We start from the raw sequence: 72,089 nt of genomic DNA on the forward strand, positions 1-72,089 counted from the left end.
AATAAAATGTATTAACACTGAAATTTCATTTTTACTAGTCCGCTCACATGAAAGTATGATATTCTCAAAAATTAATATTATTATATATTTATATGCTAGTTCTTGATGTTCAATGTTTTAGACATAACTTATGCAATATTTTTGAGAAATTGAGCCATTGTTTGTTTAATTTCTTTTGACTAAAAATTTTCCGATAAATCGGAGAAACCCGTTTATCGGTGACATCCTATATTTTTTTCTATTAATAAAGTGAACCATGTCCGTACAGATTGACCAAAACTGGACAAGCACCTGTGTTTTGTTTTTCTTTGTGTAATAAAAATTGTGGCTAAGCGTTTGCCGTCCCTTAGGAAAAAAAAAGACACACAGGACTCTGTATAGATTGCCATGGGCTGGACGACGCTTGGAATTTAACTAGACAAGCCGGACCTGCTCCTCCGAAGGAACCACCGTCCACGTCGTCCTGAAACCTAGACAAGCCGGACCTGCTCCTCCGAAGGAACCACCGTCCACGTCGTCCCGAAATTTTGTGGCCGTCTGATCTGCCGATCAATGGTCCAAAACGCTCGAAGCGGATTCCGTCGGAAGCAGCTTCTCCTGCTTTATCCGGCTTCTCAGCTGCTTCGTCTCGGCTTCCCTGGCTTCTCATCCGAATCCGGCCTGGCAAATATATACTTGGGCTTCCGCTTCTCGTTCCAGATCCTTCTCCCAACTTCCTCTCTCCCTCACCCGTCGGTCTCTCCCTCTCCCTCTCCCTCTCAATCTCCACGCGGACAGGGGCGGCGACGGCGCGGGCGGGCACGGCGTCTGCGGCCGGCCTCCTCCTCCTCTCCCCCTCCTCCTCTTCCCCTGGCCTCGCGCCGTGCCGGCCGTGCCCGCATCGTCCGCTTACGGCGCGAGGCGCTGCCAGGGCGCGGGGCTGCGGTGCCCGTCCCCGGCCACGGTGCGGCGCAAGCGGGCGAGCCGGTGGCCGCAGGCGTGGCTGCCCCTCGATGATGCCTCCTCCCTCTGCTCTGTGTGTGCTCGTGTGCTACAGGAAACCCTAGCTGTCCGTGCTGGAGGTCACGAGCGCCCAGCGCCGACCCCACCCCTGGCGGTGGTGCCCTGCTTCCGCGTGGAGACGCTCGCCAACGACAGCAGCGGCGGCTGCGTGGACGACGAGGTAAGCTCCCAGCTCTCCTCTCTCTTGCCCTCACTTTCTCTATCTTGATGAAGCTCACATCTCGCAGCATAGACCTTGTTTGTGCAAATATGGCTCCAAACTAGCCCAGGGAAAAAAGTTCTGGGAGTTTGGCTCTATTTAGCACGAGCTAATGCAACTGTTTTCAGTGCCTGATCTACGTGATTGTTTTCAATGTGTGCACAGATTGTGCTAAATCTCCTTTCTTTGGTGTGCAGTTGTATGAACTATGAAATACCTGGCTCCTCGCTTATTGATATGTTGAGTCTTAGTTTTCCAATGGAATCATTAGTTGGCGCTATTTGTATGTTGTCTTCTAAGCACCTTACTTTCAGAGCTAAACTAACTGGTTATGGTCTTGCCTTCTGTCAGGACTACACTGAAGATTATACTTCCTGTATTGACAATTACATGCTTTAGTTTCCTTTCTCAGTTTTATCCTTTATGTTAGAAATGTGTTTGTTGATTTTCATGTCACTTGCAGGTGTAATAGTTTATCTGCCATTCTACTCTACTGCTCCAGGCTTCTACAGGCAGATTTTGTGAAGTTATGGAAGAGCTCTTTTTTTTTGCAACTAACTTCTCCCGTGCATGTGTCTTATGTATGAAACCGCTTGAGGCTTTCTCCAGCTGATAGCAGATGTCGCTTGGTAACCGGCTGTCCAAAGATTAATTTTCTTTACTGTTTTTTTATTTACTTCAGTATATGTGTCTTTGGTTGTAAATTTGGAGGTCTTTAATTTACTTGCTTACCTCATAATTCTGATTGCTATTTCTGCTTCCTCTCCAAAAATGATGTAGATCAAGGAATTTAGGGGTAAATGATCCAGAGCTGAATTTAACAGTTCCATAACAAGGCCATTTGTTCTCTCAATTGGAGCTCAGCCCCACATTTTTTTTTCAGATGCAGCTAGGCACACACACCGAGGGCTTTAGTTGTATACCCACCTTTTATTTACTTCAATTTCTCCTCGGTTGCAGCTTCAAATAACTTGGAACAAATTAACAATGCCCAAGTTTTTGTGAATTTGGGAACAGCACTTTAGCTCCATAGGTCACTATCTTATTTATTTTTTAAAGATTCACACTGAGGGCTTTAGTTGTATACCCACCTTTTATTTACTTCTGTTTCTTCTCTATTGCAGCTTCAAAAAACTTGGAACAAATTAACGGTGCCCAAGTTTTTGTGAATTTAGGAACAGCACTTTAGCTACATAGGTTACTATCTTTTTTTTTAAGATTTTGTTTAGGGTCTCTTTAGTTATATACCCACGGTTTACTAACTTCTGTTTCTTCTGAACTGCTGCTTGAAACTACCTGGAAATCATTAAATATGCCCAGGTTATGGTGAATTCGGGATCAAAACTTTTGCTACGTAAGTTACTATCTTTTTTCTTTTTTTTACCATATTTCCTTTTCGTTCTCTTTCTGGAGTAACGCACAAAAGCCTTTAATCTTCAGTGCTTGAAATGCAAGGGTGATTTTGCGAATGTAAGGTCCGATAAAACATTTCGATCATTATGGAGTAGTCATTCAGTTGTGTAAGTTGTTCCTATATGAGCTTCTACAAGTTTTCAAATTCCTGACCCATGCATCTAAGGTCTCATGATCCATGCAGTTCATACCAGCTTCTATATGACCTTCTGTGGGCATTTAGTTAGTGTTGTTTCATGCTTTAATCCTGACTGAACTGGTGTCGTTGTCCTGATCTTATCCTCAGTTCCTCTAAGCTCCCTTCGCTCACCGAACTTTTTTCACCTATTCTTAGAATTTGAGTTCTGTTTCAAGCAAGAGATTAAATATTAGTTTACTATGCCTTTCCAGGAGTATTGATTTTTTGGTGCTATGGACAGTCCTAAAAGACATGGATGTTCAGTACACCCAATCGCACAGTTTCTTCGCCAGGTAAAACTATTTTTCCATTACATTTTACAGCAAGTAATGCGCCTGAACCATCTTCGCATAGGCCCGTTTGTTTTAGCTTTTGGCTGTATTAGTCAGTCTTCATGTGTAACAAACTTAATAGTTATCTTCCCCTGCGCTGCATCCTTCCGCCAATCCACGGGCGCTCGACGGAACCCTAGCTGCCTCTTCTTCCTCGCCGGCGGCGGCGACGAAACTCTACCTGCCTCCTCTTCCTTGCCGGCCGTGGCGCCAGCCCTCAGCGCCCTCCTCCTCGACACCCTTTCCCCCACGCCGTAGGGGCGGAGCGACGCCGCCCCCACCGTGTGCTGCGCCGGTGGCACTGGTCGCCTCCCGCCGCAAGGGCCCCAAAGGTCGTCGTCCTCGGGCACGACGCAGCAGATGAGCCCCGCCGGTTGTTTACGGCACGGCTGCTCCCTTCCATAGGTATGTATGACACTGTGATTTGTTGTCCCCACATCTTCTTCTTGGGATGGTTCATTAACATGTTTTGATTTGGCTTGCGTACCACAATTCCAGGTTCTCAACTATTTCGATTTTGTAGTTATGATTTTGTCGATGCCTATGTGATTTCTACTTCATGAAATAGCCTCAAATGATTGTGGAATTTACATCCTTGGTCGTCTCTTCATTATGTCATTTGTGCTTTCCAAACATATCTAATTTACATTCCTTGACGCTTCTTCTCATATGTCCTGTGTGGTCGATTTCCAAACAAGAATGCTTTTAGTCAACAAATATATTAAGTATAAATGACAGTGCGGTGGACTAGGAATAGCCAAGGTTTCTTGAAATTTTTTTGATTACATATGTCCTCTATTCTCTGTTCCCAGTCATGAATACTAACAAGATTATGAAAATGGATATTAGCTATAAATGTTAATGCAGTGCATTTGGATTTACCAAGGTGTCTTGAATTCTTTTTTGGGTGATACAATTACATAATATACATACATTTTCCAAATGCTACTGCATTATACTTATTATTTGGGAGTCCAAAGCATTTAAGCGTGTACCATAGGTTCATTAAAATTTTAAGAATCATATAGATATAGATTAGAAATGGGCACTGAAATTTTATAGCCACAGCTTATTTATTCAGAATCATATTCTGGTACTAAGCCTGTATATATTTCTTGTTGTTGTCATGTGTTTTTCCACTAATGCAAATGAACACATGGCCTATTCCCAAAGATGACGTTGTCAGGCTTTTGGTTCTCCTTATTCTTTGAGTTTCCCTGCAATTATGTGCACTGTTGTTCTTTCAAATCCATTGGAGTCCCTGGCCTGCTTGTTAGACTTAGAGGTATTGCTGTATGAGACCAAGGGAAGCAACTTTCCAAGTTTATTTGGGTCTTTCGACACACATATTTATCAGGTGCATGATCATAGTGTGCTTGCAAAAAAAAAACTCCCGTCTCAATACCAAAGGTTAGCTTCAATAAGGCAATGACATGAACATTTCAGGTTTCGCGGTTCGATAGCTGTAGATACCTAGGAGTTCCCTAATTTGTTTGCTACATTTTATTCGTGATTCGATACCTGTACATACCTACGAGTTCCCTAATTAGTTTGCTGGATTTTCTCGGTCAGGTAATCTCTAGATTCATTCAAAAATAGTTTGTGCATGTGAGAATGTCTCTATGACTACATACATTGTTGGTACACAAATGGATTCCTATCAGAAAATTGAGAGGACTGAAAAAATACCTACCTCCATGTTATATGAACATCCATCGTAAAACCTACGACATCACGGATATTCATTTTAGATAGAACAACTAAATTTAATTGTAGGGGTGATCTGTCTGCACCCCTAATTCTATACCCAGCAGTGGCATTTTGTTAACATCCCTTACAAGACAAAAAAATAATATAAGAGGCAGTCATCATCCTAGCTACCATGTTTCATTTTTTATACAGCTGTCGCATAAATGTGTACATGGCTATTGTAAGGTATTTACGTCTCATTATATGAAATTTACTTTTACATGTGGGCAGTTGGTTCATGACATGTTAATATTTAAAGCAAGATTCTTGCTTCTTTATGCTATTCCCAGGTTGGATCTTGTTGGTTGTGATCTGACTGACCGCCTGGTGAAGATCCTCAGAGAAAAAAAGCTGGCCTTCGTTGCTCTACATTACGAGCAGGAGCTCGCGACTGCTTACAACATAGGTCTTTCTTTTCTTGCTTTGGAAGTTTATCTAATCTTAAGTTTATTTTCAATTTGGTCTAACAAAGAGTAGACTGGCTGCAGCAACTCAAGCATTATGATTGACAGTTTTTAATGCAACCTGTAAGGATATGTCTTCGTAGGAGTTTTGCATAGGCAATGGTGTCTCAATGTGCCCATATCGAGTGAGACTGCAGCCTGCACACCAGATAGCTTAGTCATTGCCACACATCATCTGCAATATGTTACATGTGTGAAATACGACCTACTTATATTATTCTTCTCTGGTCTCTATAAGCAAGGTTCTTGCTTCTTCATGCTATTCCTAGGTTGGATCTTATTGGTTGTGATCTGACTGACCGCCTAATGAACATCCTTAGACAAAAAAGCTGGCCTTCGTTGCCCTATATTACGAGCAGGATCTCGAGACTGCTTACAACAAAGGTCTTTCTTTTCTTGCTTTGGGAGTTTATCTAATCTTAGGTTTATTTCCATAGGTTTCGCGGTTCGATAGCTGTAGATACCTAGGAGTTCCCTAATTTCTCTGCTATATTTTATTCGTGGTTCGATACCTGTACATACCTACGAGTTCCCTAATTAGTTTGCTGGATTTTCTCGGTTAGGTAATCTCTAGATTTATTCAAAAATAGTTTGTGCATGTGAGAATGTCTCTATGACTACATACATTGTTGGTACACAAATGGATTCCTATCAGAAAATTGAGAGAAGACTGAAAAAATACATACCTCCATGTTATATGAACATCCATCGTAAAACCTACAACATCACGGATATTCATTTTAGATAGAACAACTAAATTTAATTGTAGGGGTGATCTGTCTGCACCCCTAATTCTATACCCAGCAGTGGCATTTTTTTAACATCCATTACAAGACAAAAAAATAATATAAGAAGCCGTCATCATCCTAGCTACAATGTTTCATTTTTTATACAGCTGTCACATAAATGTGTACAAGCAGGTGTAGAGTCTGAATTTACAACTCTACAAGGTTCTACAGATGAAGATGCCCTCCTTCCATACAATCTTGATGCAATCTTGAACCCGTACAGCGCTAAAGCCATTTTCACTCCTACCAGCGCCCCTAGCCTGCGGTGCTGGTAAGGGCCCTACTCAAGTCATTGTAGCCTTTGATTTCATCAGAGGTGCCTCTAAGTCCTGATGTGTTATCTTCTCCTTGATTGTTGCTTTGGTTTTCTTCTTCCCCAAATTATTGTCTGCCTACACTGTGATTTGATACTGCTGCTTCCTAGCCATGTGAACTCCTGCCTGTGATCATATATCTGTATGCACCATGTAATATTTCCTACCTTGCAAATATGCACCCTAGGCTACATTCAGGATTACAGCACTCATATTCTCTCTTTTAATTGCAGTCTAGTAATTACCTTGAACTAAGCTCTGGTGAACTTATTTTTCAGCAAAGAAGCTACTGAGGGGACCTCCAACCCATCTTCCACATCGACAGCAAAGGGCAAAGCCAGGAGAATGGGGTTTCAGCTTCAGCGCAGAGCTTTCATGGTTGGTAAATAAAACACTAATATTCTGAAACATTTTACTTAATCTTGCTCACTTTGGCTCAGACACCTCACCTGAATTACCACCTGAAAACAGGTCAGTTACAAGAAGACCACACGAATATGGAGTTCTGATAATCAGCATAGACCAACGACCGACCGAGGCAGCAATCTTTACGTAGCAAAATCTCCATATTTAGAATCATGTATCGTTGCACGGGCACGCGAAGGCGCGCGCCCTCATACTAGTTATAATATGGTGAAGCAGAGTGCTGAATATAGTCCTTGTGCTCAAACTTTGGCACTAGTGTTTTCATATTCTTTTGCTCGCATATTTGTAAATTAATTAAGGTTCCGCCTTGGATTGTGATAATGAAGGGACATGTGGTGATGAACGAAACGTTCTGTAACCAAGGTTGTCCTCAGCTTTTCCTAGAACTGTATGTCAGTCCTCTGCTTTGTAGCGTCGAAGAACTGTATGTCAATCCTCTGCTTCGTAGCCTGCACCAACACATCCTCTGCTTTGAACGGAAGGAAACCGTAACAGAGCATAGCAGAAAGCCAACACCACCTGCAACTGCGCTACTTTTGGGCCACCATGGTGTTCTCCTCCGTCCAACTGGATGGCTGAGTGATGAGAGCATGTACAGACCTTGCATGCATCGGAACAAAGAAATGAGAAAAGACATACAAACAAATATATATGCATCGGAATCAAGAAAAGAGAAACAAACGTATACAACAAACAATTTGGCCCCGTTGGTCGGGAAAATAAAGCTTGTCTTAGACATTAAATGAACAGTATCCCAAGTTATATAGTGCTGATGAGGACATGTACAGACGGTGATTTATTACTGATTGCATTGTCTAATGGGGACGAACAAGACTGATAGGCTAAGTCTCCGTCGTTTATCCGATGGATCAATCAATAGTACTACTCTGTAGCTGGTAGGGGACATAGATGTCGCCGCCAAGAGCTGGATATCGGCACCCGTAAACACCACCAAGAGCAGTGCCGGCAGCAGTAGTGAGCGTGCCTGGACCCGAAGAGCAGTTGTTGCCGCGCGGTCGAAGAAGAGGGGAAGGAGGCAGGGGCGCCATTGGAGGGGACACCGGCTGCAGCAGCCGAGCTCCGCGGCGGTCCGAGAGCGGAGGAGCAGCCCGAGAGCGGATGAGAGCCCGCCCCCGTGCCGTGGATGCTCGCCTGCACCCGCGCCGTGGATGCCCTGCCCGCGATCGCGTGGTGGCAGGCGAGGGCTCCGGCGGAGTGGCTCGGTGCAGATCCGACGAGTACTCGACCGCGCCACCGGAGCTCCATGGCCAGCTTGCGCCGTCGCCCTTATCACACAACAAGCACTGGGAGGTGACGGGAATGCCAACCGGGTGCTTGGCCAAGCCAGGCCCCAGAAAACGAGCTCCACCAGCATTCTGTCCTCGCCAGGCCAGGGGCTTCTGGATGGCCTTCTGAAGCCAGGCCACAGCACACAAGCCTATCTTGGCTCCAGGGAACTAGGCCAGAAGTTAGCCACCTAACAAACACACCCTATGTCTCTCTGGCTCGTTGTGGGGTTAGTTGGTGCCTCTATAACAAACTAATCCAAAAATTCGCTGTGGCTAAACATGGGCCATGCATGCCGAAAGCTTGGACAAATTTTTGATGCTTGCTTCAAAACCATACCAAAATATGGCCAAGGCTACAAAATTATTTGTTTGGACTAGCCATGCCTAATTTTGTCGCACGCTTTGAATATGACGTGCCGTGTCTATATGCCATTATTTCAAAAAAAAAATTTAAGATTACACAGTCCAACGCAAACGCTCACAACGTACGTACACTCACCCCTATAAACACATGCATGCAAACCCTAACCCTATGAGCACCTTCCAAGGCCGAGCTGGCAAATCCTGGAGACGAGATTGACAAAGTCCCCCACATGTGTCTCGCAGTCGACATGAACGTCACCTACCAGTGAAAGCACAAAGCCGTTAAATCTTTGCAAGTCACTCCCACGGGGAGTTGAACCAGGACCACATATACTACCGTGGCTATTGTAACCACCGGACTATGACCCTGTTCGCTTCGCTGAAAAAACAAGTTGAAATACTGTTCCGGCTGAAAAAATAAGCCAAAAAGTACGGATTATAAGACAAGCGAACATGACCTATATGCCCTTTTGCTATATGCCATTATTTCTTCTTTGAAATATAGACATGTGAGACCTTGTTTTGTAGAGAGAATCATAAAGAATAATAAAGAAGTGACGAGAAATAGATATTAGTATTTTCAGTTTGATAATTCAAAAAAAATCTAGAATAATACTGCAAAGTTGTTGGCCGATCCACATCTGAGGGGTCGGTGATGCGTGATGACTGATGGAGACATATATAGACCAACTGACCTGGCATGCATGCACCGAAATCATTGAGCCAGCAGCCCCGATGGACGAAGTCTCCATCACCAACATGGTCCTTTCATTAAATTTCTATACTATCCCCGGGGGGCCCGGCATTGCTATCTATAGTGTTTGACACACACACACACGACAACGCTGGCCCTGCCATCCTACCATCACGTTATATAATTGCTAGCTATCGCTAGGTACCATCACCAACTATACAAAAAAGCCCCGCGCTCGGAGAGGAGAGGAGACTGCTGCTACCTGGTGGCGGTATCCAACTGAGAAGCAACAAGGGGTGTGTACAGCTTCGTTACATCTGCTGTATTTCTATATATTTCTTTGCTTGCTTTGCTTAATGATGATGATATGATGAGCTCTATATATTTCTTTGCTTGCTTTCCCTACTACTGTAATGACTGCCTACACAAGTTAACAATTTTTTTCTTGGCTTTAATTAACTTGCCTTCCTTTTCCTTTGCACGCACGATTTGTAGCCCCAAATGCATGTTCTAATTAAAATAATGCCTTCTGTTCTACACTTAATTAGTCAAAGCATGGTCGTCCTCTGCTTTGCACGAGTACTATTATGGCTCCATTCGCTTCGCTGAAAAAACAAGACAAAACACTGTTCTGGTTGATTTTTTGTGAGAGAAAAACACTGTTCCGGTTGAAAAAACAAGCTGAAAAGTACGGATTATAAGAGAAACGAACAGGACCTATATATCCTCTCAGCAGATGCTCTGCTTTGCACGAGTACTATTATATATATATATATATATATAGATATAGATAGATGCTCTGCTTTGCAAGGAAGGAAAACATAACGGATCGGAGAAGATCACAACCCTAATGCCATGTATGCAAGGGTGCGATTGAGATAGGTGAAGGTACAGAAATTATTATTATTATTATTATTATTATTATTATTATTATTATTATTATATATACCCAGACGAAGATAACATGAGAGCAGGAAGGAGACGAGAAAAATAACATGAGAGCCTCTAACGCTGAAGCAGGGGAGGGAAGTAAAAGCGATGTATGCAACTCTAAAGTAAGGCATAACTTGCGTAGCCTCTCTATTGATGGAGAGCGAGAAGGGTGGTTTTAGATTGCAAAAGAGATGGAGAGTGCTTTAGAGAGTCTATATGAGTCTGGCTTTTTGTTTTGTTTTCTAAATTTTATGATAAAGCGGTGTGTAGAGATCCTCTTGGAGAAGTTTGTTTCTCTAGCTAGCTATACATGCAAGCATGTTCTATTCACATTAATGCAGGATCATGCTTGTAAAATGTATCTGTAGCGAATCTACATGGTAACTGCAAGTTCTATCCTTCTAAAAAAAGGAAAAAAAGAATGAGCGAAATAGGTAGCTTGAGCGAGGCTGGTTCTTTTCCGGCGTTAGTTTGAAACTCCCCGCTGCTCGCCTTTTGGTGTAAGTATAAGCATACTAACGTCTTGATCTTTGAACTCCCAGCTGCTCGCCCTTTTGGTGTGAGTAAGCATACTAAACGTCTAGTATCCCTTGGCAAATCCTAATTCACTTTAAAACAATAGATCTAGATTGAAAAAAAGAATTATCATGATCCAAATTATATTATGAGGGTCTAGTATAAGGTGATTTAGTACAAGTGGCACAAAAGAATAAATGATCCAGTGGTTGTTCTGATGAAACAAGTGTATGATTCTGATGTACTTGTATATGTATAGGACAGGCGTCTGGGGGAGCCATGGCCGCAATCTTGGATGCTATGGGACCCTACGTGATGCAGCTGATAGCCGACATGGCAACAGAAGAGGTGAAGATGTTGCTAGGCATATCTGGCGATATTGAGAAGCTAGAGAACAAGATGAAAGTATCAAATGCTTCCTTGCTGACGCTGAGAGGAATGCGCATCACTGAATTGAGGGTGCAAAGATGGGTTCTGAAGCTCAAGAACGCCATGTATGACGCCACTGACATCCTAGACCTATGTCAAATCGAAGCTGACAAGCAGAGGGAATCGAAAGGTAGCAGCACGGTTGAAAAGGCTCCAGGCTTGCTGCCGGCCATTGCTCTCCTGCCTACGGAATCCTGTGTTCGCACACAAGATAGGCAGCCGCATCAAGGAGCTCAACCAGAGGCTGGACAACATATATGAAGAGGCTCACCAGTTCAACTTCAATCAATCTAGGATCCCACCCAGAACAGAGGATGTCCACTAGAGAGAAGGCTGACATCTGAGTATGTTGAGTCAGCTATTGTTGGTGAGAAAATTGAGAGGGAGACAAGGGAGCTTGCTCAAATGCTAACCATCAATGGACACCACGACATCAAAGTGGTGGCCATTGTGGGCACAGGTGGCATGGGCAAAACCACCTTGGTCCAGAAGATCTTCAATGAGACCACCGTCCAAGGACACTTCAAAGTGAAGATATGGCTAAGCATCACCCAACACTTTGATGAGGTTGAGCTTCTCAGGACAGCAATTGAGCATGCTGGGGGAGTCCATGGTGGGGTGCAAGACAAGACCCTCCTCCAACGGACGCTCACCAACGCCTTATCCATGGGTAGGTTTCTCCTGGTCCTGGATGATGTGTGGAGTAATGTAGCATGGAGCAATGTGCTTAGTGTTCCAGTCACAAATGCAAGTGAAAATCAACAGGGCAATTGGGTGCTAATCACTACAAGATTGGAAGACCTAGCTCTACAGACCAGAACCTCCTTCTACCAACATCATGTCAGCCCACTCAACAAAGATGATGCTTGGTCCTTGCTCAACAAACAGTTGTTGCCAACACCTGGTCAAGTTAGTGAACACATATACCATTTATTTTGCAGTTTAATGCACATTATTCCCTTAACTCTATCTATTCAGGGCCTATTTTGACATAGTAGGTTTAGAAAACTATGGTATTACAAACTAGTTAAAATATACAACTCCTAGTAAAGCCATAAGTACGCTTCCAAATTATTGTGCTTTGTTGTTGAATCTAAAGTGACTCATGAATATGCATCTAAATTATCCACACTAATCCATTACGTGTCCACCTATACAGGTTTGAACCTTTGAGATATAAGTCTTAGAAGTTTGTGGAAATGTTTAGTACCTATATCTAATCAAATTGCTTGTCCTTGTGCCCTTTGTCTCTCTTTTATTCTTTATACATAATAACCATATAGATACTCTGTTACCTCTACCGAAGTGTGATAATTTGACCAAGTAATCTATATGTTTTCATCAATATTCACTATTTCTTCCTTTTTGTATCACAAAAATGTGTGTCCGCAATGGTTATAGTCCATGATGAGCTACGATGTCATGGACTGCATCTTTTATCGTATTATTAGTCATTGTAATTTTCTATGCATATATCTTAAGTTGAAACTCTAGTTGTATATTCACCTATTAAGAAAAAAATAGCAGATATTAGGGAATGACCCCCATTACATGGAAGGAGCCACCTTGCAACAAGACATAAAAGCTTAAGAGATCCTAAAGACAACATCCAAAGTGATAACCTAAACAACACATATTTGAGAGTGATTTCCAAGTTAAATCCCACAAAAGTGCTAGAAAGTTTTGATAATGGCTCATTGGAAACATGGTGAACATTGTGTAACACACCAGCCCGTTAGAAGCATGTAGTTGTATTGTTGGCCCATGCATCCCATCTGCCAAATGAGGAGTTATAGTTGGTGCGTTTAGTACCACCTTGGAAGCTTAGGAGCGTGAGGGTGCGTGAGGGCTAGCTTATAATCCTTTTCATTCCAATTGTAGCACCTCTGGGTTAACCATTTTATTATAGAAAGTGATGACCAAAGTGCAAGAGATGTGCTATGCAGACCTGTTCCACGTGAGGAGCTGGGCTGTAAGCAGATTTCGGACATATGGTGTTATAGGTAGTATTCAGAGCATCAACTCTTTTGGCATGTGACCAGGGAGGGGTGTACCAAGGGGTGGTTCTAGGCATCTGCTGTGTGTGGTGAGCTGCCGAGGACATCAGCCCTTCATGGGATGAATGTAACACCTTAGCCTGTTAGATGCCTGTTGTTGGCCCATGTGGCACATGAGCAGTTACAATTGGTGGGTTTATTACCACTTTATATATTTATGAGGGTGAGGGCTTGTCATTCTAAAAGTAGCATCTTTGGGTTAATCCTTTTACACAAATTGAGGACTGAAGTGCAAGAGAGGTGCTATGTGTATGCAGGCCTGTTGCACTTGAGGAACTAGGTCAAATAAGCAAATTCTGGACGCAGAGTATTACACACTGTCATCGGATAATGGCACCCAAAACTTCCTAGTGATGCCCTTGAAACTGTATTAATTATTTCTTCCATCATTCAAAAATAATTCTCATTTTTTGTTTTATTTTAAAACTTGTCCGGTCAAATGACACATCTTTTTTCAAAACTCTTAGGCATTCTTTCATAGCAACGCACGGGCCTTCTTTCATATATTAAAGACCAAAAGGTTTCTTTATCTTTCATCAATCACAATTGCCCGATGGGATCCAATAGACTCAATATATTCCATTTGTGTACAAGTTAGAGTAGGATGTCTAAGCATGATGCAGAGTCTATTTCCATAACAAATTGGAATACAAAAGTGTTACCATGGTCCACCACATTTACCTATGTCCATACAAGTTAAGTGTTTTGGTGTGGTGCATAGCCCGATTCCAAAATGAAATGGAACAAATAACATGATTGTTGAGAGTTTCCTCCCTTACACATATGAGTAAAAATATAGCATGTGTCAAGGCACAATATAGCGTTTGATTTTAGATGAATTGAAACACATGAAGTGATTACTAAATAGATATCTAGCACTACATGAGTAATCTAACTACATGACAAAGTTCCCATTGCAACGCACATGTATGTTTGCTAGTAATAACCTAAAGAAAACCCCTAATATGCATCCAAATTATCCATCTCTATCATCATGAAAATAACAAAAGTAACACCTAAATATGCATCTAAATTACCCATATTTTTCATTAGTAAAAATAATCTAGGTAACATAAACATCTGCATCAAAATTATCGACTTGTACGACTATAAAAAGGTAATAAATGTACCTCTAAATTTGCATCAATATTATTATTTTTTTAGTATTAAACGTAATCTAAGGTCACTTATAACTCTCCAATAAATTACTCATCTCTCCCATCTACATGTAAGATTGGCCACTAAATCATAATTTGATTTTGGCAATTTATGCATATTTAAGGCATGCTTGATTGGCTCTCGAAATTTTCCATGCCAAATATTCAGTTGTGAAATGTTGCACAAAAATATTTGTCATCGATTTGTCAACCTAAATGTGCGATGTAGGCAAATTTAGGTAGCAAACTGAATGGAAACAAAAAATTTAGCGTCCATCAACAAATCAGCCAATGCATTGGGCGGAACTGCCATGGACAGCTCCCAATGTGAGGTGGGCCCACAAATTCCAAACTGAACCTTTCTGCTCCCTCTGTTCCATAAATAATGCAATTCTCACTTCCCAAGAAGTCAAGTAATTTAAATTTTGACCAAAATCATATAAGAAACTACTAACATTTATAATACAAAGTAAGTGCCATTAAATTATTACATAATATATTTTCATAATAAATTTGTAGGGAGACATAAATGCTAAAATTATTTATTAAAATTTTATCACTGGAGCTATTTCGGCTAGCGCGAATCCCATAATTGCTCTTTTTGTGACAGGGAGTATTTATCATTTTAGCTTCTTCCGTCCGCGCAGGCGGGGCAGCATATACAAAAGATTATATAGTATAACAAATCGGCTAACTGCTTACCATTATTTTACAAATTCAATATTGTAAATATGTTTTATGAGTGGAAATGGTTGTTTGTGCTGGTAGGTACATGGAACAGATCACCTGAAAGTTGTCGGGATGAAAATTATCAGTAAGTGTGGAGGTTTACCACTTGCTATCAAAGTGATGGGGGGACTGCTAAGTACGAAGCCCCTAAGCGAGGGTGATTGGGAGGCTGTTTTGAAGCATCATGCATGGTCAGTAGCTGGATTGCCTAAGGAACTGGACAACGCGATCTACTTGAGCTACGAGGATTTGTCTCCCCAGCTGAAGCAGTGCTTCCTATACTGCTCACTTTTCCCTAAAGGTAAAACTATTTGGCAACGTCAAGTTGTTCCGATGTGGATCAGTGAGGGATTTATCCATCCACCAGACAGAAGCAGTAGTTCATGTGATGATTATGAAATAGCAGATGGGTATTACCAGGAGCTAATCACGAGGAATCTTATTGAACCAAAATCAGCTCTCACTCGATACTCATGCACCATGCATGACGTGGTGCGATCTTTTGCAGAGTTTATGTCTAAAGAAGAATCATTGGTGGTCCAGGATCAGCAAGATGATGGTGGTAGCAAGATCAGCCATGTACGTCACTTGTCTATAGGATCAACCAAGTCAGCACTAGAATGGGATATTCTACAGAAGCACAAATCAGTAAGAACATTAATTATAAATAAAAGAATTAATGTTCAGCCTAGTGACTCATTTGGGAGATTGTCTGCCCTAAGAGTGCTTTTTATAAGGGGTACTGATTGTGATAGATTGGTTGACTCTCTATGTCAGCTGAGGCACCTGAGATACCTCCACTTAAGGGATACAAATATATCTAGTCTACCAGGAGACATTCATAGGATGAAGTTCTTGCAGCACATTGTGGTTGCCAGATGTCCACAGCTAGACCATCTTCCTAGCTGCATTACACAGCTTCTGCATCTAAGAACTCTTAGCATGTATGGTTCCCATGACAATGTTTTAATACCCAAGGGGTTTGGTCAGTTAAAAAATCTAAGAACACTTTTTGGGTTCCGAGTACATTTGGACAAGAATGGGGGCACGGGCTGGTGCAGCTTGGAAGAGATAGGGCCTTTGTCCCAGCTTAGGGTGCTTACTTTACATGGTCTAGAAAATGTGCCTGCTAGCTCGTCGGCTGGAATGGCCATGGTTAGTAGCAAGGAGCACCTTGATTACTTGGAACTACATTGGAGTAGAAGCGGATTCATGGAACTGAGGGATGAAATCAACAAGCAGCAGCAGCAGAGAGTAGTGGAAGAGGTAATTGAGAAGCTCAGTCCTCCATCCAGCATACGGCATCTAATCATTAAAGGATACTTTGGTAGCCGGCTACCAAATTGGATGATGGTTCCAGCTACATGTGGCTTTAAGAGCCTGAGGATTTTAAGGATGGACAAACTTCATTATTGCACCCAACTCCCTGACGGTCTGTGCCAGCTCCCTTGTTTGGAGAGACTGGCCATTAACAACGCACCTACCATCAGGAGTGTTGGGCCTCAGTTCCAGTCACCCTCCCCCCTAGCAGTGGGTATTATCACTGCTAGTTCAGTTGTAGCTTTTCGTTACCTGTCAACTCTTCGTCTGGCTGGATTGTGTGAATGGGAGGAATGGGTCTGGGAGGAGCAGGGCGAGGATGTGACTGTAGGTACCGTGGCCATGCCTGCACTCAAGGGTCTCACAATTGCAAACTGCAAGCTAAGATGTCTTCCACCAGGGCTTGCCAGTAGCAGGAGGCATGCTCTAAGAGAACTGTACCTGTACAAGCTTAGCAACCTGACATATATAGAGAACTTCCCTTCAGTTGTGGAACTTAGAGTATTCGACTGCCCCAAGCTGAGAAGAATCAGTGATATCTCTAAGTTGCAGAAAATCAGGATCTCACACTGCCGAAATCTGGAGGAGTTAAAAGGTGTCCCATCACTCGACAGCATGGAGATGAGGGACGGCACCATGAAGATGATTCCACAATATCTGACAACAGTAACCCCAAGATATCTCAAGTTGACTTGCAGCAAGAGGTTGTACGAGTCCTTGTTAACAGGAAGCTCATCTGAGTACGACAAAATAAGCCATATCAAGTCACGGACCGTTTGTGCTGAAGATTGACGTCGTATTATCGACTACTTTCGCAGAAGATGAAGATTAATTGCTGCACGACCATACCAGAAATAAACCACGTACTATATTTTCAGGTAACAGGTGTTCCACATTACTTTTGGTTCACAGTGCAGTGCACCGCACCTACATGTGCAGTCGTAGTACTTACTACGTAGTAGTACCGCTTAATACGCACTCAATTTGAAGTATCATTATCCATTGATCCTGTATGTAACTAATATATATGCAGGGATCCTTATGGCGGAGCCGCATCCTGCTAGCTTGCAGCGGCCAGTACTCTGTTTTGCTCAATTGCTCTGCTTGATGCTGCCGGTGGGTGGGTCACAGCCAGACTGTGTACAGAGGCCTACGAACGACATACTGAGGAATCATTGTAACCGGAGGCGCTCTTGTATTACTTGGGCCTCCATATTTCATCTACTATGTATGTTTTTTATTAAAGTATTGGACCTATGTATATTTGTACAAGTAATGGACCTGAGGTGCAGGATTTGTAATAAACAGGGAGCAGACATGGGAGCACCATAATGGTATGCTGATCCCTGCCAGATCATCATGGTGATTATGATGTGCTCTGCTTTCTGACGCAGACAGGGCAAATGTCCAGAACGAGCCTTCCTTGTGAGTTGTGGATAACAGATACGAGCAAAATCGTTCCATTCTTGTGAGAAGAGTGAGAATCCAATCGAGAGATAGAGAAGTAGCTAGCTAATGGAGGGCGCGGCGCAGACCCTCGTGAGCGATGTTGGGCAGCTGGTGGGGGCGGAGTTCCGGCAGCTGGGCGGCGTGGGCGGCGAGGTGGCGCGGCTGAGGAACCAGCTAGCCACCATCAACGCCCTCCTCCGCATGCAGTCGGAAGCCGACGAGGACGCCGTGGACCATTTCGTCCGCGAGTGGATGAAGCAGCTGCGATTGGTGGGCTACGACGCCGAGGACTGCGTCGACCTCTACCTGTTCCGCGTCAAGTCCCGGCCCGGCGACCACCTCTTCGTCTGGTGCAAGCGCCTCTTCACCACCCTCTGGTCTCGCCGCCGCCTCGCCACCGACATTAGGGACCTCCGCGCCCACGCCTCTGACATCAATGAGCAGCATGCTAGTTACGGCGTCAGCCTGGACCCACTACGCCGCCCTCTTGCTGCTGCTTTTGCAGGCCATGTGCGCGCACCGTCGGCCGGTGCTCTCCGCCCAGCTGATGGCCGAGCTGACAGCGCCAGCGAGACTGACCAGGACCACCTCGTCGGCAACAAGGCCCGGGCTACCGACCTTGCCAACAAGGTCAAGGAACTTAAAGATAACAACGAGAGTGACAAGCAGCTCAAGGTGTTCTCCATCGTGGGCTTCGGAGGGCTCGGGAAGACAACGCTGGCAGTGGAGGTCTGCCGGCAGCTGCAGACGGAAATCGACAGACAAGCGCTAGTGTCCGTGTCGCAGACATTCAGCGCCAATGACCTCCACGGGTTGCTCAAGAGCGTGCTTCGTCAGGTCGCGAAGCCGAAGAAAACTAGCACCGACCAAGCGGATTCCCTGGGTGATATCGACGCCAAGACTGTCGACGAACTGAAAAGCGAACTCAAAACGAGGCTCGAGAACAAAAGGTAACAAGCAAAGCAATAACACACCTACTCCCATCTCACAATTACTACAAGCTATAACAAATACAATATACTCCCTCCGTCTGCAAAAGAATGCAATTCTCGTATTTCGCGGAGTCAAACATTTTAAACTTTGACTAAAAATATATAAAAATGTACTAACACTTATGAGACAAAATAAGTACCATAAGATTAGTCATAGAATATATTTTCATAATATTTTTTTTTGGAGATATAAATGCTAATACTATTTACTATAAGAAATTTTTTACAATAATTGGGGAAAATTCGATGGCTGACATCGACCGAGAGCGGCCAATCCGACGGCAACAAAGGTAGGAGGCAACGGGAGGCAATGGGTCGGAGGCAACGTGAGGCGATTGCTGTGTCTATGATCGGTGGGCCATATGCGCAAATATCGCCTTCCATTGCCTCCGCAAATGTGGAGATTAGGACTGGGCGGTAATTTCATTCTCGTAGTTTTTTTTTATAAAGGGTAAAACGGTAACTCTATAAATGCAAAAATAATGTTTTGAGTAATATAGTTAGGATGGATAATACAATTAGTATAGTTAGTTAAATGAATATGTCGTTTACTTCTTCTAGGGTTCCACCGTCGCCATCCTGCGAGCCGCCGCCGCCGTCGATGGGAGGAGGCCGGGCGCAGGGCAAGGGGCCACCCCTACCCCTCGTTCCTCCTCGCCGTCATCCACTCGGGCGTCGCCCTCCTCCTCGCCGTACTCCGCTCGGGCGCTGCCCTCGGCGTTCGTCCATGGTGGAGCAAGAGGAGGCAGGAGAGGATGGGGGCCATGAAACCTAGATCCAAGCGCGCCATGAGGAGGAGGCGCCGGCGCCGACACCGACGCTAGTGCTGGCGTGCTGCACATGACCAGGGGCAGGTTCGACACCACCGCGGTGCTATCTGCGATGGGCAGGTTCGGCGTCACGCGCCTCGCGCTGGCGCCGCCGGCGCTGCTGGCCATCGTGCGCACCGCCGAGGAAGCGAACGCGGGCGCTGCCGCCCACGTGGCCACGCTCTTGGCGGTGAACTGCGGCGGCGCGCCCCTCACGGCTGACCTCATTGCGCGCTTCTCGCGCACTTTACCCGGCGTAGGCGTTACCCAGGTTGGTTTCTCGCTGCTGCAAGTTCATGTCTTTTGATTCTTAGTTCAGAGAATATCGTAACTACTAGAATCCAGTGAGTGCTAATCTTTGTTTTTGCAATATGAGGTACTTGCTGTTGCTTTTGTACAACATAGATGATCTGTTTTGCACAGACTTCAGTTGTTATGTTTGCTGCTGTATTTTAATTCCAATACAATTAGGATCATTTTCTTTGTATTTTAATTCCAATGTTCACTTGTGTTGAAGCCTCAAAAGATGAGATGTAATTCATATTAGAACCAGTACGCGTTTTGTGAAAACTGGTTTTTACTCTCTTCATTTGGCTTGCAGGTCAAAAGGTCGTTGAGCCAGTTTACTCTCTTCATATGCCTTTTGCTGGCTCTCTGGCTATATGCATATAAGCATATTAGAGGAGCTGCTTATTTCATTATTTGCATGAAGCTCGAGAATGGTGAGCTTTCTCTTCTCACCTTTCTTGTCAGGTATAGCACCATCAGTTCAGTATACAATATGATATATGTTTGGAAGGAAAAAAAAAGATACGTTCTGCAAACCATTTGCCTGACATTCTATAGTCTGAGCAGGGCCATTTCATGACCCAATTCATATCTGCAGTGGACTTCAACAACATCCTAATTGGCCATTAATGAATTAGAGGGGCCACTGATCATGAAGCAATTTAGCCATGGATTACTGTAGTTTTTTTCCTAGAGATGCTACACATATTTGATATGTGATGCAACTTTGAAATTTTAAGCAATCGTAATACTTTTGAGTTCATTTAGGGCTCTGTTTGATTTATTTATGCTTGTTCTCACAATGTCTTTATGCTTTATACAGGTTTACACAGACCTGTTTCGACAAGTGCATTGAGAAAAGGTACAGATATGATCAGCTTATTCTATGTAACACTTAATGTTCTATGATGTTATATATGGATAATCACCAAATAATTGAACTAAGCTACAATACATTACACCTTAAGTTTGGAACTTCTCATGCCATGTTAATTGATAGTCAAGAAGGATTTATCCTCTATGAGATTGGACTATGATTTTTTTCTTCTTCTGTGGATTCATTTTATTCCAGGTATAAAGAAACTGAGCTCAATATGGGTGAGAACAGTTGCATTGATCGATGTGTTTCAAAATATTAGCAGCCATGTTTGTTGATACCCTTTCTCTTTGGCCTTTGCGGATTCATTTTATGCTTATTCCTAGACTATGGATTATTGATGGGCATGTTTGTTGATACCGTTTATGAAGAGATGATGATACGCTTGATGTGGTCTACTTGAATCTACAAAAGTTGATCTCATATATTTTTCTTTCATAGTCAGAATTTGTGCATATATGGAAAAGTTATTTAATGTGTTCCGTAGCGTTAGCACGAGCAGAATTTCTGGTGGCTTGGTTGGAGCATTTGTAACATTGGGCAGGATTGATGTGTAACACTAGCCTCTTCCTTGTGCAAATGTTTCAGGAGACCAATATTGCCATGCTAACTGAAGATAAAACCAACCAATTGCTGTCTTCATTCTGGATTCAGGCCAATCAAACAGATAATACTCCTTTTAATTATGAGGCTATTGGCCATTCATACAGCCTAACAGTTCTTTCTTCCCGCCTTAAGGTATGAATTTGTTTGGAAGAAAAATATCCTTTTGACGTTTTTTGATGAGACAACAACAAATTTCATAGAAGCACAAAGTTGTCAGTCTTCTCTCTTCACGTTTTTGGGCAACAACTTTATTTTATAAGAGATTCAGTAGACTTGTCCGTGATCCCTTTTTCCAACTGCAATAAGGCATCCTTGCCATTGTTTTAATAATCCTCATAATTATGACTAAATTATTTTCTAATGTTCTTGATGCCACAGAATTCAAGCAACGGCAATATCATTCAGTTTTTCCAGTTGCCATTGTCCCTTCGAAGTGTTGCTTTAACCCCGAGTGGTATGATCTGCATTGTGAAATTTTATGGTTTTCCTATCTCTGCTTATTTATCTCTCATGCAAAGTCACATGTTTTCGTTTATGCAATTTGTTCAGAAGTTCTGCCGGCTTCTTGCCAACGGTCTATTTTTACATTAGCAATGAGTATGCTGGCTTTTGCTGGAAAAGTTTGTCAGATCACTGAACTGTCAGACTTGCTAAGGTGTTTTTCATCTTCCAAAGTAAGTCTAGCGCAGAGAATATTAAGATATTATGTCCTTTTCACTTTTCACACAAAATACTTCATGCTGTATCTCCTTTATGGTTTTTTCATGTTCCTGGCTATCTTATACCAGCTTCTGCTTCTGTACTATTTAGCAAATGTAAATGCATTGGTTTTTCATGTATGATTAGTGAAAATGTATTATTAAATGCTATGCAGATTGACCCTTACCTAAGAATAGGTGAAGACTTGCAACTCTATGTAAGGTTGCAATCGGATCTAGGCAGCTATGGTTCTGAAAGTGATCAGGAGGTTGCCAAATCCATGCTTTCTGACTGCAGGACAAAAGTAGGGATTAACGATCAGCGAGTGCTTGATGTTATTGCCTCTGCACTTTCTAATTTCATTGAGGTTAGTCCTTTGCATGGTCAGTGTGATTTTGCCATATGTTTTTTGTTGGCATTGCATGCTGGCGTCACATGCTGTTGTGAAGCAAATGTACTATCCCCCTCCCCCCTTTCCAATTGTGATTTCCCTTGTTTTTCTAATCGAAACTGCACTAACAGATGGGCAAGGATGTACTAACAAAGGAGCTCACTGAGATGTTCACACCTGAAGAGATGCCTCTGTTTGGAAAGTGATGAGGCAGAAGATGTGAAGTAGTTGATCTACGCTTTTCACGACTCAGAGAGATGACTACAAAGATAGCGAACGTTAGAGCTCCAAGATGCTTATGTTATCCTTTAATTAGCAACGGCTTCTGAACTTGTGTTATCTCTATGTATACTATGTTAGGTTATCCTTGAATTGAGGTCAGGAATCAAAATGCTTATGTAAAAGTCATTTTTGTTGCTAATTTCTATTTGGGAAGCTAAGGATGATGACCTGGCATTGCTGTGAACAACTCATAAGGCGCTCCTCGAGGAGGACGTCGCCGCCTGACCCGCGCTCCAGGATCCGCTCAGGAAGGTAACAAGTCGAGCGAGATAGCCTCAGCTAGCAGTGCCAGCCATAACGTCACCGGAGAAGCACTTTGCAGAGGTGAACTTGGGATGGAAAGATTGTCAACCTTGTTGATGGGCTTTGAATTGCCAGTGTTCAACCTGTACTTTGTTCGTCAGGCTATTAGATACTCCATCTTAGGATTTGGAACGGATGAGGACACACTTACCAGGGCGATCATCTCAGGGTCCGAGATCGGCATGAACAAGATCAAAGAGGAATACAAGGTCAGGTTCAAGACCACGGTCACCAGCGACATTGTTGGTGACACCTCCGGGTATTACAAGGACTTCCTGCTGACCTTGATAGGGAGTGAAGATTAAAATTAAAACAACCTGCTTTTGTTGGGAAAGATGTGTAGAATGTGTATCCGCAACCACCAAAAAAAAAAGAACTTTCATCAGAGAACATGTACAAAGACCGAAAATATTCTGATGCATTCATGCATATGCATCCATTCTTTACAAGATTTTAAAAGGTCCATATCACGTTCAGATAAACCAAACCATTCTCTCCTTTGTGTTTATTTGATAGTTCTGAAAAGCTCCTTTTCCGCTTAAAAAGTCATTAAGCAGAATGCTTTGAGGCCACACAAAAAATTCACAGAAAGTAAAGTGCAGCAATTTCATATTGGCGATGAGGAATGAACTCATCTAGGAAACTAGGACCCAGGATCAGAGTATTATTATGCACTTTGTTATTCTAATATACTCACAGCATCTTCTGCAGCAACACAAAGTACAACAATCGAAATGTTCCTGAGCCTCATCCTCTACTGTTAAGAATACATTTATCTCTCGTTTGGACGCAATACAAGGTTGGTCTCACGCGCAAAGTACAGGAAAAAAGACAAGTGAGCACCCCTTCACACTGAGCACAAAAGTGATGATCATCTGTCACCAAGCTTTTGCCCGTCTTGATTTCTTATTCACTTCAAGAGAGAAGATATCCTCATCTCCTCCTGGATGACGAAGAAGCCGCAGCAATTATACCACCAGCAACAAGACCCACAACTCCAAAGGCGCCTGTGATGATAGCCATGCCAATCATACCATCTGCATTTAACCATCAAATAAGCCGTTAGCCCAAGTTAGACAAACCATAAACAGTGCATTGGAATGACTAGAGGTTTGCTCTATTGTTCTTTTCTAATATTTGAAACATGGATACATGGTAGATAACTTTATTAAGACATGATGTCTTGATCCCTACTGCTTTTCAGGGTCCATGGCTGACAGCAGTGGTTGGGGAGGTGAGGTCTCAGATTTGGGGATATATGTGAAACTTATCTCTTGATCAATACAATTGATATTTACATTAGGACATGGAGAATTACTGGACACCAGCCCTGTTTGCTTCCGCTTATAACAGATTCTCGGTGAAAAAAACGAGAATCCCACCAAATGCCTTGATTATCTCAGCTTCTGCTCACCACCGATTCAGAACTTTGAACTAGCAAAATCGAGAATCGAAAAACATCCCTGCATTACGGCGATTTCAAACAGACAGGGCCATCATGTTGGCATTATAGTAGCACATGATAAGCTATTGGCCATTCATTTTCCTAACTTGGTAGTGGACATTATAGTAGGAGATGCAAAATCCATGGGCATCCATTTTATCATTTTCCTACACTGAAAATGGAAAGCATAAATATTATACCAACCTCAGTAAGACTGATTTTCAATTAAGGGCTTTTTCTGAGTTCGTATGAATTAGTTATGAATTTCTGAAGTTTCAATCATTTCTGAAAATGGGAAAAGGCTGAATTAATATCGTGCTGACACGTGTCACGCTCCTGTTGGTCCACGTGGCATGCTGACATCAGTATGACGTCAGCATGACGTCATCATCTCGGTTCCGAGCTGACAGGTGGGGTCCCGCTGACGTCAGCATGACGTCATCAACGTCATCAGTTACTGACAGGTGGGACCAGGGGCTCTTGGGTCACTGACATGTGGGTCCGATCAAAGTCAATGTCAAGTCAACGGGTGAGTCAACGGTCAATGGATCACAGTCACTGACAGGTGGGATCCGCATGGCGGTATCACTGACATGTGGCCCCAGTCAACGGTCAACGTTGACCGGTCAATGGTCAATACAGGCCGGGCCTCGACTGGGCTGGTTGGGCCAGGCTTGGCCCGCCACGTGGCGCGCACTGGTGCGGCCACGTTGTCTTACTGGGCCACTAACGGGCCGTGGTCCACGGGCGCAGGTGAGGCACGGTTCATGGTGAACCCGCCTGCGTTGGTCCATAGACCGCAGAGCCGGTCTATGAAGGACTTGGTCCACTTACTCCTTCCCAGGGTTCGGTTCACGTGCATGACGTGGTCGTGGTCGGAGCTCGGCGGAGCTGCTCGGGACGTGGTCGACGCGGTTGTGGTCGGTGCTCGGCGGAGCTACTCGGGACGTGGTCGACGTGGTCGTGGTCGGTGCTCGGCGGAGCTGCTCGGGACGTGGTCGTGGTCGGTGCTCGGCAGAGCTGCTCGGGACATGTGGCCGGCGAGGGGAAAATCCCCTGCTCTTCCCCGACGGGGCTCCCGCCGGCGGTGAGGTCACCGGCGAGCTCCCGCGGCGGTGCTAGCGTCCGATTAGGGTAGGCAAAAGCGCGCCAAGCCTCGGCGAGCGTAGTGGTGGGGTCAAGGTGGTGGCTAGGGCTTCCTAGGGCTCTGGCCATGGTGAACGGCGGCGTGGGTTCGTCGGCGTGCATGAATAGGGCTACAGTGGTAGCGAGAGCCCAGTTGGAGGAGTGTATGAGCTCCACGGTGCTTCTACAGCCATGGTGGGCGTGTTGAAGGAGCTCCTGGTGCTCCCAGTGGCTCCGGCCACGGTGGTGGGTGCAAAGCGGAGGCGGTGGCGCTCCGACGAGGTGCGGTGCGGCAACACAGGGCTCCTGGTGGGCTTCTTCCTCGGCTAAGGTGAGCGCGGTGTGTCTCTCGTCATGGCGGAGCCAGTCGGGGTGTCAACGTCACCTTTACCGTGACGTAGAAGACGCGGTGGTCTCACCATGGTTGTGCTCTCGGCCATGGTGAGCGCGCCCATGCATGTGCGCTCCTGCTCCGATGTACAACGTCATGGCTGGGGTCCTCCTTTTGGCTGATGGCAGCGCGCACGGCGCGTCCTGGGTCTCGGCAAGCGTGGCCATGGCGGTCTCCCTAGCTAACCAGTTGGGCTAGGACGGAGCTCGAAGCTTCAGCAAGGTTTCGATCATGGCGGTGCACGTTCCATTTGGCTAGAGAGGTGGTCTCAGCAAGATGGCTCACCGTGAGGTTCGTGGCAGTAGGATGGCGGTGCAGTGGGGAGGTGAGGCCATGATGAGGCGATGCAGTGCCGTGCCGAGCAGCTACGTCGTTGTAGCTGATCGGGGCGGCGCTCCTGGCTTCGGCGAGGTCCTCCCCGCAGCGGCTTCCTTCTCCACCTTGGTTCTCCCTCCTCCCTCTCTCTCGGCTTGACGCTGTGTGGTGCTGTGCCACCAGCGGCGGCGGCGAACGGGCTGAGGGTTAGGGCCCATGGACGTTGGCTTTTATAGCCGAGCTCCAAGGGCTCCAGTGGCGGACGGCGATCGGGCGGTGGTGATGCGTGCAGCGCATCCGACGGCTCGCGTGCGGTAGCATAAGCGCGGCGCAAGGGGGAACAAGGTCATGCGATTTGCATGACCCTAGGCCCGCGCCTGCTCCGCGGTCGGCTCCCGGTCGCGTGGAGGGAGCGTGGGGAAGACGACGACGCTGTAGCTGGGCGGCTGACAGAGGGGGCCCGTTTGTCAGCTTGTCCTGATGCGGCGGCATTCAGTGCGTGATGGCTGACGGGCGGGTCCGGCTCGTCAGCGGCTTGTGCGCGCGTGGGTGGTAGGGTGATGCTGGGCCGGCTTCGTGGGCCGCGTGAGCGAGTGGGAGGGCAGGCGGCTGGCTAGCTGGGCCGGTCGAGGCAGGCTGGGCTGAGCTGCTGCCTCCCTCTTCTTTCCTATTTCCCTTTTCTTTTTCTATTTCTTTTTGTACTATGTTACACTTCTTTCATGTATATAAATTAAAGTGGCATATTTCTCCTTTGGTATAATGTCCCATGTTAGTACATTTATTTATAAACAAATACTTGTTAGCTTTTATTAATCAACACATAAACCCAAATAAAATCCAAATCACCATGTTGAATATAATGCCACTTGATGTATGCTATGTGGTAAAATAAATTCAAGGTGATGAGGTGAGATACTTGTGCAAGTCATGTAGGTTTAGTTGGATTACGACTAATGCAACACTTAGGGTTATCTCCTACAAATGTCACTCATCATCACATGGGGTTTTGAAGAAAAATTTTGTAGTTGGGATTTTTGGTGTGTGGATTTTGGGTTGTTACACAACTCAATACTCATATTTCTTAGTTCATATGGAGCCCTCAGAGGGAAGTTTTGGTAGTTTGCTCGCCAATGATCCCAGAAATCCAAGAGCAGATAACACATGCTTCTAGCACATGCCAAATTTCGCACCCAACACTTTCAACCAGACTCAGTTCCCCACCCCACCACCACCATTCAACCACTCCCATTATCCCCAGCATAGTCAACCTACTCATGCCATGCACAACTTGAATCCCTTTGGTGGTGTAGGCAACCTCCAATAGTATGCCCAGTGTTCACTAAGTTATCAAGGTATTCAACAACTACCCAACTTTAGCTTCCCAAGTGGAATGTTTGTAGGTGCTGCTGGTGGTGCATCTTCGCATGGCTTAGATTCAGCAACTCCGCAATCGCAAATAAGAGAGCTGGAGCAAGATGAAGAAAAGGAAGATTCAAGCGCCAGCAGCCCTGATGAAGGAAGGAGGGCTGTGAGAATTAATTACACTGAGGACGAGAACCTACGCCTTGTAAGTCTTCCGATTAAGCATTCAGTAGATCCAATTCGTGGCACGGATTAGAGTAGAGAGGCCTACTAGAACAAGATAGCAGAAGCGTTCAATTCGGGCCTGGCTGAAGGTGCAAGAAGAAGGTCAAAGGGATGGATCAAAAGCCATTGGGGAAGAATTAATGCAGTTGTTACCAAGCTCAATGGGGTCTATGGTCGAATGACCTTTTGTAGTGAGGAATCTGATGACATGCTGATGGACAAAGCACGTGCTGCATTCAAAAGAGAAAACAAGTAAAAGCCATTTACGCTTGAATATGTCTGGAAGATTCTGAGGAAGGAACCCAAATGGTATAGAAGTATACCCACTGTTCACCTAAACGGCCATTTTCTCCGTTTAAACACCATGTAAACGCTACACGGTGGTGCGTCGTTTCCATTTAATCACCCGTTTACCCCGTTTAATTGGCTGTTTAGCCCGTTTAATGGGACGTTTTGCCCGAATAATGGCTAAACGGTAGGTGACCGACTGTTTACCGATGAGCGTTTAGGAAAACATTGAGTATACCTGGTATGGATTGTTCAGAGAAGAACAAAATGACAAAAGTAGATGAATCTGGAGCATACACTTCATCTTCCAACCAAGACACATACAAGGGGGAGACATTAAAAAAAGTACGCCCAGAGGGCAGAAGAAAGCAAAAGGAAAAGGAAAGGGAAAGGCCATACCACAACCTCCCCTTGGCTCGCAGCCAGATGAAGACATGGTTTTGTTTCACGATGCTATGTTGAAGAGAACAAGTGCACTAGAGAAAACAACAGAAGCATCAAAGGAAAATGTTATAATGGAAAAGATAGGAAAGTACATGCAAATTTCGGATGAGAAAGCACATATTTTTACAAATTGTGGAAGCATTAGAAAATTGGTCCCCGTATTTATTTTCAGTTAAGGAGAGATGCATTTGGTAAGGTTGGTCTTTCACCGCTGCAGAAATGCACGGCTGCCCTCCGAATGTTAGCATATGGATCACCAGCAGACCTTATGTATGAAGCATTTGGAATTGCTGAAACCACAGCTTTAGAGTGTGTAATCAAGTTTGTTCAAGGTATTAGACACATATATGTGGAGAAATATCTTAGAAGACCTAATGGTGAGGATATCCAACGGTTACTTCAAGTTGGAGAGGCACGAGGGTTTCCAGGGATGTTGGGAAGTCTAGATTCCATACATTGGCGATGGGGAAATTGCCTAGTTGCATGGAAGGGACAGTTTACCCGTTGTGACTATAAGGTACCCACTATCATGCTCGAAGCTGTTGCCTCCTGTGACCGCTGGATTTGGCATGCCTTTTTTGGCACACCTGGTTCGCACAGAAAAAAAGAAAAAAACAGACGAAAGTGAAATGGAGGCGGATAGATTACTTGCAACAGCTAAAGCGGTAGCAGCTGGAGGTGGAATCTGACAAGCTCGACTCCAACAGGCCAGATTAAAGTAGATTCTCAAGACAAAATGACGCAGCTATCTACTGCACTTTTTGATATCGCGAGTAACATGCTCTAGTCTTACCAGCTCTTGACAGAGATCCACAGCTTCACAGAGAATCAGAGTTGAGCCACAGATTCCAAAGGAGAGCAAGGAGAGTCTTCGTTCCATCATGGCAAGTTGGCAACATGCTCGTCAAATAGTAACCTCTAAAACTCAGTAGTACTGGATTACTATGTTACTGTAACATGCTACTGTAATTGCTTGAGATTGCTGACTCCTTTGCCTGAATCATATTAGGCCTGTCTGTCTATCAGTAGTTCAGTAGCACCTGAACCCGAATCTTTGCACACTTGGCAGGCCATCAGATAAAAAAAATCGACTGTCATCTGAGATACTTTTTTGTTGTTGCCGAGGTCAGATGCATAGAGTCATGGACAGCATGACGGCATGACACTTTCATTCGTCAACGTTGCCTGATGAGCCACCACCTAATCAAAATTAATGCAGGAAACAGTATGTGTTATGGATGTACCGATGTACTACCTCTGCCCTAGAAAGATGTAAATCTAGATTTGGTCAGAGTCAAACTAATCTTAATCTGACTGAGTTTATGTAAAATAGTATCAGTGTTTAACACTCCAAGCAGGTATATTATGAAGATATATTCAATGAAAAATCTCATGAATGCTTACTTAGTAGTATGATAAGCAGTAATATATTTTTATACAAATTTAGTCAAATTTTTTGTCTAATGCTATTTGAGAATTGAATCCATTTTGGAACAGAGGTAGGAGTATATTATCGACGAGCCTTGGCTTGAAGGACCGTTAGTAGGATACCATAGTATATATCAAGACGCACATGCTTAAATTAAAATGACCATATCACAACACACACGTCATTATAATTAAAAGTGATGACTGATCAGATATGGCTTGGAGATATAATTCAGAGAGTGTGGCATATATAAGCCATGTTTCAGCCTTGCCAATAGTACCAGCACATGAAAGTAGTAGATCACGGTAAAATGTCTGCTTGCTCTGCATAGATTCTTAAGATAAAGGTATAATTGAATTTGCATCCAACGGGGGTATATTATGCTCTTAAGGGCAAATTTTCTGCATTCCCAAGACAAAATGCAGCTGCTATATGCCTATATCCTGCACTTTTTGGCATTGCAAGGAACATACTCATACCAGCTCTGATCTTAACCGATCCACAGTTGGGTCCACATACAGTGCTTGCTTTCTTAGCTTCCTTCCATGGCTTCAAACTTCAGCGTCGGGCTTTCTTGCTTCCATGGCTTCAAAGCTCAGAGTTGAGCCACAGACCAGATCCATTCCAATTTCCAATGCAGGCAGAGAAAGGAGTCAACACATCTGCAACATTATCGTACCAACCTTCAAATAGTAACCTCTGCAATTAACAGTAATAGACCTGGACTACTGAATTGTGAATTCAGATATTATCAATAACTGGTGAGGTGAGTTAGTACATAGCTAGGCATTTCTGCATAAGTACCACCTAAATCCTGCACACATGGCATGAGTTCAGATAATGAAGGACCAGAAACGGTGACCAGAGGAGGGTGAATGGGAACCTCAAATTTCTTTCGAAATATTTGGCCACTGTCCCAAAATCAAATCTTAAAAGCAAACGCACGCAAGATCAACTTGTTCATGAGCGAGCAGGGGGCTGGGTACCTCCGGTGATGACCAAAGAGTACTGCGAAATAATCGAGAACCAACGGAAACAAGCACACGATGGAACGCGAAAAATCAGCACACACTGGACAGGTGCGGACAGTCTGCGGTCTAGGCCCGGACTATATGCAGTTCCACTCCCGGACTGTCTGGCGTTCAAACTCCGAAAAACGACTGAGAGAAAATAGTTCTGGTCTCGACGTGCACTGCAGCGGCAGACTGTCTGCACCCTGATGGCAGACTGTCTGCGCCTGAGCTGAGCGATGCTTCGTGGACGAGAACGACTGGACAGATGCTCGCAGCCGGCACTGGGAACGAGAGCGGCAGGCGCCGAGGAGACCGGAGCAGCCTGGACTGAGCGGATGCTCACTGGAGCCCAACCCTGATACCTCGACGCATCCAACAGAGCTCTCATGCGCAAGGAACAGAAAGGGGCGAGCAAAAGAATCAACGGGAAACTAACAGAAGGACCGGAGGAAAACAGGTGCTCGCCTGGAGGATTGATGCACGCTGCTGCCAAAGCAACTTGGCCAGTAGATGCACATGACCAGGATGCTAGCACTGGCAGCTCACAGGTGCCCTCACGGAACCACAGCAAGAACCTGACAAAGAACAGTAATGAACGAACAAGAAAGGTGGCACCAAGAAATTCAACCAAATCCTACCCAAACCTCCATGATTCATCCCCATAATTTGTACAGGAGAAACTCGACTTTCTACAAATCTATCCCCAAAAAATCATCTCCTGGGATTCATCCAAACTCCGGGAAAAATTCAGATTGTAGACAAGAATGAGTTTTTTCTCCTCAAAAGCGAGAACCGGATCGATCTACGAGCTCGTGCCAACAAATTGATTTGAATCACTGGAGGGATCAGCACATGTCCTAACTCATCATGGATCAACTAAAAACTCCCCAAAACATCTCAATCCAAAAAGTTGAAGCAAGAAAGGTGAGGGAGAAGGACGACGAACATAGAGCAGCCAGGCCCGGCCCTGGATGCGGGCAAGCAGGGCAGCCACCCTGGCCCCCCAACTAGGTAGGCCCCACCCCAAATTTGCAAACACCAGATATATTAGTATTTGGCCCAGTACTGAACGTTGACGGCCTGCAAGTCCTGGTGTTCGCAGGAATGATGCTGTCCGTATTAAAAAAAACAGAAAGAAAGAACTAGCGTCCGTGAGAAGCCGCACGCACACGCCGACACGCGACTCGACTCCTCGACTCCTCTTCTGCGAGTCGATCACACACGACCTCTCATCGCGGCGCTCGTGATAGCACTCGATGTCATCCATATCACCACCATCGACAACAATGGCAGCAAGGTCCTGTTGACTCAGCTAAGTCACTTCCATAATTTTTTTCATTATGTTATTTTTGCTCTTACTTTCTACTAAGTTGGCCTCCAACTTAGCAGAAAGTCAGGGGCTGCTACACGGTACTTGTACTAAAATGGCTTGACATTGAACGAGCGGCGTGATGATGGGAGAGCAACAGTATGAATAGTTTGTTACACGGTACTTGTACTAAAAATGGGCTTTGGCAGATCACCGTGCACACGACACGCGAAGCATGCATGTGACCCCAGCAGGCCAGCTTTATTGTGTTCCGGTAATTCCGGTGCTCGATCTGTGCAGATTACTGAAAAGTTTTCTCGTTTGTGAATAGAGTAGTGAAAGCTTAAGTGGGCATGCATGTGATTCCATTTTGATCTTTTAACAGTTTTTTATGATACATCGATGAACGTGAAATATACAAAGGACTTGTGTCAGTCAACTTGATGATTCGCGTGCAGGGGAAGGCATGGCATGTGCTCTCTTTTCTCTATTGTTTTTGGAAATCTAATGACTAGCCGTGGTATCTTCCTCTTGGCCCATGACTATCCGTTAAGCAAAAGACAACGCAAATCAAGGAAGTCTGTGAGATTAGCAATAAGCAAGAAATGAAACTGCACTGAACAATACAGTATTCATCATGTGGTCAGCTTTTCGGGCTGTGTGCGGTCTCAAGATGGCCGGGCACGCTTTGTTTCTGTCAACTGGGCTCAAGTAGGGTCCTCGCTTGACTGAATTTGTTTCTGTTAATTGGCATCTTCATCAGTGAACTAGACGTTTGGCCGCATGGTTAACAATACACATCTTGAAATTGGCACTGTAAAAAATTATGAAGCATCTCGGTTAGGTGCTCTTTGCTGGAGCTAGTCATCTTGGTCGTTCCATTTTATTGATATACACCTAACTCGATCTACTAGCAGTGATGCAAGAACGTGTTAAGTCGTCGGCGTTATTCATCAGCATGGCAAAATTTAATGCTACTAGTACCTCGGCTTGCTAGACTGTCTCTGTTAATTATTGGATGAGTGTTGGCTCGCACAAATCAACAAGACGTATTGGTAACAATAATCTAACACGTCCATTTGGCAGAGCAAAGCATCTTGGTTAATTAGGTGTGGACTTCCGAGGTCAAGATTGGCGAGTAATTTTTAATTTTTATTTTAATCAAAGGCAGCACTCAAGAGTTCGGAAATTTAGAGAGGACAGTCCCCATTTGGGGGTTACATTACATGGGCTGTTCTGAAAGAAAAGAGAGCAGACAGAGGTACATATAGGAAATAAAAAGGAGTGGGCTTACATCGGCTTGTCAATGTTTTTGGTTGTGCGATAGGGATAGGCAGAGGGATTTAGCCTTCCCAGCCGATTCTAGATTTTTCAATGAAGATGCTATAATGCAAACATTTGAAAGTACTGCTCACCACGAAAAATTCCATGCAACCATATGTACTGTACGATGATGTGACTCATCTTTCCAGGCACTAGTAGCATATATTTTTCTTTCTAAGGACGCAACCATACTCTCTACTAGTAGCTCGAGATCTACAACGATGTGGAAAGACTGTCTGTAGGACAGCTGGTCGCCATGCATGCACAAAAAGCACTGGCAGCTGATTATTGTACAGCGTTGTTCATCGACGTTCGCATATAACAAGTTGATCGATGCATCTCATTATTTGTTTGTTTCTAGGTATTCAGCCTGTTCAGCTGCTGGTTTCAGCGGTTTTTCAGCGCTTCAGCAGCCCCAATGTCTCTCACAGAAAATACTATTGGGACAGCCGCAGCCAGGCGTAGATAAGTCCTGCCGAACAGCCCGATTATATATACAGTTCTGATGTGCTGGCAATAGTGTACATACCACTTACTCGATCAAACATTATATTAGTTTGTTACTACTAGCAAACATCCTCATGTGCTGCAGCGGTACATATAATTTGTTATAGGGTACTTGTACCACAACTGGCTTTGCAACTACAAACTCAAAATGAGAAAGATGAGACTGAAAGAGTTGTTCTATCGAGTGAACCTTCATGAGAACCTCGAGCTGTCCGAGTTGCACCATTTTGGTCATTTATACTATTGGAATAACGAATGCGCACACCCGACTCTACAGCGCATCGACCGGGCATCCGCGTTGGTTGACTGGCTCGGGGCATTCCTTCGAGTAATGAATGCAAACGTCCATGCTTGTCACACTCTTGATTTTAAGCTAAGGAACATGGCGAAGGCGTCAAAGAGCTGGAGCATAAGGTGCGTCCAGAGCATCCGCGTACAATTGGCCATGGCTCGTGACCTGATCGTGAACTAGATGTGGCACATAACTGTGATACATATATGGAAAACTCATGGGGGACACAAACCTAGGTGGACATAGTATTGTTTGCATTGTTCCTTTATAGTAGAGATATATAGCAATAATGATGTAGTCATATGTGTGTGAAATTCATAGTGGCGTGTATGTAATATGCACATGATGGTTTTTTTTTAAATGGTTCGTGACATTGTGAACTGTGACGGAGCGAGTAATTTATTGTTTTTTTTTGGGAATGAGTAATTTCTTGATAGACAGCTGGTCTGATTAAGACACTTAATAACCTCGATCAGGTTGTTCATGTATCCAAGAAATGACAATTAATTTTAAGTTCTTGTGGTTGACATTCTGGATACCACCTTCATGTGCAGTTAGCCCTTTAAAAAAATTTAAATTAACGTTTGGCAAGGTCTTGAAAATTTTTAAATTAACGTTTGGCAAGGTCTTGGATCCAATCTCCTTATTTACAAATTAAATTATGTGTATGCCTGGCACATGCGAGGCAAGTGAAGTCTTCCGCGGCACAGCCTAGTCCTTCGTTATAAATATATCAGCCATGTGGGCATGTGCGTGGCACATCTCCATATACAAGTCAAAATTACTCACCACTGCCTATATGAAAAATACATAAGATAATTCTCTAAATTTGAATCAAACTTACCCACCTATGCTATTATAAAAATTAATTTAGAATAACCCTAAAAATTTGTATCTAAATTAGAAACTTTTTTCATTATGAAAAATAATTTGAAGTAACCCCGTTGATTTGCATCTAAATTTCTCACATGAGCCAAACTTATATCTAAATTTCCCCATGTATGCCATAATGTAAATGATCCCAAAATTTGCATTCAAATTACCAGCGTGTCCAATTATGAAAGATAATATAAAGTAATATCTTTTAATGTGTATCTAAATGATATTCACATCGCCCATTAAAAAAAGCAAATCTCTCTTAAATATGGAATTAATATACAAGTTTTTCATGAGATAATATTAGTGTCCATCAAGAATATCTAGACACGACCTCAAACTGCGAAAACTAGCCCAGGTTGGTTCCTAAACCAGTTAGGGCCAGTACTGGCCCTGCCAATCTCTTTATAAAACAGGTCAAGGCTGGTTTCTACTTGTTGGAGATATTTACCTATGGTACCTTACCGCATGGATAACAGCCTAAGTAGGAGGAGATATACCAAGCAGGCCACATGAGGAGCCCAACCAAGACAGGATACGTCATCTACTTGTAAGAAGGCATCACAAGATGTATTTAGAAACCAACTCTATCATAAGATTTCCTTGGAATAAACTAGGAAACCCACGAGTAAACCGATCGGGATTCTATCTATAACCCCAACCGCTGGACAATATAATGAGGAGTGGCTAGCCCGCAATCGGTATCCCAACATACCCCAAGACACCTCGTCTCAGCTAGGCAACTAGCCATCAGTGCCCCTGTAAATCCGAGCATACGAGATAAGAGATCTACTCCAAACCGGATGTAGGGTACCAAGTACCTAAACCAATATAAATCTGTGTCCCTTCTGATTACCTGTGCGTGATATGCTGATCCGTATTGTTGGAGGTAATTATTCCGGCAGTTGGCGTGCCAGGTAGGAAGGGGCCTTTGTGCAGAGATATATGTCTAGCGTGTTTCATATAGGGATTTTCTTCACAAACATCCACGGCGGCTCAGCGGGCCGAGGCGACGTCTCTCAACATGGTGTGCGTGCGTGCGGCACCCTTCCTAAGGCAACTCACGGCTCCGCGTCGACCGGCATATTGTAACAACCCGACGGGTCCGGCTTGGCAGTGATTGTCGATTTTAGCGCCTATAATGCCGCGGGCTGCACCCACGTAACAGGCTTCATCACGATCTGCAATCAATTTAGAGCGGCGGATGGCGTACGATATACAGGCCGGGATGCCACCACCACCCCACCGTCTCCAGCACGACTCCGCATCTCGCTGGATTTTCGTCAAGCAAAGCTGGCAGCTACAGATGCCTGCATACCGGACGTGCACGTAAGGGCTAATTTCCTTTGTTGCTGCCGATCCACGCATCCGAGACATGAACACCAAACCCTGCCCGAGGCTTTTCATCAAGGGACGACACACACTTATATGCAGTAAAAAGCTAAATATTTTTTTATTTCAATTTGATTAAATATTTTCTACAAAAAATGTATATTCTTAGATATCTCCATGTATCTACGTGATTGTTATTGGCAGTGTCCCTTGCCGTTATTCGACGGCTCTCGGCGTCACTCGCATCATTGACTTGTCGAAGTCCCTCACTGTTGTCTTGTTGTCGTCCCACGGCCGTCCTCATCAACACCCCTCGCGGTCTACATGTCATCATCTCGCGGCGTCCCTCGCCGTTGACCTGCATCGGTGTAGCACCCAGTTTTAAGAACAAAATCAGATACATACCATACGTGAGCCCAGGAATTCAAATCATATCGAAAGACAATGCTAAATATATAACGTACTTAGTATAAAGGATATTATCTTAGACAGCAAACAGCGGAAAGACAACTCCGATCTTCGGATGAAGACCCCAATTCCACAAGGACAACTGACAGATTGATCACAAGCCTAATTCCTCCAAACTCTAGCAATCTGGTACCCATCCAGGATTTTTTCAAATATTTAAAAAGTAAAGCAAGCGTAAGTACATGTCGTACTCAACAAATATAACATGGGGTTCATGAGGCTCAAAAGGCTGACACTGGTTTAACTGCAATTAGCTTTTAATGAGTGATATTTTATCAATTGGGTGGCAACAAGTTTATTCATAAGCCCATATAAACACATGATCAGGTAAACATGAATAATAAATAGCATAAACAATTAACCATTAACGAACATCTTTATCATCAGTATCATCAGTATTCATCATCTATTCCGTAAGGGTCCAAGGTTGTTATAATAGTTTTACACTCTGCAGAGGTTGTATACTTTTCACTGTGAGTCGTGATTTACCCTTTCGCCCGAGGTGATCAGCCTCTTGACCCACTACCAAGGAAGGTCGGCAGGGTTCACTATGAAGCCTTTCAAAGGTTCGTCTAACAAGTTAGGGCCGCTAGGTTCCTGTGCCCTGCGAATGTAAGGCTCCCCTTCCGATAGGAACAATGACACACAGCCTATACACTGACGGACAGAGGCCGCACTATATTCAACCCGAAACACACCCCTCTTGCGCCATAAAGGTAACCTCTAATAAGCTAGAAAAGGTCCTTATACTGAGCTAAAGCCAGAGCCATGTAGCCCTCATAGTCATACTGTAAGTCCCGGATATTCACTTACAGATAAGTCCTTAGGAAGAGGAATCTAGAGCACCATAAAATAGCCCAATGCTCTAGCCCCCTTGTTCCATGTTGCTAAAAAGCATCTTTTAGTGTTTATTGCATATACCATTAGTTAAGTTATAAGATCATGGCTTTAGTTGAGCACTAGCATCATACTACCCAATGCAATACCCCGTAGGTATCAAGGCACAAGGTAACAAAGCCCTGGAAAATCCTTAGTGGCAGTCAAGGTAGACACATGTAGTATGAATAAATGATTAAAGGTGTATAGGACAACAAGGAAGATTCCATGCTACACTTGCCTTAAACTTAGATCCTTCTTCTATTGTTTCGTAACCTTCAATGGAACTCCTTCTTGATCAACACGTAAAACTCACCGACTGGACAAGATTATAAAGCACCACACAAGCATCCGAACAGACATGCATAGCATTCAAACATAGCTATATTAGAATAGTACATCAATCAGTGAAAAAGAATTTGAAATCAAATCTACGCGTTGCTACGATCACACAGACGCGAAAAGCACACTAATCGGAGCTATGACGAATAAGAAGCATCTACCGAAAGATTCACTTTACATGAGAAAAAGAAAACTATGAGCTTCATTTATTTTATTATATAAAATATGTATATGATATTGTAGGAAAATACCTAAATTGAGTTAATTCAGATTAGAAAGCCAAAGTAAAACTAATCATATTTTATTCAAAAATATTTAGGTAGCATTTAGATTAATTAAATTTAATTTGTTAAAAAGAAAGTAAATACGTGAGAACATCTATTTCAACTACATATGACGTGAGTTGAAGCTAACCATCTTATAACTTTAAAACACATTGGTGATAGCAATTAAATCATTTTAATGTTTGCATACAGAACATCGAAGTGCAGCTCCTATGTTATTTTTAAATTAGAAAACTAATCATACGCATAATAATTAAATTATATTTAATTATGTATATGTGGTAAATTAACATTGCTGCTACGTGCGAAACTAATGAAGGGAGCAAAACGCAGCTACAAAGACAAACGTTAAATGATTTCTTAAGCGGGATTAACTATAGATATTGGGAGTTAGCAAGGAAAACAAAGGATTAAAAGAGAAGTAGATATGTACCGTCCATGGGCATATCGGACTGCTGATCCCTTCACTGGTCACTACAGGCATGTGTGCAGGGCGCTAGTTGCTTGAGGTTGCATTCTGCATCAGCTATCTAGAGGATCGGATTTCCGAACTCCATGGATGGAAGAGATCGACTGGGCATGCATGTCTACTGGTCTGATATGTATGGAGATGCACGAACGGATCGGAGGACATGCTGACTGGCATATGGAAAATAGTTGCTTGGGACGTAAGGCATATCGGCAAGGCAGGGTGCACTGCGGCAGAAGAAGGCCGGTGGCGCTAGGGCTTTAGGGTTGGGTGGAGGCAGTGCAACGCGGGGGCACTATTTATGAGCGGGGCTGGCTTGCGGGTCACGCCAGGCGCGGCGTAGCGGAGACGGAGACGAATTCCACGGCGGCGTCGGAGTCCAACGTGACGATGACTCGAGGTAGGGGACGGCGCCGACAGGTGGGCCCGGCGCATTAGACGCAGAGAGAGAGAGGACGCTGCCGTGCGGCTTCGGTTTGGCTGGGCCGGTGGGAACGGGCCGCTGGGAACGGGTGCGGGCGACGCACGCTACTGGGCTTCGCGAGAGAAAAGGAGGAGATGGGCCGCCGGGGAAACAAGGCCGAACAGGCCAAATGCTAGGTAAGGAGAAGGAAAAATAAGTAATTCCTTTTCTATTTTCTTTTCCTATTTCAAAACCACATTCAAATATGAACCAAATCAAGTTTGAATAGGGTTTCAATACACTTTTCAATTCAAACAAAAATGAGCAATTTTGGTAGGCTTTCAAAACTGAACTTTTCAAACTTTTGAAACCCTTTTCATTTTTAAATTCTTTTTCCTTCTTTTCTTTTATTTCAGAGCCATTTTCAAAACCAATTCAAAAGCGAATTTGAATTCATTTTGAATTTTGGTCAAAACCACTCAGTACATTAAACAAGATGCTGAAGCATGTATGCTGAAACATGTTGCTACCTTATGATGAATTTTAATTTAATGAAAATTTTTATTTTCCTATGTTTTAATGAGCACATAAATTCATAAATAAATCATTTTCAACCTATTTTCAAAAGAGGCAAATTTTAGGGTATTACAATTCTACCCCCCTTAAGATGAATCTCGTCCCCGAGATTTGGAAGACGTCGACTAGGAGATAGGGATACTCCGTCTTTAGATTCTTCTTTACTTCCTCGTGTAGTTCCATCTTCTTGATAATGATTCCACTTTACTTTGCATACCAGTTAATCTTACTCCAAGTAACTTGCCCAACTGATTCCAAAATTCTGACAGATTCTCCAGACCATGCCTAGGTAACTTCAATCACTAGGCCATTTTTTCCTTTTAGTCCATACTTATTAGACCTCTTACTTCATATGTTCACCTTCTAATGGAGCCTTTTCACTTTCTTGGTCAGAAATAGAATCTACCACCGATCTTCAAAACATTAATGATTCCGGTTAAGTTGCTCAAAATTGGATACAATTTGTAGTCCCTGGTGTCACCCGAACCTTCTTAGCACAATTCTCCGTTGCTAAGGGCATCAGCCATGACTTTGCTCCTTGAAGTAATAGCACTTTTCCAAGTCATAATCAATTTTCATTCCAACGAGGATATCACAAGCTCAAGACCAACTTAGTGAAGATGTCCTGTAGATTCTTGTGATCCTCCTTGATGTCACTTTTGCTCCCAAAAGATAGCACTTCCATGCTCCACAAAGGATAACTCCACATAATATGTTGGGTAATCCAACTCACGCTTCCTTAGTTGACTTAACAAACAAGGTACTACTTTTTCTTCTTGCATAAGGACACATCCCACATATTGACAAGGTGCGTCATAGTAGATATAAAGCTCTTGTCCAGATCTGGTAAAGCTAATACTTAGATTTTACTTCAACCTCTTCTTGGACTCCTTCAAACACTTATCTGAGGTTTCTTGACCCAAACTAACTTAAAAGTTTCTCTGGTAGCTCTACCAAAATCTTGATGATCTTGGATAAACCTCCCTTCAACCTCTAACCAAATCTCATTATTAAAACTTTGAATTCCGCTCACATCTTTGAGTGGATTCCAATTAACTCTCTTCAATCCAAACCATCCTGTCATGCTTAGTATTTCGTTAGAATTTCCTAAGACTCCGTAGAACCAACTTTAGTGGTTATATATCTCATTCCTATGTCATCAATGCCTACTTGTCTTGGGTATGTTGAAGATTGAACTCCCAGCTGTGGATAGTCTAGATGATGAAGCCCTTAAGTGACATACATCCTCTGGGTACCACCTTTCTTATCAGATTAATCGATTCTTCCAAGTGAGAGCTAGAGAGCATAACTGAACTTCATATAGCACCTTGGGCATTCGGACCCTTCTTAGTTGGATAGTTTGCACTGGCATGGTGTCTATCTTATTGATCTCCTCCGAAGGTTTTGATCCTGGAACCTATGGGTTATGGGCCCACCACGCTTCCGCTGCGCAAACTAGAAAATATAATACTTCATCTTGCAAATTCTTCAACTTGACTACCCCCTTAAGAAAAGATAAAGTAGGGGACACCAAAGTATAGCTTTCATATCCTTATGGGTAGGTTGACTATCATAATGGCCTTCTGACATCCCAGAGAATGCATGTGTATATCTAAGAACAAACAACTTGATTTTTCCTCATGGAATGAAAACAGCAGTGCACTAAAACAGCTGTAACTCACATTCCATCAATCCAATGAAGTTGTCTCTTATACCATTGGAAAGCTTATCAAATCCTCCACAACTTTCTTATAGACATTTTTCCAAATTCTGCAGTTTACGTGGTCGAAAATAGTGCACAACAGAAACTACTCCAGATTTTAGACAGCGCGGTTGCATCATCTTGTGATTTTCATAACTTCCAAACCATAACGGCTATAAGGCGGTTCCTGTGGTTGGAGAAAGATATTAAAGTCTACTATTGTTCATAATTTTCTCATGATTTCTGATCGTCCAAAATCAGAGATATAAGCCAAAGAGTGCAGGCTGCTCCGAAAAGACAGGATAGAGAAAACAAAAGAAAACCATAACCCAACTATTTATTCCATTAATCCTTATACCTTAGGCCTATAAACTAAATGAAATTATGGGAACACCCAACAAGATCATTGCAATCATTACAAAGATTCAAAACAAGCATAAGCATAATAACAAATCAACAAAGCAATAAAGGTGCACAACTCAATCATTGACTCAACTTGCGATACTATTGTTTTTATTACATAAAGGGGCACAAATTCCTATTCCTTAACTAAGGTGTGGCTACGAGGGCATCTAGGGTAGCATCCCTTGCATAAAAGTGAGGCCAACACATCTTCCACTTTGTTGATTTTAGATAGTCCGTCATGACTCCTTCATTTGTCATCCTCATCAAATGCTTCTTTCGGGTTGGGCATCACTAACACTTACCGGTGGCAACCCTGTAGTGATCTGACTCTGGCCAGTTCCATAGTGTATTTGTTGATTCTTCTATGGGCAAAATTTAGCATAATGTCCTTCTTGTTGGCAATGATAACACACGATCTTAGCTGGATCTTTTGTGATGTCATACTCCACAGAATTGTTGCTTAGTGTGTTGTCAGCTTGCTGACTCTGAAGGTTCATTTTTGTTTGACTGGGCCGCTTTCTAGCTCGCTTGATCTTTCAGGGTTGAAACTACTTATTGGTGATTGTCCATCCATCTATGTATACCTCATGTGAAATAGTCTTAGCTTGAGAAGCTTCTAACTCTTTAAAGTCTGAATTTATCTGACCAAGGATTAGAGCTGGATGTGATAATGTAGTAAAACTCAAATGTTGGTCACTTCCCAATACTGGCTCCAGTGAGTTTGCCTTCCTCTTCTTGTCCACATTGGCCTCACAACTTGGGTTCACCTTGACTTCCTTCTTAGTTGGCTTGTTTCAAAGACAAGGAAAACCATAATATTAACAACAATGCATTGATACTGACTTCCAAGCGTATTACTACCAGCATCTTCATTGGACTTTATTTTCTTCCAAGCTTCTGCAACTTGTCTCTTCACTGGTCCCTTTGGTATGTTGGTTTGACCCTGTGGCAAGCACTTTTGAGAACTCCCATGTTGAGTCATTCCTTCTAATACTTGTTGTTGCATAGCTAAAAGCTTCTCCTTATCGAATGCAATCAAAGACAACGTAGCCTGGTCCTCCTGACCTTTGATGCCGATGGTCTCCTCATTACAACCCATCTATTTAGATGAAGAGAGAGGATTGAGAATAGAGACAAGGTTTTCATAATAGAACAAAGGCCGAAGTGAGCATAACTTTTAGCAAATAATAAGGTTGGAGAGAAAGCAAGAACTAAGCAGAGATGAAAGCATGCTAAAACATCCAGTTCTAACTGGGCTTGCATCCTACAGTCAGCATTACTCTAATATCACTTTGTAGCACCCGGTTTTAAGAACAAAACCAGATACACACCATATGTGAGCCCAGGAAGTCAAATCTCACATATAGCTACAAATAAGGGTAATATCGAAAGACAATGCTAAATATATAACGTACTTAGTATAAATGATATTACCTTAGACAACAAATAGCAGAAAGACAACTCCGATCTTCGGATGAAGACCCCAATTCCACAGGGACTACTGACTGGTTGATCACAAGCCTAATGCCTCCAAACTCTAGCAATCTGGTACCCATCTGGGATTTTTCCAAAGATTTAAAAAGTAAAGCAAGCGTAAGTACATGTCGTACTCAACAAATATAACATGGGGTTCATGGGGCTCAAAAGGCTGACACCAGTTTAACTGCAATTAGCTTTTAATGAGTCATCTTTTAGCAAATGGGTGGCAACAAGTTTATTCACAAGCCCATATAAACACATGATCAGGTAAACATGAATAATGAATAGCATAAACAATTAACCATTAATGAGCATCTTTACCATCAGTATCATCAGTGTTCATCATCTATTCCATAAGGGTCCAATGCCGCTCGTGACCGTGAGCACGGCTGTTATAAGAGTTTTACACTCTGTAGAGGTTGTACACTTTCACGGTGAGTCATGATTTACCCTTTCACCCGAGGTGATCAGCCTCTTGACCCACTACCAAGGAAGGTCTGTAGGGTTCACTATGAAGCCTTTCAAAGGTTCGTCTAACAAGTTAGGGCTGCTAGGTTCTTGTGCCCTGCGAATGTAGGGCTCCCCTTCCGATAGGACCAATGACACGCAGCCTATACACTGACGGACGGAGGCCGCACTATATTCAACCTGAAAGACACCCCTCTTGCGTCATAAAGGTAACCTCTAATAAGCTAGAAAAGGTCCTTGTACTGAGCTAAAGCCAGAGCCATGTAGCCCTCATAGTCGTACTGTAAGTCCCGGATGTTCGCTTACAGATAAGTCCTTAGGGAGAGGAATCTAGAGCACCATAAAATAGCCCAATGCTCTAGCCCCCTTGTTCCTTGTTGCTAAAAAGCATCTTTTAGTGTTTATTGCATATACCATTAGTCAAGTTATAAGATCATGGCTTTAGTTGAGCACTAGCTTCATACTACCCAATGCAATACCCCGTAGGTATCAAGGCACAAGGTAACAAAGCCCTAGGAAATCCTTAGTGGCAGTCAAGGTAGACACATGCAGTATGAATAAATGATTAAAGGTGTATAGGACAACAAGGAAGATTCCATGCTACACTTGCCTTAAACTTAGATCCTTCTTCTATTGATTCGTAACCTTCAATGGAACTCCTTCTTGATCAACACGTAAAACTCACCGACTGGACAAGATTATAAAGCACCACACAAGCATCCGAACAGACATGCATAGCATTCAAACATAGCTATATTAGAACAATACACCAATCAATGAAAAAGAATTTGAAATCAAATCTATGCGTTGCTATGATCACTGAGACGCGAAAAGCACACTAATCGGAGCTATGACGAATAAGAAGCATCTACCGAAAGATTCACTTTACATGAGAAAAAGAAAACTATGAGCTTCATTTATTTTAATTGTATAAAATATGTATAAGATATTGTAGGAAAACACCTAAATTGAGTTAATTCAGATTAGAAGCCAAAGTAAAACTAATCATATTTTATTCAGAAATATTTAGGTAGCATTTAGATTAATTAAACTTAATTTGTTAAAAAGAAAGTAAATACGTGAGAACATCTATTTCAACTACATATGACGTGAGTTGAAGCTAACCATCTTATAACTTTAAAACACATTGGTGATAGCAATTAAATCATTTTAATGTTTGCATACAGAACATCGAAGTGCAGCTCCTATGTTATTTTTAAATTAGAAAACTAATCATACGCATAATAATTAAATTATATTTAATTATGTATATGTGATAAATTAACATTGCTGCTACGTGCGAAACTAATGAAGGGAGCAAAACGCAGCTACAAAGACAAACGTTAAATGATTTCTTAAGCGGGATTAACTATAGATATTGGGAGTTAGCAAGGAAAACAAAGGATTAATAGAGAAGTAGATATGTACCGTCCGTGGGCATAACGGACTGCTGATCCCTTCACTGGTCACTACAGGCATGGGTGCAGAGCGCTACTTGCTTGAGGTTGCGTTCTGCACCAGCTATCTAGAGGATCGGATTTCCGAGCTCCATGGATGGAAGAGATCGACTGGGCATGCATGTCTACTGGTCTGATATGTATGGAGATGCACGAACGGATCGGAGGACATGCTGACTGGCATATGGAGAATAGTTGCATGGGACGCAAGGCATACCAGCGTGGCAGGGTGCACTGCGGCGAAGAAGGCCGGTGGCGTTGGGGCTTTAGGGTTGGGTGGAGGCGGTGCAACACGGGGGCGCTATTTATGAGGGGAGCTGGCTTGCGGGTCACGCCAAGCACGGCGTAGCGGAGACGGAGACGAATTCCACGGCGTCGTCGGCGTCCAGCGCGACGACGACTCGAGGTAGGGGACAGCGCCGACAGGTGGGCCTGTCGCGTCAGTCGCAGAGAGAGAGAGAGAGAGAGAGGGAAAAATAAGGAATTCTTTTTCCATTTTCTTTTCCTATTTCAAAACCACATTCAAATATGAACCAAATCAAGTTTGAATAGGTTTTCAATACACTTTTCAATTCAAACAAAATGGGCAATTTTGGTAGGCTTTCAAAACTGAACTTTTCAAACTTTTGAAACTCTTTTCATTTTTAAATTATTTTTCCTTCTTTTCTTTTATTTCAGAGCCATTTTCAAAACCAATTCAAAAGCGAATTTGAATTCATGTTGAATTTTGTTCGAAACCAGTCAGTACATTAAACAAAATGTAGAAGCATGTATGCTCAAACATGTTGCTACCTTATGATGAATTTTAATTTAATGAAATTTTTTTTTTCTATGTTTTCATGAGCACATAAATTCATAAATAAATAATTTTAAACCTATTTTCAAAAGAGGCAAATTTTAGGGTGTTACAGTTGGCCCTCGTTGTCGTCCTGTCATGGTCGACTCAGTCATCATCTCGTGTTGGCTTGTCGACATCCAGTCAAGGCCCTCGTCAACGACATGCTGCGGCTCTCTTCATCCACATTGTCCGTGGTAACCCGGTCTCTCAGGATGGTGACCATCAACCGCCAGCAATACGACTCCGTGTCCTAACACAACTCGTGGCAGCATGCGACAACATAACCAAGCTAAGTCATGTTTTAAATAAATATTTTCTATGGCATTTGAATATCCCTGGATATATCCCCACATATCTACATGAATATTATTGGCAGAAATTCGACTCCATCTCTCCACATATCTACATGAATATTATTGGCAGAAATTCGACTCCATCTCTCATAGTCGTCAGCAAGTCATGACCCTTGTCGTCGTCTCACGCTGTCGACGCGTCGTCAGCATGATGCGACCCTCCTCGTCGCCGTCAGCACGTCGCGACCCTCGTCGTCGTCCCGCGCCAATGGCACGTTGTCAACACGCCACACCCCTCGTCGTCCTTCATCAACGGCACTCGTCATCGACTGCATGGATCTCGTAGTCCCTCATCAACGACACTCGTAGTTGACTCCTCAGCCCTCGTCGACAGCTCGGAATTCGTCGTCAGCCCATCACCCCTCGTCGACAGCAACGACAATTCGGGCGCACCATCGATAATTACTTCGGGCTAGCCACACCATCTCCGACTACGTCATTAACAACTACCACTCGAGCACGTCGTCGACAGGCTTCCTCGAGTCGATCACACACGACCTCTCATCGCGGCGCTCGTGATAGCACTCGATGTCATCAATATCACCACCATCGACAACAATGGCACCAAGGTCCTGTTGAATCAGCTAAGTCACTTCCATAATTGTTTTCATTATGTTATTTTTGCTCTTACTTTCTACTAAGTTGGCCTCCAACTTAGCAGAAAGTCGGGGGCTGCTACACGATGCACAATGACAAGTCGAGTCGACAACGACCGTTGAGTACAGCCTTGATGGTCTACCACAAGTCAGTGACGCCGCATCCTGCTACGTCATCGGCAGCAACGCTCGAGTACGCCCTCGACGGACAACATCAAGTTGGTCATGCCGCCTCCGACTACACCATCGACCCATTAACATGCTAGCAAGGCTGGGTGGTTCAAAACCTAGACTGGCAGCCCAGTCAAGCCCATTAATCAATTGGCGCTATCGGTGGATCCAATATTCTTATCGTTGCTTGCTAATAGGACGTCATCAACATAGAGTACTAGGACAATGAATTTTTCACCTCTTGTCTTAATCGCGTCTGGGAATCTGCATGCTGTTCCACGCGAGGTTCACGAGGGCACATTGGCACCGGCTAATTTAATAAACAAATCTTGTTTTACAGGACCTGCCTCGTTGCAACTCCGGTCTACATTTGCTCGGAGGAAAGAAAAGCTCTCCTTCACAAATCGGAGGAAACAAAACATATTGTGTGAGGCACTGGTTTCACGTATGCCCGAGGCAAAAAGACTGAGTCAGAGACAGAAACAACAATTACCTGGCTTGACATTGAACGAGCGGCGTGATGATGGGAGAGCAACAGTATGAATAGTTTGTTACACTGTACTTGTACTAAAAATGGGCTTTGGCAGATCACCGTGCACACGACACGCCAAGCATGCATGTGACCCCAGCAGGCCAGCTTTATTGTTTTCCGGTAATTCCGGTGCTCGATATCTGTGCAGATTACTGAAAAGTTTTCTCGTTTGTGAATAGATTAGTGAAAGCTTAAGTGGGCATGCATGTGATTCCAGTTCGATCTTTTAACAGTTTTTTATGATACATCGATGAACGTGAAATATACAAAGGACTTGTGTCAGTCAACTTGATGTGCGAGCCTGGCTGATTGGCGTGCAGGGGAAGGCATGGCATGTGCTCTCTTTTCTTTTTTGTTTTTGGAAATGCAATGACTAGCCATGGTATCTTCCTCTTGGCCCATGACTATCCGTTAAGCAAAAGACAACGCAAATCAAGGAAGTCTGTGAGATTAGCAATAAGCAAGAAATGAAACTGCACTGAACAATACAGTATTCATCATGTGGTCAGCTTTTCGGGCTGTGTGCGGTCTCAAGATGGCCGGGCACGCTTTGTTTCTGTCAACTGGGCTCAAGTAGGGTCCTCGCTTGACTGAATTTGTTTCTGTTAATTGGCATCTTCATCAGTGAACTAGACGTTTGGCCGCATGGTTAACAATACACATCTTGAAATTGGCACTGTAAAAAATTATGAAGCATCTCGGTTAGGTGCTCTTTGCTGGAGTCATCTTGGTCGTTCCATTTTATTGATATACACCTAACTCGATCTACTAGCAGTGATGCAAGAACGTGTTAAGTCGTCGGCGTTATTCATCAGCATGGCAAAATTTAATGCTACTAGTACCTCGGCTTGCTATACTGTCTCTGTTAATTATTGGATGAGTGTTGGCTCGCACAAATCAACAAGATGTATTGGTAACAATAATCTAACACGTCCATTTGGCAGTGCAAAGCATCTTGGTTAATTAGGTGTAGACTTCCGAGGTCAAGATTGGCGAGTAATTTTTAATTTTTATTTTAATCAAAGGCAGCACTCAAGAGTTCGGAAATTTAGAGAGGACAGTCCCCATTTTAGGGTTACATTACATGGGCTGTTCTGAAAGAAAAGAGAGCAGACAGAGGTACATATAGGAAATAAAAAGGAGTGGGCTTACATCGGCTTGTCAATGTTTTTGGTTGTGCGATAGGGATAGGCAGAGGGATTCTAGCCTTCCCAGCCGATTCTAAATTTTTCAATGAAGATGCTATAATGCAAACATTTGAAAGTACTGCTCACCACGAAAAATTCCATGCAACCATATGTTTTTCTTTCTAAGGACACAACCATACTCTCTACTAGTAGCATATATTTTTCTTTCTAAGGACACAACCATACTCTCTACTAGTAGCTTGAGATCTACAACGATGTGGAAAGACTGTCTGTAGGACAGCTGGTCGCCATGCATGCACAAAATGCACTGGCAGCTGATTATTGTACAGCGTAGTTCATCGACGTTCGCATATAACAAGTTTATCGATGCATCTCATTATTTGTTTGTTTCTAGGTATTCAGCCTGTTCAGCTGCTGGTTTCAGCGGTTGTTCAGCGCTTCAGCAGCCCCAATGTCTCTCACAGAACACACTATTGAAACAGCCGCAGCCAGGCGTAAATAAGTCCTGCCGAACAGCCCGATTATGTATACAGGTCTGACGTGCTGGCGTACATACCACTTACTCGATCAAACATTATATTAGTTTGTTACTACTAGCAAACATCCTCATGTGCTGCAGCGGTACATATAATTTGTTATAGGGGTACTTGTACCACAACTGGCTTTGCCACGGTGCATATGTGCTCGGTGTCAAGCCATGATATGAGTAGTGTGGCGCTAACAAATGTTTTGCAACTACAAACTCAAAATGAGAAAGATGAGACTGAAAGAGTTGTTCTATCGAGTGAACCTTCATGAGAACCTCGAGCTGTCCGAGTTGCACCATTTTGGTCGTTTATACAATTTGAATAATGAATGTGCGCACCCGACTCTGCAGCGCATCGACCGCGCATCCGCGTTGGTTGCACTGGTAGAGAACCGAGCTTTACTCCCGGTGGGGAACCCCCTCTAGTCCCGGTTCCCCACCCGGGAGCAAGCATCCGGGACTAAAGGGGGGTCCTTTAGTCCCGGGTCAGGAACCGGGACTAAAGGAGGACCTTTAGTCCCGGTGGGTAACACCAACCGGGACTAAAGGTGCCTCCTGACATGCCACGACGGCCGGCACCTTTAGTCCCGGTTGGTAATATGAACCGGGACTAAAGGTTTTTTTCTTTTTTCTTTTCTTTTCATTTTTTTGTTTTCTTTTCAAAATAGGTTTTCGAAGTCGTATTGTACGCTGCTAATTATACATTTATACGCGCATATAGTATGTTTCGGTTCAAGCACAATGAACGTATTAAATCACACAATTCAAGCATAGAAAATATATATATATATATATATATATATATATATATATATATATGCATGCATGCATCATATATATATTTACATGCATGCATGCATATGTGTATTTTACATTATATTATTTCATGTGCATATATTACAAAAGATTGCATTATAGTTGTTGTGACATAACAAGTTTCCTCTCATCCTCTAGCTTGGCTTCAATGGCAGTGTTGGGTCGAAGTAGAACTCGCCCTTGGAATCGATGACCTGCTCATTAAAAAATCCGGCTATAGACTCTTGAATTGCTTTGATTTGGTCTTGCCGTATGACCTTTTCCTCCAACCATCGAGTCTACAGGTTTGAATTAAAGGAAAATAAATTAATATATGTACATATATATATATAAAGACATAGTAACACAATCAATAATAATAATTAAATGAATATATAGTGTATTTTTAACGTAGTTTGAGTCTCTCTGTAGAAGTTCTTTGGAAGAGCACCTTGATAAACTTGCAAACATAGTAACCACAGTAGTTGTTCCCCTGTTCCTGCCTCAGACACCACTTTACGAGAAAAAGATTTGTCATCCAATCTGGTGATCCGGTGAAAGCTATATGTTTAATTAATAAAGATGATGCGATTCAGGGGACTTACTTTCAAAGGGATTACATTCAGTGGCGCTTTGCATTTTTCCATGTGTTGCTTCTCAATAAAGGTTTTCCAAACACTACCCAATAAAAAATTTGCCACGTCATCAGATATAGTTAATCATCATGTTTGTGTGTATATATAGTTGCTAGAGATCCCGAAATTACCTCTGGATAATATCTATCATATCTTGGTAGTCTTGTTGTGGTTTTCTCATCGAGTCATAGATTATCAAGTGACTTTTCACTAGATCGATGTCCATCAATATCCAGTGATTGCTGCATGTGTTTATAGGATATAACGCATAACACTCATTAATTAACTAGAATCAACATATGAGCCATTAAGGCTATGATCGACATGATTAACACTCACTTGAAGTTATAGGGAAAGAGTATATCCTTCTTGTGGCGTTGGTTCAATAAGAAGTTCATGAGGTTACTCTCTGACTCAGACTTCCAATTAGTCTTTGGAGTAATTGGGTCTTTGAATACTATATGGGGATCAACAAAACCAATTTCATTGCAGCCTTCCTTTCTGAGCTCTGTCATTGTAAATCTGCATATATATAGTACTTGTTAGGATAATTTATATGCATATACACACATATGATGAGTTTAATAATAGATCGAAAGAATTATTACTTACAGGCAATAGCAGCTAATGATAACTTTGTCCAGAGAGGTCAGGTGGCATAGTTGATGAAATTCTGCAAAGTCAACATACATAACATTATCGCCACGGAACCAATGTTCGTCTCTAATTCTGACACCAACGCAGAAGTCTCCACTGGTAGACGCCTGCATGTACCACTTGTTTAGCAGGTACATTTGCGTCCCCAGATCAGATAAGGCTTGAGGGTTGTATAGACTCTGGCCTAGTACAAATTTTTTCTTCCAAATATCAACCTCCGCCGCACTCTCAATGTTTCCATCACCAAACATCTGGTAAAGGTCGAGACCAGTCTCATCAAGAAATTCACCAAGGTGATCCAAATCGACATCCGGAGCTATGTTTGCCTGATGCATTAATCCTAAATTCGAACCATATTCATTACCAACAACTAGCGGGGGGATTGATTGGTGCGCTTGTTGTCCGAGTTGGGCAACTCCTTTCCCTGCCCGCTTCTTTTTCTGTGCCGCCTCAATTGACTTGGTGAGAGTGCGGTCATAGTCTGATAACGTTGATTTGGATGGCTTACGAGATTCCCGCTGTTGTTGCTGGTAAGAAGTCACCTTTTTTCTTAGAATATCTGGAGCTACGAAGAAGTACGGTTTCTCCGGGTTTCTCCTTGCTTCTTGATTCATTTTAAGTTTGTCATAGAATCTAGACATGTCTTTTTTATATGCATCAGTTCCTTCTTCCTTCTCTTCAGATATTATTTTGGGAATAGCCCTTGGTTTCACGGTGGCTTTCTTTGCAGGCGGGGACTGGTTCTTCGTTTGAGGGGCTGGCCTCTTGCTAGGCTTCTTGGTAGGCGGGGGCGGGGGAGGCGTTGGAGACCTCCTTGGAGGTGTTGGCAGCGGCGTTGGAGACCTCCTTGGAGGTGGCGGCTGCGACGTTGGAGACCTCCTTGGAGATGGTGTGGATGCAGCCTCGTCTTCCAACACAATGTCATCGTACAGAGCACTATGATGATCTGGCGATTGAACAATTGGATTTAGGTTGGGGGAGGATCTGCTACAAAAAAAGGAATGACATATTATTATGAGCAGATTATTAATTATTTAAGCCAATACAAATTAATGATGTAGTGTTTTCATCCGCACGTACCTATGGTGAGGTAGTTCAGGAGGAGGTGGAGCCGACATCCCTGGAATGATGATGTAGCGCTTGCGCCATAGAATGAATGTCTTCTCCGCTTCTCCTAGAGTCTTCTCGCCATCACCTCCAGGAATGTCAAGAGGCAAATCACTAAAACCTTTTTCAGCTTTATCTACCGCGATGGTAGCATATCCTTCTTGGATTATATTCCCATGAATCCTTGGTGTCTTGGTTCGGTCGATAGGATTAACAAGACCGATAGCCACCTTGATTGTGGAATTCTCCTTCGGAATGTGTAGCTCACACGTTGTACAAGGTTCAGTGACGTCATCCACAGGGAAGCGCAGTCCTGTGTCCCCTTGATTTGGTATCTCTGTGGAAGCGCAGCTGCTTTTCAACTGAACAGATTGGCTAATGTTGATTCCTGGCTCTGATGCCTGCTTGCTTGCACTCACTGCTATTTGCACTTGCCTTCTGATTTCCTCCTGCATTCTCGCTTCAAGGTTTTTTTCCCGCTCCTGTGCTTCACGCACCGCTTCCTCCAACCTCTGGAGCCGCTGTGCCTCTTCTTCCTTCTTTCTCTGGCGACTTCTGTAGGAAGGTCTGTCCTGAGGGAATCCATGCTCCCACGAGACACTTCCTTTGCCTCTAGTTCGGCCACCATGTTCAATAGTCCTGATGGCGTATGTCAGCTCATCCTTCTCTCTGTTGGGCCTAAACGCACCACTAGCAGTAGCTCTCTGAGCATAAAACAATCTTTCTGCTGCTTCTTGCTGTCTTGCGTCATAAACGCACTTCCCTGTCTCCTGGTCTAGTGTTCCCCCATGACCGAAAAACCAATTCTTTGCACGTTCTCCCCACTCGAGTGATTCTGGTCTGATACCCTTGGCAAGAAGGTTTGCTTCCATTTTGTTCCACTTCTTAATGGCAGTCGGGTAGCCACCTGATCCCAAGGTATGGTGGTATGTCTTCTGTTGGGCATTACGTTGGTTCTTTATCACCCGACTCACACCCTCTTCCGAAGTCTTGTACTGTACAAACTCATCCCAATAGGGCCTCTGCTTTGAGATTGGGCCTAGGACAGTAAAATCTGGTGCTATGTTCTTCTTGACATACGTCGTGTATAGGTGTTTCTTCCAAGTCTGAAACTGGGTGGCCATCTTCTTCATTGCCCAATCCCTAACTCGCTCCTTCAATTCATCACCATCTATTATATCATCATAACCATCTGTTTGGAGCGTGAAATGTACCAAGACATCATTCCAAATTAACGCCTTGTCACGATCGGAGACAAAACTGATATGAGGAGCATTGGTCTTCTTCTTCCATTCACGAGTACTAATCGGGAGCCGGTCCCGTACAAGGTAACCACAGTGGTGCACAAATTTCATTTTATTCGGCCCCCCGGTTCTCCTGTATCCACATTGAACTCCGAGATGATGAAGCGACCCTCCAATGGCTTTTTGGGACCTCGAACATTTTTACTCTTCGTTGTAGTTGTTGATGTCGATCCAGAGGGCTACAAAACATAAACATTATTTTTAATGTCATGAGCACATATAAGACATATGATAATATATATAGCTAATAATAAAAAATATATACTTGGCCAATATGTTGTTGCTCATTTTGTTCAAGAGCTAAGTACCGACTCCCGTCATCTGCATCCTCTTGCACGTTATTTTTAGCACCATCATCGCCGGCAACTTGAGTGCCAGTGTTGATCAAATTCATCATCAACTCCTCCCCATCCATATTTCTCGGGTCGGCCATCTAGCTTCAAAAAACAAAACCAATATATAGTACGTCAAATCTTTGCTTATTACATGTGTAAAATCTACGAACAATATGCATTATTAAATCTTGCCCCTCGGTCACGGACGCAATTCGCCACACTAGGACGAACTACGTCGGTACTAGGGCGAATTAGGGCTATACATAAACGGCCGAGGGCAAATTGCGTCGGTGACTAGGGCGAACCACGTCGGTGACATCAACAGCGCGGTTCGCCCTGGTGTGATTGTTTAGCATTAACGATAACGATAATATGAATGTTGATCAACTAGGCCACGAGAAAGGGCGGTGTGACAAGAGTGGCGGTGCTCCACTCCGCCGTATATATGTCTGTACACATGGGTGAACGAGGGCGGCGGTGCTCCGCCGTATACATAGAAACGCATGGACGAAATGTATATGAATACAAATGACGTATATATACATGTCGGCGCGGTGGCCGGTGTGCTGACGACGATGACGTGAGGCGGGCCGGCGTGCTGACGACGACGACGACGTGAGGCGGGCCGGGGCGGTGTCGGTGCGTGATGTTGTGATCCTATGTACCATGTGAACCATGTAGTCATTCATCATATGAGAAAATTCTATGTTAATAATGTAAGTATAAGTCATTATGAAATGTAAGTATATGTGTCTTATTGCTCATATAACCATTACTATTTCCAAAATGATAAGAATTTATTTTCTTCTTTTACAGGCGATCTCTGATGCTATGATATAAAGTTTGAAGATAGTCTTCCCGGAAAAAAATATGTAATGCTCATATTACTTTAGCAACATTAATATATTATATCTGTATATTCAAAGTTCACAAATGAAGAAACATTGAAGTTTTCCTTCATTTATCTGTAGCCATGCATGCAAGTCCGACCAAAACTGCTAACATCATCACATGTGATATTTTTGATAAACTAAAAAACGCTTAGTTTACAAACTGGGTATCAAAATTGAGTTCCTATTTGACCATTATATATCCTACAACAAATCCTTCAAAAAAAAAAGACCCTACATGAATATATTTGGATAAAATTTCGTTAACAAACATTGATCTATGAAGATAGAAAAAATTCTTCTATTGAAACTGCATCTTGGAATAATGGCATATCATATAGTGATGAATATATGGCGGTTGATGGGCTGGATCATTTTCAGCTTTAGTGACAACGACAATGGTTGCCATCCTGAGGAGTTTGTAACGAAAGTTCATTAGCGGATGGTTCGTAGCGTTGTTTCCAAATAATATATAGCGTGTTTATTATACAAACCATGGATTTACATCGATCTAATTAATTTCTAAAGTAATTTCATTGGTGGTCCTTAATTAAACTTGTCATGAGTTCAGGTCCCAGTGATCTTAAAATGTATTTTTGTACCATAAAATGCAGTTTTTGACACTCTAATTAAACTTGCTAATTTATCCATATAATATCCAAATATTCAAAACTTGCGTTAAGATATGTTTTTTATTTAAAATCATTTAGAGTTCCAAATATTCATTTTTAGTTCCTAGATTTTGTGATTCAAAATTTGGAATTTTCAATCGACCTCGAGCGTTGACATGGCTTACACCAAAGTTGTAGTTTTCGACGTGATCTATAACTCGGCAGTGGAGGGCTCGGACGAATGTACAAAGAGATCGACGAATATATCACCTCGATCGAGCTCGGCAGTGTGGAGGGCCTCGGGCGCGGTGGGGCAACGCGCGGTGGAGGGCCTCGGGCGCGGAGGTGGGCGCGGTGGAGGGCCACGGGCGCGCGCGGAGGAGGGGCACGGGCGCGCGCGGTGGAGGCCGCATGAGGAAGAAGAGGGCGGCGCTGGTGTCACGGAAGGCGAACGGACGCGGCGCGAGGAAGAAGAGGGCGGCGGTGTTCGACGAGGAAGAAGACGAGCGGATCGATCTGCGCCAGGCGCTGGAGGTTATATACTAGGGAGATTTACTCCCGGTGCCAGCCACCAGCCGGGAGTAAAGGTCCTTTACTCCCGGTGCGTCTTACCAACCGGGAGTAAAGGTCTCTTTACTCCCGGTGCGTGTTACCAACCGGGAGTAAAGGTATACCTTTACTCCCGGTTGGTAACACGCACCGGGAGTAAAGGGTTTTTTTTGGCGGGCCACGAAACTGCAGCCCACCTTTACTCCCGGGTGGGCTTCCCACCCGGGAGTAAAGGTGACCTGCAGTTTCGTTTCCCGCCTGTTTTAAGCAATAGTCTTGTTAAATACAATAGAAATGCAATAGTTTTTGTTAAATACATAGTAAATTAAATAAAAGGCATAAAATTATTTTGTTAAAAATATGAATTTTCTTTTTGTTTATTGCACATAGGAAAAATCTATAACCTAACTTTTTTTATTGTTTGTTAGAATTATAAAACATAATGTAACTAATATTTATTATTTCGTTAATGCAAAAATGTAGTGTTTAATTAAAATTATTAAAACTATTGGTTTTGGACAGGAAATTTGTTTACACATCATTTTAACGTTAATATTTTAATTTTTCATCACTCAGTATCCTAATTTACCTTTTTGAGAGAGAAATCCCACGAAATCAAACATTGATTTAATTTGAAACATGACATAATAAATATCTGAATTCACAATTATTACATAATATCTCAAACACACACTATATTAAATCACTATATCATCAAGTGGGCACAGCAGTGAACTTCTTCTTTACGTATGTCCCTTGGTTATGATCGCTTCGTAACCATGGAGTGTCCTCATCATTTACCAAGATGCTAGGGTCTTTGTTCACTTTGAAGGGCGGAATTCGGTCATCCTTTTCATATTCTTCTGACATGTCCGACTTGTCCTCAATTCCCACGATGACTCTTTTCCCTGAAAGAACTATGTGGCGCTTTGGCTCTTTGGTTGAGTCATTATCGTTTTTCCCTCTTTTTGGTTTGGTAGACATATCATTGACATAGAACACCTGATTCACATCTTTGGCAAGGACGAATGGTTCGTCTTTGTACCCAATATTACTAAGGTCTACTGTTGTCATTCCATACTCGTTGTCTACTGTTACCCCGCCTCCGGTCACCTTGACCCATTGGCACTTGAACAATGGGATCTTCAAAGTAGGTGCATATTCTAGTTCCCATATTTCATCTATGCGTCCATAATATGTCTGCTTATTCCCATTCGGGTCTGTGGCATCTATGCGGACACCACTGTTTTGGTTGGTACTCCTTTTATCTTGGGCTACTGTGTAGAATATGTTCCCATTTATCTCGTACCCTTTGTATGTGACGATATGCCATGATGGTTGCATAGCCAATAAATACAGTTGCTCATGGATGCTCTCATCACCTTGACATTTTTTTCGCAACCAACCGCCGAAAGTTTCCATGTGCTTATGCGTAATCCAAGCTTCAGTCTTCCCTGGAAACTCGGATCGTAAGAGATCCTTGTGTGTCTCAATATACGGATCTACCAAAGAGGAGTTCTGTAGAACTGTGTAGTGCGCTTTATTGAAATAATCATCATCCGTACCAATATATGTTTTCCTCCCTAGTGTCCCCTTTCCGCTTAGTCTCCCCTCATGTCTCGATTCAGGAACACCAATCGAGTCAAGGTCAGGAATAAAGTCAACACAGAACTCAATGACCTCTTCTGTTCCATAGCCCTTGGCGATGCTTCCTTCTGGGCGAGCACGGTTGTGAACATATTTCTTCAGGACTCCCATGAATCTCTCTAAGGGGAACATGTTGTGTAGGAACACAGGACCGAGAGTGAAAATCTCCTTGACTAGGTGAACTAGGAGGTGTGTCATAATATCAAAGAAGGAAGGAGGGAACACTAACTCAAAGCTGACGAGACATTGAACCACATCATTCTGTAGTTTAGCTAGATCAGTTGGATTAATTGCCTTCTGAGAAATTGCATTGAGGAATGCACATAGCTTCACGGTGGCTAGACGTACATTTGGAGGTAGAATTCCTCTTAATGCAACTGGAAGTAATTGCGTCATGAGAACGTGACAGTCATGGGACTTTAAGTTACAGAATTTCTTCTCTGGCACATTTATAATACCCTTTATATTCGAGGAGAATCCAGATGGTACCTTGATGTTGTTTAAGCATTCAAACATGATTTCCTTCTCCTCTTTGCTTAGAGTGTAGCTAGCAGGACGTAAGTAATGGCGTCCATCATCTGTCTTCTCTGGATGCAGGTTGTCTCTTTCTCTCAAACAACGCAGGTCCTGTCGTGCTTCAAATGTGTCCTTAGGCTTTCCATACACACCCATAAAGCCTAGCAGGTTCACACAAAGATTCTTCGTCAGGTGCATCACGTCGATCGAGCTACGGACCTCCGGGACTTGCCAATAGGGTAGGTCCCAAAATATGGACTTTTTCTTCCACATGGGTGCATGACCGTTAGCGTCTTTCGGAATAGGTTGGCTTCCATGTCCTTTTCCAAAGACGACTTTCACATCATTGACCATATCGAGTACATCCTCACCGGTTCGGTTGCGAGGCTTGGTCAGGTGGTCTGCCTTCCCTTTAAAATGCTTGCCTTTCTTTCTTACGGGGTGATTTGCAGGAAGAAATCGACGATGGCCAAGGTACACGACCTTTCAACATTTTTTCAAGAATACACCTCTAATATCACCGAAGCAGTGTGTGCATGCATTATATCCCTTGTTTGACTATCCTGAAAGATTACTTAGAGCAGGCCAATCATTGATTGTTACGAACAACAATGCTCGCAGATCAAAGTGTTCCTGTTTGTACTCATCCCACACACGTACACCTTCTTTATTCCACAAAATGAGAAGTTCGTCAATAAGTGGTCTCAGGTACACATCGATGTCATTGCCAGGTTGCTTCGGGCCTTGGATGAGCACAGGCATCATAATGAACTTCCGCTTCATGCATAACCAAGGAGGAATGTTGTAGATACTTAGAGTAACAGGCCAAGTGCTATGACTACTGTTCTGCTCTCCAAAAGGATTGATACCATCTGTACTTAAAGCAAACCTTAAGTTTCTTGCGTCATTTGCAAACTTCGGGAATTCTCTGTCGATTGCTCTCCACTGGGACCCATCAGCAGGGTGTCTCAACATATTGTCTACCTTACGGTCTTCTTTGTGCCATCATAACAATTTTGCATGTTCTTTGTTTCTGAACAGACGTTTCAAGCGTGGTATTATAGGAGCATACCACATAACCTTGGTAGGGATTTTCTTACGCGGACGTTCGCCCTCAACATCACCAGGGTCATCTCGCCTGATCTTATACCGCGACGCATGGCATACCGGGCATGCATCCAATTTCTTGTACTCTTTGCCACGGTATAGGATGCAGTCATTAGGACATGCATGTATCTTCTCTATTTCTAGCCCCATAGGACAGACAACTTGTTTTGCTTCGTAGGTAGTGGCGGGCAATTCATTGTACTTCGGAAGCATCTTCTTTTGGATTTTTAGTAACTCTCCAAATCCCTTGTCAGATACACCATTCTTTGCCTTCCATTGCAGCAATTCTAGTGTGGTTTCCAACTTTTTCTGCCCTGCATCACAAGTTGGGTACAACAATTTCTTGTGATCTTCTAGCATCCGCTCAAACTTGATCTTCTCCTTTTCACTTTCACATTCTCTTTGTGCATCACGAATGACCTGACAAAGATCATCAGCCGGCTCATCTTCTGCGGCTACCTCTTCTTCAGCTTCTCCCATTGCAGTATCATTGAAGCACGCACCATCAGGAATAATATCATTGTCGTCCCATTGTTCTTCTTCACCTTCTTCCATTACAACACCGGTTTCTCCGTGCTTTGTCCAACAAATATAGTTTGGCATGAAACCCGACTTGAACAAGTGTGAATGAAGAGTCCTTGAGCAAGGATATTCCACCGTATTCTTACATATGGCACATGGGCAGCACATGAAACCGTCGCGTTTGTTTGCCTCGGCCGCACGTAACAAAGAATGCACGCCGTCAATGAACTCTTGGGAGCGGCGATCAGCATTATACATCCAATGACGGCTCATCTGCATTACATGACATAAATATCATATTAAAACCTAGATCATAATTAATTATTTATACAACATGCGTGCCACCACAAAAGATACAAATTTATGAAAGCATCGCTACAATGTAGACAATCCCAACTACCACTAAAAGAACTAAAGCTAAAATACATTTCAGGAGCACAAGGATTTCGCGACCAATCTCAACTAAAACAGACAGATCCCCCGATTGTGCAACATCTTTGGGCTTCTTCGGCTGGATCACTGCCTCATTAGCCGCCGTATCTGCCTGTTGTGCAAGATATTTTTGCACAAGTTCAACATACTCTTCCTCCCAGTAGAAGCCTGAACATCGTCCACTGCCATCCCACTGAAATTAAAACAAAAAATTAGAACTTTAATCACAACCATCATGAAAATAGGTATAAACTAACCATAATCATTAAATACGATAAAATAACTCACATTGCGATCCGGACACTTGTAGAAGATACGATCCTTGTTGGGACCCTCCTTCTTCACTCGGTACTCCATCACAATCTTCGTCTCATCACGACACTTGCCGCATGGAATAAGAGGAAGGCCCGGCCTAAGTCGCTTTGGAAACCCATGAGAGGCCGAGGACCCGGAAGCAGTTGCCATCTACTCTCTATACTCATTTTATAAACAAATAAAATTAACAAACTATAAAATTATCTAGATCTCTAAACAATGATATTTTTAATGGTCATTGTGTTCTCGTCTTTTACTGCGGCAGGTAAGTAATTCATATGATATTTCCGCAAATTAACAGAAGAATGGGAATGTACACACATAACAGACTACTACGACGATATCGGGACGTGTGAATAAATAACCATCCGTACTAGTTGACCTTGCTTACGTGATCATCTCGGCGAGCATTTCTCCACCGGACGGCACCGTACTTGGCCACGGAAGAGCTCCAATTCTACGAGGAAGGGAACACGGTCTTCCACGACCGTTGCCGCTCTCCCTCGTAGAATCAAAGCTCCTCCTTGACGTCCGTTACCGCTCGGCAGAGAACATGCTCGCCGAGATGAACACGGTCTACTAGTTCAACTAGTACGGATTTTCTATAATTTTCTAACTATTTTCTAAGTTTTTCATTTCATAAAAAGTTAAAATAAAAAGTACGGTGATTGACAGACTACTGCGACGATATCGGGACATGTGAATAAATAACCATCCGTACTAGTTGAACTTGCTTACGTGATCATCTCGGCGAGCATTTCTCCACCGGACGGCACCGTACTTGGTCAAGGAAGAGCTCCGATTCTACGAGGAAGGGAACACGGTCTCCCACGACCGTTGTCGCTCTCCCTCGTAGAATCAAAGCTCCTCCTTGATGTCCGTTACCGCTCGACAGAGAACATGCTTGCCGAGCTGAACACGGTCCGCAAGTTCAACTAGTATGGATTTTCTATAATTTTCTAACTATTTTCTAAGTTTTTATTTATATATACTACGTTTAGGTACGGTGATTGATAGACTACTGCGACAATATCGGGACATGTGAATAAATAACCATCTGTACTAGTTGACCTTGCTTACGTGATCAGCTCGGCGAGCATTTCTCCACCGGACGGCACCGTACTTGGTCAAGGAAGAGCTCCGATTCTACGAGGAAGGGAACACGGTCTTCCACGACCGTTGTCGCTCTCCCTTGTAGAATCAAAGCTCCTCCTTGACGTCCGTTACCGCTCGGCAGAGAACATCCTCGCCGACCTGAACACGGTCCGCAAGTTCAACTAGTAAGGATTTGCTATAATTTTCTAACTATTTTCTAACTTTATATTTATATATACTTTAACCATCTTTCATGTAAATATGCAAGCTTGAAGTGATTTTGAGCTCAAATTGCTTACAAATGAAAAAAACCACAATAAAGAACCATAAATATATATAGTGAACAAAATGGCGTAAGAAAATGGTGAAAAATGAGAGTATGAGATTGGTAACCTTTACAACTGAAGAATCGACGGAGGAATCGAAGAAATCGACGGAGGAATCGAAGAATGGATGGAGGAACAATGGAGGGAGGGAGGAAGCAAGAACACTACTGCAGTGAGCTTCAAAATGTGCTGAGCTCGGGCTCGGGGAGGAAGGAGGAGACGGCCGATTTATAAAGGGAGAACATTTAGTCCCGGTTGATGGATCCAACCGGGACTAAAGGTAACTTTCCAACTCCGGGCGCAGCCACGGCCCGGGAGTAGACCTTTACTCCCGGTTGGAGCCACCAACCGGGAGTAAAAGTATACCTTTAGTCCCGGTTGGTGGCTCCAACCGGGACTAAAGGTCCCTGCCACCTCTGTCTGGCGCAGTAGCCGTTGGGCAGGGACCTTTAGTCCCAGTTGGATCCACCAACCGGGACTAAAGGTATCTCTAGTCCTGGGCGCAAAAAATCCCGGGACTAGAGCCCATTTTGGCCGAGGATCAAAGGTCTGTTCTCTACTAGTGTTGACTGGCTCGGGGCATTCCTTCGAGTAATGAATGCAAATGTCCATGCTTTGTCACACTCTTGATTTTAAGCTAAGGAACATGGCGAAGGCGTCAAAGAGCTGGAGCATAAGGTGCGTCCAGAGCATCTGCGTACAATTCACTAGTAGAGAAATGACATTTGATCCACTTCGAAATTTGGCTTTAGTCCCGGTATTTTTCGCGCCCGGAACTAGAGAGACCTTTAGTCCTGGTTTGTATCTCCAACTGGGACTAAAGATCCCCGCCCAACGGCTACTGCGGCAGCCTTTTGCTGCAGGGGACCTTTAGTCCCGGTTGGATATACCAACTAGGACTAAAGGTTAACTTTTACTCCCAGTTGGTACCTCCAACCGGGAGTAAAAGTCTACTCCCGGCTGGAGGCTCCGTCCTAGACTATAAAGGGACCTTTAGTCCCGGTTTCTATCTCCAACCGGGACTAAAGGTCCCCTCCTATATAGCCCTTCTTCCTCCCCGAGCCCGAGCCACTTTGAGCTCAGTGTTCTTGCTTCATCGCCGGCCTCTCTTCTTCCTCATCGTCGGTAATCACAAGATTTTCTTCGATTCCTTCATCGATTCTTCGATTCTAAAGGTTACCATCTTTATACTCTCATGTTTCATCAGTAGCATATCTCATTTTGTGGACTAGATATATGTGGTTTTTTATGGTTGATTTTTTTTTATTTGTAAGCCATTTAAGCTCAAAATCACTTTAAAGTTTGCATATTTGGATGAAGGAAGGTTAAAGTAGTTATTCAAAACTAGTATTCAGCTTTCATTTCTAGCATGCATAGCACACTTCATGGTTTAGAGATATAGAGAATTTTAGAGTTTTTAATTTTATTTGTTTATAAAATGAGAAATTTATATTATATTAAAAATGAGTATAGAGAGTAGATGGCAACTGCTTCCGGGTCATCGGCCTCTCATCGGGTTTCAAAGCGACTGAGGCAGGACCTCCCTATCATTGCATTCGGCAAGTGTGAGGAGAAGATTGTGATGGAGTACCGGGTGAGGAAGGAGTGTCCCAACAAGGGGCGTATCTTCTACAAGTGTCCAGATCGCAATGTGAGTTATTTTGTCGCATTTGATGATTATGGTTAATTTATACTTATTTTCATGATGATTGTGATTAAAGTTCTAATTTTTTGTTTTAATTTCAGTGGGATGGCACTGGATGTTTAGGCTGGTACTGGGAGGAAGAGTATGTTGAACACGTGCAAAACTCTCTTGCACAGGCGGCTATGACGGCTAATGAGGCAGTGATCCTGCGAAAGAAGCCCATAGATGTTGAACAAACGCATGATCTATCTATTTTAGTTGGGATTGGTCGTGAAATCCTTATGCTGCTGAAGTGCTTTTTAGCTTTAGTTTTTTTAGTTGTAGTTGGGATTGTCAATATTGTAGCGAGACTTTCATAAATTAATACCTTGTGTGGTGGCATGCATGTCGTATAATTAACTAATTATGTTCTAGGTTTTAATATGGTATGTATGTCATGTAATGTAGATGAGCTGGCATTGGATGTACAATGCTGATCGCCGCTCCCAAGAGTTCATTGAGGGCGTGCATTCTTTCTTACGTGTGGCCAAGGCAAACAAACGCGATGGTTTCATGTGCTGCCCATGTGCCATATGTAAGAATTTGAAGGAATATGCTAGCTCAAGGAGTCTTCATTCACACTTGTTGAAGTCGGGTTTCATGCCAAACTATATTTGTTGGACGAAGCACGGAGAAACCAGGGTTGTAATGGAAAAAGGTGAAGAAGAACAATGGGACGATGATGACATTATTGCTAAATATGGTGCCTTCAATGATAATGCAATGGGGAAAGCTGAAGAAGAGGTAGAGGCAGAAGATGAGCCCGCTGATGATCTTGGTCAGGCCATTCGTGACGCACAAAGAGAATGCGAAAGTGAAAAGGAGAAGATCAAGTTTGAGCGCATGCTAGAGGATCACAAGAAATTGCTATACCCAACTTGTGATGCAGGGCAGAAAAAGTTGGGTACCACATTGGAATTGCTGCAATGGAAGACAAAGAATGGTGTATCTGACAAGGGATTTGGGGAGTTACTGAAAATCCAAAAGAAGATGCTTTCGGAGGATAACGAATTGCCCGCCACTACGTACGAAGCAAAACTGGTAGTCTGCCCTTTGGGATTAGAAATCTAGAAGATACATGCATGTCCTAATAACTACATCCTCTATCATGGCGAGGAGTACGAGAAGTTAGATGCATGCCCGGTATGTCATGCATCGCGGTATAAGATCAGGTGAAATGACCCTGGTGATGTTGAGGGCGAACGTCCCACGAAGAAAATCTCTGCCAAGATTATGTGGTATGCTCCTATAATACCACGCTTGAAACGTCTGTTCAGAAACAAAGACCATGCAAAGTTGTTGCGATGGCACAAAGAAGATCGTAAGGTAGACAATATGTTGAGACACCCTGCTGATGGGTCCCAGTGGAGAGCAATCGATAGAGAATTCCCGGAGTTTGCAAATGACGCAAGAAACTTAAGGTTTGCTTTAAGTACGGATGGTATGAATCCTTTCGGGGAGCAGAGCAATAGTCATAGCACTTGGCCTGTTACTCTATGTATCTACAACCTTCCTCCCTGGTTATGCATGAAGCGTAAGTTTATTATGATGCCAGTGCTCATCCAAGGCCCAAGGCAACCTAGCAACGACATCAATGTGTACCTAAGGCCACTAGTTGAAGAACTTCTACTTTTGTGGAACAGACCAGGTGTACGTGTGTGGGATGAGCACAAATAGGAGCACTTTGACCTGCGAGCATTGTTGTTCGTAACAATCAATGATTGGCCTGCTCTAAGTAATCTTTCAGGACAATCAAACAAGGGATATAATGCATGCACGCACTGTTTCGATAACATTAAAGGTATATTCTTGAAAAATATCGAAAGGTCATGTACCTTGGCCATCGTCGATTTCTTCCTGCGAATCACCCCCTAAGAAAGAAAGGCAAGCATTTTAAAGGAAAGGCAGACCACCAGACCAAGCCGGGCAACCGAACTAGTGAGGATGTACTCAATATGGTCAAGGATGTATTAGACCTATTATGTAATAATTGTGACTTCAGATTTTTTTTGTCATGTTTTCATATTTTCTACGGTTTAAATGAATTTTCTGCTTGACAGTGGATTTCCCATAGAGAATGTGTGATGAAAAACTAAATGATCAATGTTAATAAGATGTGAAAACTTATTTCCTGTCGAAAAGCAATAGTTTTAATGATTTTAATCAAGTAGTATATTTTTGCATGGTGCAAATTGTAATTATTATTTACACTATGTTAAATATTTATACAGTAAAACAAAGGAGTTTATGTTACAAATTTTTGTTGTGTATAATAATGCAAAACCAAGTTCAGGAATTTTTTTATAATTTTTTGGATAATATTTTATTTATTTGGCAATTAATAACTCTCTGCATATTTATATAAAAGAAATATATAAAAAAGGAAAAACTTCTGGAAACTGCAGCCCACCTTTACTCCTGGGTCGATCAACCACCCGGGACTAAAGGTGGGCTACGTTTTCGCGGCCCGCCAAAAAAATAACTTTAGTCCCGGGTCATGGTTGCACTCGGGAGTAAAGGTCAGACCTTTAGTCTGGGTTCTTACCATCACCCGGGACTAAAGGTCCTTTAGTCCCGGTCCGTGGCTTCACCCGGGACTAAAGATCCGCCAAATATATATCGCCTCGTCTTTTTTCTCCCCATCCATCATCTTCATTCTTCGCCCGAGAGCCACCGCGCCGCCGCTGCTCCCCATAGCCTCCAGCCGCCTCCACTCGCCTCTCCCGTCTCTCGCCATCTCCGCCAGTGGCCCGGCTCGCTCCTCTCCCATTCGTGCGCGGCGCCTAGACCCGGATCCGCCGCCATCATCCTCGCCCTCGCCCAGATCTGATTTGGATCCACTGCGGCCTCATCGCCGTCGTCGATCCACGTCCTCGTCATCGCCAGCTTTATCCCCGGTTCCACGCGCTCACAAGCCTCGCCGTGCGCTCGTCGTCCCATTCACCGGAGCGCTCGTCGTCGTCCCCTTTGTCAGAGCGCTCGTCGTCGTCCCCGTCGCATCCTCGTCGTCGAGAGATCACCTCCGGCCATCCTCGTCGTCCTCCACCCTCGTCGTCCTCATCAGCAACAGTGTCTATATGAGTGTGTGCACATAGAAAAAATATAGAAAAATTAGATAGATTTTATTTGTAGATTTTATTTGTGTATGAGTGTGTGCTCGGACCGACGGCCATGGAGAGGGAGCAGGGGAACGGGGCGGCCATGGAGTACAGCTTGGGAGGACTTCATCTCCAATGACTCGAGTGTTGTCATGTGTCTGCAGCAGCTCCCACCCGCGTCCAAATCCTAACCCTGTCATCTCATCCCCCATAGCCCAAGCTTGTTCATTCCGGTTACTGAAATTGGAGTAGGAAGAGGACGCCAGCAGGCCCAGCACAGGCATTGGCCTGGCAATCCCCCGGCAATTGCAGCAGTTGCTCGCTGCTCTCGGACGACGACTGCAGGTTCTCCAGGGACAAGGGAATGTGTGGCTTGACCTTCAGACGCGCAGTCAGGCAAGCGCTTGGACCGCGTCATGGACTCATGGCCAGGGAGGCAGCGCTAAAATTAATCGATATGTTCATCACAAAATTGTCTTATTGCGCTCTAAAGTGAACAAAAGGAGAGACTGAAAATATTAGTAATTTTAGTTAGTTGTAGATACTAAATACAAACTTCTAATACCTATATATGCCCTAAGATTTTGGGCCGTGCAGAAACATGGATTGATGAACTAGTTATAATAAATATTAAGAATGTAGTATAAGATTTAGAATCTATATTTTAAAATATGAAAATACAGAAAATTGTAGAAAATCCATACTAGTTAAATTTGTGGACCGTGTTCATCTCGGCTAGGATGTTCTCTGCCGAGCGGTAACGGACGTCAAGAAGGAGCTTTCATTCTACGAGGGAGAGCGGCAATGGTCGTGGAAGACCGTGTTCCCTTCCTCGTAGAATCGGAGCTCTTCCGTGGCCAAGTACGGTGCCGTCCGGTGGAGAAATGCTCGCCGAGATGATCACGTAAGCAAGGTCAACTAGTACGGATGGTTATTTATTTAAACATGTTTTTGAGCTAGAATTTGATGGATATTTGATAACTTCAGACCTACAAATGTCATCTACAAATGTTACTATCCTCGAGGTGGCACGTCCTGCAGGAGTCCATTTTATAGATATAGTTTTTATTTTTTGTAGATATATCTAGTGGTGTAAAAGCTAGATGGCTGCCCTGAGAGACAACATGCACTAGTAGAGAACAGACCTTTGATCCTCGGTCAAAATGGACTCTAGTCCCGGAATTTTTTGCCCCCGGGACTAGAAATACCTTTAGTCCCGGTTGGTGGATCCAACCGGGACTAAAGGCCCCTGCCCAACGGCTACTGCGCCAGACAGAGGTGGCAGGGACCTTTAGTCCCGGTTGGAGCCACCAACCGGGACTAAAGGTAGACTTCTACTCCCGGTTGGTGGCTCCAACCGGGAGTAAAGGTCTACTCCCGGGCCGTGGCTGCGCCCGGGGTTGGAAAGTTACCTTTAGTCCCGGTTGGATCTATCAACCGGGACTAAATGTTCTCCCTTTATAAATCGGTCGTCTCCTCCTTCCTCCCCGAGCCCGAGCTCAGCACATTTTGAAGCTCACTGCAGTAGTGTTCTTGCTTCCTCCCTCCCTCCATTGTTCCTCCATCCATTCTTCGATTCCTCTGTCGATTCTTCAGTTGTAAAGGTTATCAATCTCATACTCTCATTTTTTACCATTTTCTTATGCCATTTTATTCACTATATATATTTATGGTTCTTTATTATGGTTTTTTTTCATTTGTAAGCAATTTGAGCTCAAAATCACTTTAAGCTTGCATATTTACATGAAAGAAGGTTAAAGTATATATAAATATAAAGTTAGAAAATAGTTAGAAAATTATAGCAAATCCTTACTAGTTGAACTTGCGGACCGTGTTCAGGTCGGCGAGGATGTTCTCTGCCGAGCGGTAACGGACGTCAAGGAGGAGCTTTGATTCTACGAGGGAGAGCGATAACGGTCGTGGAAGACTGTGTTCCCTTCCTCGTAGAATCGGAGCTCTTCCTTGACCAAGTACGGTGCCGTCCGGTGGAGAAATCCTCGCCAAGCTGATCACGTAAGCAAGGTCAACTAGTACGGATGGTTATTTATTCACATGTCCCGATATCGTCGTAGTAGTCTGTCAATCACCGTACCTAAACGTAGTATATATAAATAAAAACTTAGAAAATAGTTAGAAAATTATAGAAAATCCGTATTAGTTGAACTTGCGGACCGTGTTCAGCTCGGCAAGCATGTTCTCTGTCGAGCGGTAACGGACATCAAGGAGGAGCTTTGATTCTACGAGGGAGAGCGACAACGGTCGTGGGAGACCGTGTTCCCTTCCTCATAGAATCGGAGCTCTTCCTTGACCAAGTACGGTGCTGTCCGGTGGAGAAATGCTCGCCGAGATGATCACGTAAGCAAGGTCAACTAGTACGGATGGTTATTTATTCACACGTCCCGATATCGTCGTAGTAGTCTGTTATGTGTGTACATTCCCATTCTTCTGTTAATTTGCGGAAATATCATATGAATTACTTACCTGCCGCAGTAAAAGACGAGAACACAATGACCATTAAAAATATCATTGTTTAGAGATCTAGATAATTTTATAGTTTGTTAATTTTATTTGTTTATAAAAGAAGAAATTTATAGTGTATTAAAAAATGAGTATAGAGAGTAGATGGCAACTGCTTCCGGGTCCTCGGCCTCTCATGGGTTTCCAAAGCGACTTAGGCCGGGCCTTCCTCTCATTCCATGCGGCAAGTGTCGTGATGAGATGAAGATTGTGATGGAGTACCGAGTGAAGAAGGAGGGTCCCAACAAGGATCGTATCTTCTACAAGTGTCCGGATCGCAATGTGAGTTATTTTATCGTATTTAATGATTATGGTTAGTTTATACCTATTTTCATGATGGTTGTGATTAAAGTTCTAATTTTTTGTTTTAATTTCAGTGGGATGGCAGTGGACGATGTTCAGGCTTCTACTGGGAGGAAGAGTATGTTGAACTCGTGCAAAAATATCTTGCACAACAGGCAGATACGGCGGCTAATGAGGCAGTGATCCAGCCGAAGAAGCCCAAAGATGTTGCACAATCGGGGGATCTGTCTGTTTTAGTTGAGATTGGTCGCGAAATCCTTGTGCTCCTGAAATGTATTTTAGCTTTAGTTCTTTTAGTGGTAGTTGGGATTGTCTACATTGTAGCGATGCTTTCATAAATTTGTATCTTTTGTGGTGGCACGCATGTTGTATAAATAATTAATTATGATCTAGGTTTTAATATGATATTTATGTCATGTAATGCAGATGAGCCGTCATTGGATGTATAATGCTGATCGCCGCTCACAAGAGTTCATTGACGGCGTGCATTCTTTATTACGTGCAGCCGAGACAAACAAACGCGACGGTTTCATGTGCTGCCCATGTGCCATATGTAAGAATACGGTGGAATATCCTTGCTCAAGGACTCTTCATTCACACTTGTTCAAGTCGGGTTTCATGCCAAACTATATTTGTTGGACAAAGCACGGAGAAACCGGTGTTGTAATGGAAGAAGATGAAGAAGAACAATGGGACGACAATGATATTATTCCTGATGGTGCGTGCTTCAATGATACTGCAATGGGAGAAGCTGAAGAAGAGGTAGTCGCAGAAGATGAGCTGGCTGATGATCTTTGTCAGGTCATTCGTGATGCACAAAGAGAATGTGAAAGTGAAAAGGAGAAGATCAAGTTCGAGCGGATGCTAGAAGATCACAAGAAATTGTTGTACCCAACTTGTGATGCAGGGCAGAAAAAGTTGGGAACCACACTAGAATTGCTGCAATGGAAGGCAAAGAATGGTGTATCTGACAAGGGATTTGGAGAGTTACTAAAAATCCAAAAGAAGATGCTTCCGAAGTACAATGAATTGCCCGCCACTACCTACGAAGCAAAACAAGTTGTCTGTCCTATGGGGCTAGAAATAGAGAAGATACATGCATGTCCTAATGACTGCATCCTATACCGTGGCAAAGAGTACGAGAAATTGGATGCATGCCCGGTATGCCATGCGTCGCGGTATAAGATCAGGCGAGATGACCCTGGTGATGTTGAGGGCGAACGTCCACGTAAGAAAATCCCTGCCAAGGTTATGTGGTATGCTCCTATAATACCACGCTTGAAACGTCTGTTCAGAAACAAAGAACATGCAAAATTGTTACGATGGCACAAAGAAGACCGTAAGGTAGACAATATGTTGAGACACCCTGCTGATGGGTCCCAGTGGAGAGCAATCGACAGAGAATTCCCGGAGTTTGCAAATGACGCAAGAAACTTAAGGTTTGCTTTAAGTACAGATGGTATCAATCCTTTTGGAGAGCAGAACAGTAGTCATAGCACTTGGCCTGTTACTCTAAGTATCTACAACATTCCTCCTTGGTTATGCATGAAGCGGAAGTTCATTATGATGCCTGTGCTCATCCAAGGCCCGAAGCAACCTGGCAATGACATCGATGTGTACCTGAGACCACTTATTGATGAACTTCTCATTTTGTGGAATAAAGAAGGTGTACGTGTGTGGGATGAGTACAAACAGGAACACTTTGATCTGCGAGCATTGTTGTTCGTAACAATCAATGATTGGCCTGCTCTAAGTAATCTTTCAGGACAGTCAAACAAGGGATATAATGCATGCACACACTGCTTCGGTGATATTAGAGGTGTATTCT

The 72,089-nt window shown here is 43.4% G+C and overlaps 2 protein-coding genes across 6 annotated transcripts; both read left to right on the plus strand.

Moving 5' to 3' along the window:
* Nucleotides 1-9,372: 9,372 nt before the first annotated feature.
* LOC136487299 (putative disease resistance RPP13-like protein 1) lies at nucleotides 9,373-17,709 on the plus strand. 4 transcript variants are annotated; one of them, XM_066484451.1, is made up of 5 exons: nucleotides 9,373-9,507; nucleotides 10,920-11,759; nucleotides 11,855-11,998; nucleotides 15,072-17,230; nucleotides 17,386-17,709. In XM_066484451.1, the coding sequence occupies exons 2-4, from the start codon at nucleotides 11,652-11,654 to the stop codon at nucleotides 17,142-17,144; spliced, it is 2,325 nt and encodes a 774-aa protein (XP_066340548.1). In that variant the 5' UTR covers nucleotides 9,373-9,507; nucleotides 10,920-11,651; the 3' UTR covers nucleotides 17,145-17,230; nucleotides 17,386-17,709. The 4 variants fall into 4 exon arrangements, with proteins under 4 accessions (XP_066340548.1, XP_066340546.1, XP_066340549.1 ...); XM_066484449.1 differs by having other exon boundaries at nucleotides 10,920-11,998; XM_066484452.1 differs by lacking the exon at nucleotides 11,855-11,998.
* Nucleotides 17,710-17,860: 151 nt separating this feature from the next.
* LOC136487300 (disease resistance protein PIK6-NP-like) lies at nucleotides 17,861-23,452 on the plus strand. Of its 2 annotated transcripts, none has more exons than XM_066484454.1 (9): nucleotides 17,861-18,751; nucleotides 19,355-19,873; nucleotides 20,204-20,355; nucleotides 20,714-20,752; nucleotides 21,356-21,505; nucleotides 21,752-21,827; nucleotides 21,923-22,047; nucleotides 22,248-22,439; nucleotides 22,595-23,452. In XM_066484454.1, the coding sequence occupies exons 1-2, from the start codon at nucleotides 17,868-17,870 to the stop codon at nucleotides 19,566-19,568; spliced, it is 1,098 nt and encodes a 365-aa protein (XP_066340551.1). In that variant the 5' UTR covers nucleotides 17,861-17,867; the 3' UTR covers nucleotides 19,569-19,873; nucleotides 20,204-20,355; nucleotides 20,714-20,752; nucleotides 21,356-21,505; nucleotides 21,752-21,827; nucleotides 21,923-22,047; nucleotides 22,248-22,439; nucleotides 22,595-23,452. The 2 variants fall into 2 exon arrangements, with proteins under 2 accessions (XP_066340551.1, XP_066340550.1); XM_066484453.1 differs by having other exon boundaries at nucleotides 20,204-20,324.
* The last annotated feature ends 48,637 nt before the right edge of the window (nucleotides 23,453-72,089 follow it).

Source organism: Miscanthus floridulus, chromosome 10 (genome assembly GCF_019320115.1).
Source record: "Miscanthus floridulus cultivar M001 chromosome 10, ASM1932011v1, whole genome shotgun sequence".
NCBI classification, from domain to species: domain Eukaryota; kingdom Viridiplantae; phylum Streptophyta; class Magnoliopsida; order Poales; family Poaceae; genus Miscanthus; species Miscanthus floridulus.

What these genes read in the sequence shown, in the direction of transcription:
- LOC136487299 (XM_066484449.1), top strand. Translation starts at nt 11,495, where the DNA reads ATGCTAACCATCAATGGACACCACGACATCAAAGTGGTGGCCATTGTG. An exon ending in TGTTGCCAACACCTGGTCAA is followed by an intron (nt 11,999 to 15,071) that starts GTTAGTGAACAC and finishes TTGTGCTGGTAG; the next exon opens with GTACATGGAACAGATCACCT.
- LOC136487300 (XM_066484454.1), top strand. Translation starts at nt 17,868, where the DNA reads ATGGAGGGCGCGGCGCAGACCCTCGTGAGCGATGTTGGGCAGCTGGTG. An exon ending in ACGAGGCTCGAGAACAAAAG is followed by an intron (nt 18,752 to 19,354) that starts GTAACAAGCAAA and finishes TACTTCTTCTAG; the next exon opens with GGTTCCACCGTCGCCATCCT.